The sequence below is a fragment of the Sinohyriopsis cumingii genome, unplaced genomic scaffold (genome assembly GCF_028554795.1).
Source record: "Sinohyriopsis cumingii isolate HCF-2022 unplaced genomic scaffold, ASM2855479v2 utg002232l, whole genome shotgun sequence".
Classification (NCBI taxonomy): Eukaryota; Metazoa; Mollusca; class Bivalvia; order Unionida; family Unionidae; genus Sinohyriopsis; species Sinohyriopsis cumingii.
Genome location: NW_028316165.1, coordinates 93,303 through 165,391, shown reverse-complemented (window position 1 = coordinate 165,391; position 72,089 = coordinate 93,303). Strand labels below are relative to the sequence as shown.

The following is a 72,089-nucleotide window of genomic DNA, read 5'->3' as shown; positions in this document are numbered from 1 at the left end:
GTCAGATATTTGCACAGGAGACAACCATTAAAACATTAATGCAATAAATTAATTCAAGCAAGAAACAAAATAAATATATATATCAAACCTGTAGATATGTTTGAATTATCACCTGAAAGGAAAATCAGCATTAGTGGCAAAATATATGAAATGATAACTCAACAATTATGCATTACGAACCATCACAGACTCTGAATTCCACTGGTTTTATATTGAGGCAACAAAACAACTAGTTGCTTATAGATGTTCACATAAAATAAATAGGATTGTAGTTGGATGTTCAAGTTTTAAATTGACCTGTATGTACAATGTCAGACAAGCAGGGTTTCATTTTTAGACATTTGAATCATACAAATGAATGGACATAAGTGTTGCTCACACTCCTATGCACATTAAACCTGATACTTGTTTAAATTGTCCCGTTATGACCAATTTTTCCTATTCTTTGCCAGATTTGTGTTACACGCTTCTGAATAGCACCTCATCCTGCCTGAAACTCCCGCCTATGACTGACCACCACCATATACTAGCCACTGTCTGTCGCATATACATTTTTGCTAAAAGCAGATTTGCTGCATTGCAGAAATATTAACTGGTTTTCCAGGTTTGGGATATCTTTAGAGAACATGGTTATATATGTTTAACAAATACAGAGTTGTTACACATGACCTTGGCAGAGTAAGGTGTATATACCAATGTGTTCGAATAGTTCTTTCATCCACTCAGCAAGGAAAAGTATATATATACATCAGTGTGTTCAAATGGTTCTGTCATGTACTTGGCAAGGTATCTCATATATGACCATTTCAAATTTCCTGGCAACATACAGCTGTACCATGAGAACAAACAGTCAGATGTGACTTTTGCTTATTTGATTGTTTAAATATTTTGGCTAACAAAATATGGGAGTGCTTAAATTGAGTCACATGACCAAAGCATCCAAAACTTTCAAAGATGAGATTGACTGGATACTGCATCAGATTGGATGCTATATCTGATGGAAGGGTTGTATGTAGCCATGAAATCCAAAATGGCCACAGGAGATAGGGTTGTATTTTTCCACTTTGAACTTACAAGTAGTCAAACATAGAATTTAGTCTGGAAATATTCTGTACATATCACCAGAAAAAACCTTCAATTGACTGTAACTCAAGAGCCACAAGAAATACTGGCCCAAAAAGTATCCATCGTTATCAGTACAGGTTTGGGGGCTGTTTTACCGGAATAGGGGGTTGGGACCTGAATGACAGTGTGTGTTGAAAAATAGTTGTGCAGTCTCTTTATAACTTAACCATTATAGTAAAATGATATGTAATGAAGAATGGTAAAATTTTCTCTGCCAGATACTTTGCAAATAAAGTCTCATCATATCCCACTAAAACAACATTTGACACAGCCTCGCATGAAGGGTCTTCAGAATGGGTGTGCTTGTTACAATAGAATCATTGTTTATATGTGATGGTGTCTGCATCTGGCTGGTGATATCATTTTTTTCCTCCATGTACTATGATATCTTAGAATCTGCTTTGCATGAAACACACAATTCAAATTCAGGACCTTTGCCACTCACCTATACATCCATAAACTCTGATTCCATGCATTGCTGAATTTGTTCTAATATTTCTTAACCGATGGTTTTTTAGTTGAAGGCACATTTTTAGAATTTTGACTTGAAAATTGACCACAAAAAGGTATGAGCTGCCCTTGAATATTTCTCTATAAAAAAAATTCAAAATACTTGCTCAAGTGTTTCTGCTGAAATAATTTTTTGGTAGTCTGTCCTTTTTATCTCACCTCAGCCAGAGTTTGGCTACTTTTTAATCAAAAAACCATAATGGAACACATTTTGCTTTAAACTTAACAAAATTATAACAATAGGTTGATCAGTTTATGTCTTGTTGTGTACAGATGTTAGCTGTTGTATAACAGTTCTTAATCCGACTAAATATGCATCATTAACTTGTCACTGCATTGGTAGAACAGCTCCAGTCCCCAGTAGACTGGTTCTAGCTGGTTCCTTTAATGTGTGGATAGAATGTTAAAAATACCATTTTTTTTATTTTAAATTTTTAAATCTTCTATTTTTCAAAAGTGGCAGAATGAGATGCATACTACACAATTGTACAGTGTTTAAATGTCTAATAACTCAGTCCTGCTTTAAGTAAGGTATAATGTAAAACTGTGTCAAAACAGTCAGTCATGTGTGGGCAGGGTATGTGGATACTACATCATTTTACTGTGTTTTAATGACCAATGACTCAGTCATGGTTTAAGTAAAGTATGATATACCTATGTTAATACAATCATGTGTATGCCAGGTTAAGTGTATGCTACACCATTTTACTTGTTTCAGTGACTTGGTCATGCTTTAATCAGGTATCATGTATATTGACCACTCTGGTGGCCTAAGTGGTTAGAGCATCTGCCTCGGATGTGGGAGGTCAGGTTTGAACCCTGGCTGAGTCATACGAAAGAGTTATAGAAATGGTACTAACAGCGGCCTCACTTGGTGCACAGCATTAAGAGGTTAGTGTTAGGACATGTCGGCCTGGTGTCAGGATAACATGACTGGGTGGGACATAATGTTACTCGTCTGCAGCATGATGCCCCAGTGCTAGACATCACTTTAAACAGCCACACTGCAGACAATGTAGTAATATGACTGATTTCATTTAAAGCTATGTTAAAAATCCAAATCACACACACACATGCACACGTACACACCATGTATACCCATGTTAAAACAGTCGTCATGCTGTAGCCATTATGAAGTGTATACAACTATTTTACTCTTTTCTAATGACTCAGTCATGCTTGAAGCTAGGTACACTAAATTCGGACTAGTGCAATGGGAGTCTGTTTTCAAAGTCAGGAATTGATAAAGTCTTGCTGGGTTTTATTTCAGCCCTAAAGCCACAAACCATTTGTGAACTGGTACATGACCACACAAGTACAGCTCAGTATGTGATTGCATTGCTTGACCAGTTATCTCAGGGATATAAACAGATCTCAGATCTCCAAAAATATGTAAACATAATGGAGCAGAAATTTGATGATCTAGAACTGTATTTCAGAAGGAACAACATCCACATTTATACTGTTCCAGTGAACATTGATTCTACCAGTTGAAAATTCAACACATTGAGCTTGTTTGTTAAATTTTTCAAGTTGATATTAGCTTAGAGGGCATTGATAAGCCACAGCTGTGACAAATCAAGGGAAGCAAAGATCCCATGAATGTTAAATTTAAAATCTTATAGGTCCAAGGTCCTTGCCAGATGCAGTTAGCTGAAAGAAACCATACTAAACTATTTATTATGGAAGGATTGACTAAACACACCATACACTAATCCAAAAGTTTATCATGCTGAAAAACCCCAAGAAAATGACTTTTTTGATCTTAGCATGAAAATAAGAATTCTTAAGGGAAGAGGTATAAAGTGAAATCACCAAACAATATTTTAGACTCTCCCCAAGTAGCAACATAAATGGATAACAATCCACCTATTTCTGATGCTGATTGATCAAACACTGAATTTAGATTTGAAATTCCAAAATCAGTTTTAAAAAAAAAAAACCTTCCAGTTATTTGCTTGGTCTTATAGTCTATGAGGTAATTTTGATATATTTGAACAAGTTATTTTCAGTTCATTTAAAATGAGTCAGTTATTTCCTTAAAATAAATTTTCAGTTTCTTTTGATTTTAGCTTCATTGTTTCCATGGTTTTTCCCTTTTGTTGTTCTTTCTAGTGGTCCCTGGATTAAAAGTTGTGGTTCATGTTTATATACCCTGAAATACAGTTAATCTGTTGTATCCTGAGTAGGTTGGGTTATTGCTCTGCATATAAAGAAATAATCCAAGACCAAATGAGTTTCTTTTGCATATCATTCACAAAGTTAGGGCAGTTGCTATTCACAGAGCTTTTGGGTGTTAATGTTTGCTGTCTAATATTATCCAAACCATGAGATGGAGGTCTGAGACAACTTTCTTTAGTTTTTACTTCAGAGACTTTCATCTCAAAGGACTCAGTTTCACCTGGTGGGGCCTATAGTAGCAGTACAACAGAGTTACCTTGGTCGTTCAGCAACTTCACAATGACATGGTCACTCAACTTTTGCTGACTTCGCCAGGCAGAGAGGGATGGAATGGGTTTGGGGTGATATCTGTATACTAACTCTGACCTATATCTCTCATGAGATTTAATGTTTTCTCTTGTACATTGGGGTATGGTAAGGGGATGTAACTCCCACCTATTACCTATTCTCTTGATATATTATTACCAAGTAGTATATTTGAACAACGAACTAAGTTCTAGAGTAAATAATGTTTCATTTATAATACTTACCTGCCCATAATACAGGCACACCCTCCCAGCTGCTCTGCATATAAAATTTAATGGAGCATGCATATCTGCTGCAGTAGTAACTTAAGTTAGGATAGGGTTTGCCACAAGCTATTTCTAAGGGAGATCACTCTTGTCTTACTTCACTTCTGCTAATAGTTGAGAATATGACTTTCAGCAGTTTGCTTAAATCAAGTTTTGATTTCTGAGGTAGTGGATGTACACCATTATGTATTATGGTTGGATTTGTATTATTGAAGAAACATTTTTACTTCTAGAATTGTTTTATCTTAAACTGCCTCATGCAGATTAGTTTTGTATTCACAAAATGATGTTACTGAGTAATTTTACTTTAGATATACATATTTTAGCACATTTAGACTTTTCACATGTTGATAATATTTGTACCATTGTGTCCACTCATAAATAAGGGCACCAAAGTCTGTTGTTTCAACCTTAGTGGTGGACTTGTCTAGGTAATAATGTCTCTTGTAATCAAGTTTTGCTGACACTGCTTGGCTGTCTCAGTTGTACAAAATAATCTTTGCTCTGTTTCAGGGTGGATCCGAATGTCGACAGAGAAGATCTACTCTTGTTCGGCAACAGCTTTTTATGGAGAAGCTGGTCAACCTTGTGAAAATAATTGCCAGAGAAAGTGGAAACAGAAAGAAAAAGGTCAGAATTAAATCTGACTTAACGTCACATAACTGATTTATAAAGAAAAATTGCACACAGTTGAATGGATGTTTGCTTTCTTTAATTAAGATAATAATTAACTCAGTCAACAACAAAAATAGTCCTGGCATATTAGGTAGAGTTTAACTGGTAGAGTACCATATGGATTTTAATTTTAATTATAGATTTAAAACAAGTGTAATCAGTTTTATTATCAAGAATACCAAGCTGGTGCGTGAAGATGCCAAGTAGTCATTGAATTTGAGTCCAGAATACACTGACATGACTTTGTTTGATCATTAAGTTTACCCCAAAAGGCCTATACTGTCATTACTGTCATTTGCTCACCTGTCCATGTGAGCTTCTGATATGGGCCAGCATCTGTTGTGCATTGCCTGCTAACCATTTGTCCATAATTGCTTGTTACCACTCTAGAGGACATATTTCTAACAGATTATAAACTAGTCTGATCAAGATGTTGGACAACTTCAGGAATGAGCAAGATCCATGCATATTAATGAGATGATATTGCATCTGATTGGCTGAGCTTGTTACCACTCTAGAGGACATATTTCTGACAGATTTTAAACTAGTCTGATCAAGATGTTGGACAACTTAAGGAATGAGCAAGATCCATGCATATTAATGAGGTGATATTGCATCTGATTGCCTGAGCTTGTTACCACTCTAGAGGACATATTTCTGACAGATTTTAAACTAGTCTGATCAAGATGTTGGACAACTTAAGGAATGAGCAAGATCCATGCATATTAATGAGATGATATTGCATCTGATTGGCTGAGCTTGTTACCACCTATGAAGGCCATATTTATGTGATTTAATCAAATTTTTAATAAATCAAGATATCAAATAAATTTGATAATAAGCAAGAGCCATGCATATTAATGAGTTGATCTTGCATCTGATTGGCTAAGATTGTTACCTCTCTAGAGGTCATATTTGTGATCAAATCTTGGTCAGACATATAACACAGTCACCAAGATCTCAAAAGAGTTTGATAATGACTGGCTGAACCTGTTTCCACTCTTACGGCCACGTTTTTGATCCTCTTTTGATCAAATTTTGTATCAGAGCTAAAATAATCTGGTAGCCTGATGTCCGTGGCCCCTCAAAATTTAGTTCGGGCCTGTTTTTTATTCCAAGTGAGGTGCCCATCAGGCTTGTTGAAGAAAAAAAAATAGTTTGCCTGATGAATCTTTGATCATGCTGATGAAATGAGTAAATGTACTTTCAGGGTGTCGACATACATGCCATAACACTGCGCAATCTAAATCAGATTACCACTGCCCTATGTGAAATTGAGATCTGATTTTAATCAAATGGAAGCTTTGTTAAAATAAGATTTTGTACTCCCAAACCCCCCTGACACAGTTGTGTATTGAGAAAACACAGTTGTCAGTAATCTTTAAAAAAAAAAAAAAAAAAAAATTTCAGTCTATGCCCGTCACTTGTAGCATATATAAATGGTAATCTGTAATGGTTGGAACTAATATAAAACTATCCCTTGGGCAGTTTAAATAGCAGCGATTAAAGGAAAATAAGGTCAGGTATATAATCCAAGTTTCGCATAAACAATAGCTAGTGAGATGTGGTTGAATCCATTGTGTTAATTTGCGTAGGTAGGATCAGGAAGTGGAAGAACCCCATTATACATAAATCAAAGAGATGATAGATGCATGCACAAGAATAAAAGTTATGGCATATTATTGCCTTGAATGAGAATGTTTAAGCTGATATGTATTTTATTTTTGACAAGTTTGTGAACAGCGGCAGTGTTTCTTTGAAGTTTGATTTTACTGCATGTATAGAACACAAAGCATGATCATTTCATTTGCTGGAATAGTGTTCAAGTGTAATTCATTTTCATTAAATTTATATTTGAATTGTAGTTATTGCAACAGTGTGACAATATTAAAGAATGGGAAATTTTGGGCTTGTGGAAATTGGAGTCCAGCATACCTGTCAGCTTTTCAAAAGCTAATTAGGGAGAAGAACAAATAAAATAGTGAGATTGTGACAGAAAATAGGGAGGTTTCTATGCGATATTTTTTAAGTGCCAGTTTCAATAAATATTGACCGGTCTTCCAGGTCCAATAAGGGTGAAATTCTCAAAGGACATGCCAGAGGTGCCTGCAGAAACTTTTTTTTTCGGGGGCGTGGGTGACACATAGTGGTCAGCCATAAAATTTTATGATGTAGGCCAAAACATGTTTAAAGGGAAGATTGGGAGAGGTGACTGTTGTCCCCACTCCTTGCCCCAATGTGCAAGCACCCATGGGATGTGCCATTTCTCCCTGTGAGAAGTCTTATTTTCCCCCAGAACAAGCCCCCTTTTTCATATTCTGGTCAGCTGTGATCAAACTGCTTAATAGCTAAAGGTTAGACTTAAGTACACAAGCTTAAGGCCAGTGTGACTAATTAACAATTAATCCTTATCGTTGCATTTATCTTATGAAAAGGACTGCACTTCAGACATACTTTCAAAGAAACCATATTGTACAGTGTGTGTATATAAGCCCTAGCAATTGATTGGCAAATAAATGACGCCATATTTTGTTGTAACTTATGATACCTAGGACTTCTTTTTAACAGTTTAAATCTGCAGTCACATGTTACTGAACATGTGACAACTGTTTTTCCCATATTTTATATCCCACCTTATTTTCCCATAGGTTTAACGCTTAAGGCATGTAACACTGTTTACTAAATAAAATATTTACTTTGAATTAGTTCTTTGGGGGCACATATACTGCATGGTATATGTTGTTTTATTCCTTTTAATTTAATCATGGGAATTAAAGTTTAAATATATGGTAGAGGAATGCCAGGTGTTACTGGCTGAGTTTCTTTGGCTGAAATGGAGATGCGATTTTGTTTGCAGAGAAAATTACTTTGCTTTCACAGTGATCATTCATGGGATTGAAACTAATTGGTGACATTTTTTTAAAATAATTTTTTTAAATACATTATACTGTTGTAGGGGTTTAACAAATCTGAAATTTATGTGAATAATGTTTAATCTTATCATTCTGATTACTGAAGAAAAAACTTTGTAGGTAGTGTAATATTAAGTATTTTGTCACAGCAGTATTCAGAAGTGATAAAATAGAATATGGCATATCTGTATTGCATACGATGTATATATTTATTTATGGGTTGTTTGGGGGGGGTTGAGAAATGAAAATTGACAGACATGATATAACAAATGGAAGTTCTCTGCAAAAAATCAGGAGATATTATGAGATTGGGAGGTAACTGTGGAAATACCTCCAAAATTGGGATGTTTTTTTCCCGGCTTGAGAGTTGACAGATATGAACTGTCTGGGCTTCTGGAATTTCTGTCAGGGCTTGTGAGTTTATTTAAGTCATCAGCCTGGGGACTGTTTCTAAAAATAAATTCTTTGAGCTCTGTGTATATAGGCTTATATCATAAAATCATGGATAATTTAGATGAGTGAGATTTTGCATATTAATGATTGGCTGATCCTTTTTACATTAAACACGGAATGTTAGATTATCCACACATCAGAGGTAATCCTGCATCTGATTTACTAATCTTGTCAACACTCTGGAGGCCATATTTCTGAACCAGTTTTGATCAAACTTGAATTATGCATCAGCACCTTAGATGATTTAGATGATGAGTGAGATTTTTGCGCAGTAATGAGGTGGATTTGCATCGTATTGGTTGAGTTTCATTACCACTCTGGAAGTCATATTTCTGGTCCGAGTTTGATTAAACTTGGAATATGAGATTATGTCATAAATATTTCTTGGATTGGATTGATAAGTATTGAGATCTTTGCATATTAATGGGGTAATCTTCAACCAGATTGGTTGAGCTTGTTATTGTATAGACTGTGTTTCTAATCCAGTTTGGATACAACTTGTAATACAAGCAAAATTTATGTAGATCTTGGTTTAGTTACATAATGAGCGACATCCATTTTGTATTATAGAGGTGATTTATCTTTAGATTAGCTGAGTATGTTACCACTCTGGAGGCTTTATTGCTGGTATGATTTTGATCAAACTTGGAATATAGGCTTATTTTGAATATCTCAGATTTATATTACAGACTTTTGCAGTTAAGGTCTTTGATATGGTACTCTTATTGCATTGATATAAATCCAACAAATTTTGTTTCAGATAGAGAAGCTTCAAGCATTGTTACAAGACTCAGAGGTATGCAAGATCAACTTTTCTGATTTTGAGCCCCTGCCATTACCATTGGACCCTGATGTCAAAGTAAAAGGAATAGATCCTGAGAAGGCCACTATTTTTAAGGTACGAATTTTAACAATTTTGAATTCTAATTCTTATCTCTTCTTTTACGTCTAGGTCAGTGAACAAAGGCATTACATTGAGTCAGTTGTCTTCATTGTTATATCCAGCAAAAAGATGTTTACTTATTTTTAAAGTGGCATGCCTGTGATTTCATTTTTAAGTTTGTCAACACACTATACTATATTCATTATGATGTTCCTGGTATATGTCAAGGGTAATGTTTTCACTGAATCCCTGTGCTTTAGATTTGTTTGTCAAGGGTAATGTATTCACTGAATCCCTGTGCTTTAGATTTGTTTGTCTAGGGTAATGTATTCAACTTCCTGGCTTTAGATATTCATGTCAGGGGTAACATATTCAGTTCCACATGCTTTAGATCTTTATGCCAAGTGTAACTTATTGAGTTCCCTGTGCTTTAGATTTGTGTATTGTGGTATATTGCATGCCAAACAGTTATGATTTGTTGTATATTGCAGAATTTTGCAAAACTTGATGACTTTTATTTTTTATATTTTTCAAATATTTTTGAAGCCCATTATTTCCATTTTCTGTATAAACTATAACTTATAATACGATAATTATAAATACTTACCTCATTATTTATACTTTTAGAAAAGATCTTTTGTGATGTATAAAAAATTCAGAGTTTGCATTTTAATCACTCTTAAAATTGCTTGTGATTTTTCATTTTCAGAGTAATCTTATGCCAAGCAAGCTGTCATTCATAACCACTGATAATACTCCATATGTTACCATCTTCAAACACGGTGATGATCTTCGCCAGGATCAGCTTATACTTCAGATGATCACACTAATGGATAAGGTATTTTTCCAATTATCACACTAATGGATAAGGTACTGTTCCAATTATCACACTAATGGATAAGGTACTGTTCCAATTATCACACTAATGGATAAGGAACTTTTCCAATTATCACACTAATGGATAAGGTACTGTTTAAATTATTACACTAATGGATAAGATGCTGTTTAAATTATCACACGAATGGATAAGTTACTGTTTAAATTATCACACTAAGGGATAATGTACTGTTTAAATTATCACACTAATTAATAAGGTACTGTTTAAATTATCACAGTCTAATGGATAAGGTACTGTTCCAATTATCACACTAATGGATAAGGTACTGTTTAAATTATCACACTAATGGATAAGGTACTGTTTAAATTATCACCCTAATGGATAAGGTACTGTTCCAATTATCACACTTAGTCTAATGGATAAGGTACTGTTTAAATTATCACACTAATGGATAAGGTACTGTTTAAATTATCACACTACTGGATAAGGTACTGTTTAAATTATCACACTAATGGATAAGGTACTCTTCCAATTATCATACTAATGGATAATGTACTGTTCCAATTATCACACTAATGGATAAGGTACTGTTCCAATTATCACACTAATGGATAAGGTACTGTTTAAATTATCACACTAATGGATAAGGTATTGTTCCAATTATCACACTAATGGATAAGTTACTGTTTAAATTATCACTCTAATGGATAAGGTACTGTTTAAATTATCACAATAATGGATAAGGTACTGTTTAAATTATCACACTAATGGATAAGGTATTGTTCCAATTATCACACTAATGGATAAGTTACTGTTTAAATTATCACACTAATGGATAAGGTATTGTTCCAATTATCACACTACTGGATAAGGTACTGTTCAGATTTTCACACTAAAGGATAGGTTACTGTTCAGATTATCCCACTAGTGGAAAAAGTACTGTTCAGATTATCCCACTAATGGAAAAAGTACTGTTCAAATTATCACACTAATGGAAAAGGTACTGTTCAAATTGTCATACTAATGGAAAAGGTACTTACCATACTAATGGGAAAGGTACTGTTCCAGTTATCACACTAATGGTTAAGGTACTGTTCCAATTATCACACTACTGGATAAGATACTGTTCAGATTTTCACAATAATGGAAAAAGTACTGTTCTAGTTACCATACTAATGGAAAAGGTACTGTTCCAATTATCACACTCATGGATAAGATACTGTTTGCATAAAAGTTTTCACTAGCATAACATTCTTTGGATTTTACTGAACAACTCAGCTTTTAAAACTTCATTATTTGTTAATAGAAATATAGTTGAAGGAGCCACTACGTCTCAGAGGTTATTAGGCCAAACATGCAACCAGATATATGTGGTTAGATTTCTGTTAGATCAGACCAGGTCAGCTACTATGGTGTGTTACTAAGCAGGGCTTGCTACTCTAATTGCCTCAGCACTAATTGATTTTCATGTATTTCTGTGTCATAAATCAAAAAACCAGACCAAGTGTACCTTATTGGACTCGTAACTGAGTAATGACAAAAATCTTATGTTGCAGATATATTGACATTGCTAAATTCTTTAAACACTTGTGATGTTAAAATTGTTTGATTACAAGTATAAAATAAGTTTATGCAAGCTTTCCTAAGATAATTATTTTAGTGTTATGCTTTTCTAGAAAATGGGGTAGAGTGAGGTTGAGGTCAGATTTTTTAATATACAAACCAGTTTTTTAAAGATTAATTGAGACAACAATATTTAATTCTTTTATAATTAATAAAATTTCAAAACCCGTCTTTTAATCATAAATTTAGATGCTATTGCCACATTTAAAAATTCTATCATTCTGTGACTAATAGGTTGTCAGATGCATCAGTCATTATTGCGTTTTCAGATTTCTTCATTACTTATTTTCTTAAAGCACGTTACTCACTGTGGGTTCAGGATGTAGAATACACCCAACGTGCCACCCAACATGTTGTAAAAATTCACTGATTGAAGCAAAAGCAATGCTGGTTCAGTGGTTAACATGCCCGACTTACAGCCAGAAGAATGTGGGTTCAAATCCTACTACTGAATCAGCTAATGGTGTTTCCATGGGCAAGATACTTTACTCCAGTTGCCTCAGCACTAAATAACTAATTTGTATTGTGCCATAAAATGCTAAACTAAACCAGGCAGCATTTGGTTTAGTTTTATATTTGGGTTGGAACATTATCGTGCTAAAGTGTTTGCGAGATAATAAGTTATCTTACCACTTAACATAAGATAATTCCAGTAATTGACCACTTAGCATAAGATAATCCCAATAAGTTATTTTACCGTTTAACATAAGATAATCCAAAGAAGTTATTTTACCACTTACATCAGATAATGCCTGCTTTAGCTTGATTCTTGAATAATATCTGTTCATATTTTATTTATCTCTTTCAGCTGTTGGGAAGAGAAAATCTTGATCTCAAATTAACTCCATATAAAGTGCTAGCAACCAGCAGCAAACATGGTAGAGTATTTTTTATAGTTTCTTTTTAAAATTTGATAGAAATTACATAAAGTTAGTGGCTTCATTGGAGAAATTAGAAATAATTTTAATATGCTTGACATTTTTTCTTTAAAAAGAGTTATTATTTTTGGAGTATGCCTTTTAGTTTGTTTTGGATCTGTTATATAAGGTTCTTGCTGTAATCATTCTGTAAAGGTCACATCAAACTAACTTTAATGTAAAAGCTCTCAGATTAAACTATCTGCAGATTATTGTTTGATGCCAAAGTGTCCTCCTTTCAGATTCCATTTATTAGACATGCTTATACCATCAAACTCCTCAAAACCGAAACCTCAGGATACTGAAATCCCCTCATGAACAGACTTATTTTTCAGTCCTGAAATTTTCCTTCTTTAATATCCTCAATTTATTCCTTAGTAAACTAAAGCCCCTCAATGTTATGCTTAAAAATACCCCACATGGGTGTTTTCACATTTGAAATTGCCACAGCTGGAAGGTACATGTAGGTAAATGTGAAATATGTGAACCTTTCATGCTTCAAAAATAGTTTCTTTCTCATTTTTCCCTTTTATATGTAGAACATTTTTTTTTAGAAACTATTGCTTCTATGGTCATGAACCTGAGGTGTGTATTCACCTCTGCCACTTGTTCCAGCACCCATAAAATGTAAATTATTGTTCTAGTGACCTTCTTTTGTTATTAAAGTATTTGTATAACAGTAAAGCATGCAAGACAAAGCATTCTATTGAAATTTCCAGTTGCTTAATTCTTACCACAGACTTCACATTTTATCAATTATTAACAAGAAAGGAGAGAAAATTCTTGAATTTTGCATTGATTTCAAGGACGGGGAACACATTAACAGTTTTACTTGCATTCATGTGATACTTCTCATAAGTACTTTTCTTATTCTTTATGTCAAGAAATATTTGAATATATGCTGATATGAATCGGGGCCCCGAGTGGTCTAAAGTGCTCACCGTCATGGATCATTGGCATCTCACCTTTGTCTGCGTGGATTTGAGTCTTGGGTTCGGCCAATGTGGGTATGTGAGAAAGCTTACCAGTAGCTTCTCGTGGGTCTGTGGTTCTTTCCGGGGTTTTCCCCGGTTCTTACACCGGCATTTATACTGGCTGCCATGTATAGCCTTATCTTGTGCTGAAAAATGGCATTAAACCTTACAACAACTACAACTACAACTAATATGAATCTTTGCAGTGATATAAATCATGATTTTTTTAAATAATTGCAGTGTAAGTTCTTTTAGTATGAAAACAAAGATGTCCTTATCAACGTAAACAAAATAGGTTATTCAACCCATTTATTTGGTGTTATCTACATTTATTTGGTGTTATCTGCATTTATTCAAGTCTAAAGCAATACATGCATTTTACCTGTGCAAGATTCTTACATTTATAGAATTCTTCTAGTAAACATAAAGTATCTGGGATGAATTTCAGGGTTTGTGCAATTTATACAGTCATCGGCTGTAGCTGAAGTTCTTGAATCTGAGGGTTCAATACAGAATTACTTCAGAAAACATGCTCCATCAGAAAATAGTCCCTATGGTATATCTCCAGAAGTTATGGATAATTACATCAAAAGTTGTGGTAAGTAAATACTATTTTTTTGCTTCTTATATGTAACATCCATTGAAAACCATAAAAAAAAAGTGAACAGCTTGATTTGTTTTCACATAATATATCAGCCAAGCATGTTCCAGGCTGTTGGGTCTGCTTATGATCTTAAACACACAAATTGACACCAGTCTCTAGTTGCTTTATGTGGTGATGATCTGGGTGCTTCAAGTACAATCATAATACCTTAAGAAATATAACCACATCTTTACAAATCCATCCCTCCCAAGTTAATATTTTAGCAATGAAAGCTAAAAGTTCCCTTCCCACATCAGTTGGAGTCAGAGTTATCTCCTCCTTAGCTTTAGGGTCTGGCACCAAATCCCATCTGTACTTAAGTTTCTACATGCTCTTGGAGACCTTGCAAAAATCTTATATCAAAGAGTTACTTTGTCACACTACAGAGCAATTTAGAGGAGTTTCTCTTCATAGAGGAGTTTACTCCATCAATATTTTAAACTGTTTCTTGCTTTTTTCTGTCAGTGATGTAGTTTTTCTAACTTTCTTAGAACAACAGCCTCATCATATATTATACATGTCAGTGTCATTTTGTTATCTGGTTGCAAAAATGTGTATTCATTAATGTGAACATGACAGTTTGTGTTCTTTCATCAGAAAATTACAGACTCATAGGTTATGTCATTAATTTTATTATAGGGATCTTTCAGTACCATCCACTTTTGAGTAAGGTTATAGGGATGCTTCAAGGACTTCACCTGTATTAGCTATCATTTATGCTCTCTATATTTACAGGTAAGTTTTCTAATGACAGGGTATTAGTCCCATAGTGTCCACTTTGGTAGTTAGAAAGCAATGTTTGACTGACTTCACCTGTGTAAGCTGTCACTAATGCTTTCTATGTTTACATGTCATTTTGTTTAGAAAATGTAATAGTTCAGTAGCATTCATTTTGTTGGTTATTAAAACTACACTTGACTGACTTCAACTGTATAGCTACCATTGTGCTCCATATATTTACAGGTATTTCTACAATGGGTAGAACAAAGTGTAATCAAGTGCAAATGCATGAAAATGGTGGACAGTAACTATAATACATGCATGGAATGTGCTGGATACCCCTCTGATAAAACACGTGAAGTATGTGCACTATGGGTGGAGATTCAGTGGGTTGTAGTCCACATCAGACAAACAATAATGAATGGGAAGGTGAAAAAGTGCAGTATTAAAGCTGAGGAATTTGGCAGCATAGATAATGATACTGCTTTGATCAACATATTTGTTATGGAGGAGATTTGTAAGGTAGAGGGCTTATCAGCCAGTAAGAAAGTCAGGCAAGCCTTTTTGGCTATGGCAACACATACAGCCCCAGCTCACCTTTCTTCAACCGGGAAAAGATGCTTTCAAAGTACCAAGTAGGTCTTGTGCCGCAAAGGTGCAACATACATTCTGCTCTTCCACTTGATGGTGGGGTGGGTGGGGGCAGTTTTGTGGATCCAGTATCCCATAACTCATACCAGCTTCATGAGTCTGGCACCAATAAGGAGGAAAAGATGGCTTTGTTCCATTAGGATTTGAACACTGTAATCAGAATTAGAACTCATGAGGTCAACACTGAAGCCAATATGTCCTATAATGTTAAATGATGGGACCACTTATGTTGATCGAATGGCTCCTATTCTGTCCCTGCATCAGAACACCCGCACTAATTAGGATCAGTCTACCTGTTATAGTACACAGTGCACACAGTTCACTGTGACCATTTGATACAATGGCTGACCCATGGATCATGCATGTTGTTTTTCAGAGGGAATTAAGATCACAATCAATGCCCTTCACCCATTGTCCTGGGCTTCTAAAGCTACAGACATTCCAAGGATCCATTTAGAGCAGACTTTCTGCACCAGAAAAAAACAATCTTCTCACAGAAAGGGCAGTAGAGATTGTTAAAAACAAAATCATTAGGTTTTATTCAAGACTGTTGTTTTGGGACAAGATTCCAAAATCAGTCTTTAGACAGTCATAGACTTCAGATCTCTCATTCTTTCCACCCTGGAAACATGATTCACAATGGAAAATAAGCATCAGTCTATTTGTTATATTCTCATGCTTCACTCCAACCTAGCCTTGGATTCTTTGTCAGCAAGAACAAATCCAGTATCATCCCATCTCAGCATTTTCATCCTCGCGCATATTGGGTTCAAAATGCACCTAAACAGAGAATGACTCCCTCAGTCATTTGCTTCAGTTCTATCAAAGAATTGCATTTCAGTCAGAGAATTCCTTTGTCTGTTGGGTCTGCTGATTGTGCAGCAGATTTCATCATCTTGGATCACCTGTTCATGAAACCATTGCAAATGATGCAGTTGTCCAGATGGTAACAGAAGCATTGCCCATTAGAATAAACAGCTATTGTTTCTTATTATATGAGGTCACATCTCAACAAATTTTGAGATCCTCACTTGGCTTACAGTAGGTGTCCTGTTGCAAGTCTAACCTCCAGGAATAACAATTTGTATAGATACAATCATAGCAGGCTGGGTGCCTATTTCCTGTCATTTTTTCAGGATGACCATGGATTGTGGCCCACTCAAAAGAAGGCCACAGTGAAAGTATTTCATTAGTGGCAGGAGATGCCCTATGGAAAGGACATGCTCATTCTATCCGACAACTTCATTGTGGTGAATCATCTCAGAAGGCAAGTGATGTACCAACTCCACAGACATCTGCCTCCTGATTTGTTATTGCCTAAGGTAGTATCATCAACAACAAATCACATTCAAGTCTGTTACATTCCTTGCAGACTAACTGTATTAGTAGACTTGTTGTCCTAAAGGAATCAACTAGTTAAAAAGCAAATGGTCACTTCTTTCATCAGTATTAAGTCAAATCTATACCTACAGGGATCAACCATTGGGAGATATTTGTGACAAGGTGGAGTGCAAATGTTTCAACCTTTGTCTTTCCAGATTGGATTTGAAGGCATGGACAGTCAGTGCTTTTTCCTTAGATTGAAACAGTTTGGAATTCTACACTTATCCTCCAGTAACTCTGACCCCAAATATTGCAAAAAGTAAGGGAATTGGGATGCCATCTAATTCTGATTTCTTCCTTTAAGTAGGAAAAATAATTGATTAACAACTTGCTAAATCTTATTGTATGGAATTATCAGTGAGTTAGAAGCTGTCTCACATATCTTAGGAGACCTGTGCAGGGTAATGGGGCAGTAACTCTGCCCATCTCAAAACCTGTTCTCCTAAGGTGTTATGGTCTGGTAATGTATTTGTGGAAGAAACCAGTTTTTGGAATAAAATATTTCCTCAGTAATACTTACCGGTATGACACGGATACATCTGCCCAGTCTCTCTACAGTCCATTCTACTGACAGAGCATGCATTCTGCTCCAATAGTAACTGAAGCATAGGAGAATTTGGCATCAATCCTGACATCTAAGGGGGATATCACTATATTAAACTGCCATGTTTTGAGCAGACAGTTTTAGCTTGGGACGGCTATATTTGTGAGGTAATGGTCGTACTTCCTAAGGTATTATGATCAGGTAAGTGTTATTGTAGAAACATAATTTACTCCCAAAATTGATATCTTTTGTATACACGTTTTATGCAGGTAAGTATGGTAAGTAAGTATAGTCCGTGATAACTAACTATTGTCCTCTAACTTTCATTTATCACTAAATTAAAATCCCTGAAAATGTCATTCTTCTAGTATGTGATCATGGAACAAGATGTTTTCTCACCAGCAGTGTCTTAGTAATTTCCAGTTTTTATTTGTTGTTTTGTAACCCCAAGAATCGTGGGTTGTAACTTTTCATTTTTGAAAACTATCATATTTCCTTCATCCTCTTGAGCAAGATTGTATGCACTTGTCATATAGTTGTGCAATAAATGTTATGGTGATATCTGTCCATCTGTCTGTCTGTCCATCCATTTTGGTTACATGCTATAAATTGAGTTCTACTTCACATACCTTTACTAAACTTTGCAGGTGGCTTGCCCCATTACAGACATAAAGTTCTTATAATTTGAGGGTCAAAAGGTCAAACCAAGGTCTACACAGCTGATCATATCAAATTAGCTCCTGTGCATTAACTTGAGTTCTGCCTAATGCCTGACATACCTTCACTAAACCTGGCAGATGAATTGTGTTATAAGATGTAAGAAGCCTACTGATTTAGGGTCCTGATGATCCAAGGTCAGGGTTACCATGAATAAAGAAAGTATATAGGTTTCTGGACAGTAACTTGAGTTATGTTGCACATACCTTGACTACAGGTTTGTTGCATTTAATGATACCAACAACTCTATTGATTAAATTTGCATCTAAAAGTCAGAGGTTAAGACCATGTGACCATGTTGATTAGATAAATAGGAAATAAGTTTTGCATAATGACTAAAGATGTACTGAATATACTTTTATCAGACTTCAAAGATAGGATACCCTTAACCATAGAAAAAGCAGAGTTATTTTAAGATTGAAAAGCTCAAGGTCAGGGTCACAATGTTTCTTAATAGTCAGATTTTTTATGTCCACATTTAGTTGTACACTTGTCAAGTGGAGTTTTCATCATGAATAACTTATCTTTGTCCTCTTCAGAGTTGTCTCTTCTAATGGTAGAATGTGTGTAAAGACCCAAAAGATTTGGGCATTTAGGGGAAAACTAAGGTATTTTCTTGAATGTGAGCTTGTAAAATTTCACAGGACCTTGAAGGTGTATGTGGGAGGCTAAAAAATGGTGCATATATCTATTAAAGTCATTTGATTTATTAGTTTACTTCTACTTTAATTTTAAATATTATTTTCTAAATTTGACAAAGTATTGCATTCTAGATTTCCTTAGTCAGAAGTGGCAGGAGTAAGACATCTGCTTTGGAATTATATCTATATTTGGCCTAGAAAAGATCATGGTAATATCAGTTATTACCTCCTTAATTTGAAGAGAAATGGTAGCCATTATGTTATCCTGCCCATCCTGATGTATGTACAGTATATGTGTGAGTACTGTTACAATATGCAGGCATTGTGTTATCCTGCCCATCCTGATGTATGTACAGTATATGTGTGAATACCATGACAATAGGCAGGCATTGTGTTATCCTGCCCATTCTGATGTGTATGCAGTACATGTGTGAATATCGTGACAATAGGCAGGCATTGTGTTATCCTGCCCATTCTGGTGTATATACAGTACATGTGTGAATACCGTGACAATAGGCAGGCATTGTGTTATCCTGCCCATTCTGGTGTGTATACTGTACATGTTTGAGTACTGTGACAATAGGCAGGCATTGTGTTATCCTGCCCATCCTGATGTATGTACAGTATATGTGTGAGTACTGTGACAATAGGCAGGCATTGTGTTATCCTGCCCATTCTGGTGTGTATACAGTACATGTTTGAGTACTGTGACAATAGGCAGGCATTGTGTTATCCTACACATTCTGGTGTGTATATAGTACATGTGTGAATACCGTGACAATAGGCAGGCATTGTGTTATCCTGCCCATCCTGATGTATGTAAGTACATGTGTGAGTAATGTGATAATAGGCAGGCATTGTGTTATCCTGCACATTCCGATGTATGTATACTGTACATGTGTGAGTAATATCACTATTCTTCTCTTACACAAAGACTTTAGACCTTAGTCAGTATATGTACACAGTGGTTTTTTAATTTTGATCCATCCTGTTGGGGTAGGGGAATATGGATGCTTTTTACATACAATTTAAAATAACCTTTTCCAGTTTTTAGCCTTGCCTGTCAGAGAATTGGCATCCATTATAACTGACTCAAGCATTTACTTAGGTCAGAGAGAGTTTTGAATGATACTTGCTGAGTCATGCCCGAGGGAGATATAAATCTGAACCATTAGTCATAACATGAAATTTTTTAGATTCCCACTTTATAACTTGATATGATTTTGCCAGGTATAAAAGATAAATTCAGATATGAAACTGACATTGGCTCCTGTGTATGTCCTTACCATTCAGCATACAATTACTCATCATATTTTATATCATACTTATTAAATTATCTAAGTGACAAATAATAATTTATATAATCTTTTTGATTGACAGCTGGATATTGTGTTGTGACATATCTACTGGGTGTAGGTGACAGACATCTTGACAACCTTCTTCTTACAAAGACAGGTAAATTATAGTCATTTACATTTATATGGTAAACAATTACCTCTTGGAAGGGGATTCATTTATTACACTACGTTGTAAAAGAAGAGGACTATATCATTCCGCCAGTCCTTGGGAGTATATGCATATGGAACTTTATTATATTGTATTCACATATAACATAATTTTGAATCTAAAGTGTAATCTTTCTGTCCTTACATGTGCCTTTTTTCAAAGTCATGTAAAAAGTATGAAAATATGTATAAGGAAAAAAATAAAGATAATAAATAATAACACATTTAAAGTAAATTGGTTATTAAAAAATTTGATTATGAAGTAGAATTTTGACCTTATAACTGTTTTCAATTTATAATGAATGTTTTTCCTTGATGACAAAGTGAAAGTTCACTCAGCAACATCCAATAGATTTTGTTTGATTGTGTGTGTATATATGGTTTTGGAAGAAGATAAATCTCACCAACAACAATAGACAGTGTAATTGCTTTTCTTTTGCCTTCTACAGTTTCAGTGTATGCATGAATCTCTGCATTCACATACGTCAGCTAGACATGTGAGTTATATGAGGCTCAGTTGGGTCTCATGTTATTAGAGCTATTGCATTCTTTGTCATGCAGCTGCATGCATTGTAAGACAGAATCTTAACAACACAACTTATCTTGTAGATTTGGTTTGATAGATCACTCTCAAACTTAGTCTTTCTCATAGTCATCATCTGAAGATGCAGTTCTTTAAAAATTGTTATGCTCCCAGGATAAGAGTAATTACCCTTTTTGATTTACAGCTTGATGTATTATATATTAAAAAAATGTATTATGGTCATCATCAGAAAATATGCATGCTGACCAGCTATTGTACTTGCATTATTTTTGAAAGAGTTATACACTTTTCTTTGCTAAAGACTCATCTCCTTCAAGGGGGTGGGGGTGGGATGTTTTTGAGAAGGAGGGATATTTCTATGGAAGGAAAATGCTCACTATTCCATTAGTAGTATTAGATACATGTAATGAATGACCTTAGTTAATATAGGCTGATTTATACCACACAGATTTATGTCAAACAGAATGATTTCAGTTGGTCTCCTTTATAAACATCATTGTACATAATGGCCTATCATAAACTGTGAATGATTTGAATATAATTTCACGTTTTAAGTAATCTAGTAACTTTGTATAGCAGTGTATGTATTCATATAGTATTTAGTCAAACATGATTTTTTAAAATTAAACATATTAGTCATATATTAGTCACATATTTTTTATATTTACCTCACCCATAACGTAGAACACCTTTACTTGTAACCTTGTCAGACATGGGTTCATTAGTGTTTATATATTTACACATCATCCATTGCAGGTAAATTGTTTCATATTGATTTTGGATACATCTTGGGACGTGACCCAAAGCCTCTTCCACCACCAATGAAACTCAGCAAAGAGATGGTGGAAGCGATGGGAGGGACAACATCTGAACATTTCAAAGACTTTCGAACCCACTGCTATACAGCATTCCTTGCAATCAGGAGGTAAAATTGTTTTTCAGCATTGCAAAAAGTGAAACCAGGAAGCATAAATGTTTAGCTTACTTTCTTGAGGCCAGACCTAAACAGTTGTTTTGATTAGTGTTTTTAGCTGAAAGAAATGATACATAGACTTATTGTCTTTCTGGCATTGATGACAGCAACAGTTAGTGATGCAAAGATTCTTGGTATATTTAAAGGCCAACAAATTTAGTAGCTTCTGCATATATATATATATATATATATATATATATATATATATATATATATATATATATATATATATATATATATATATATGTAGTGTTTGTATGTTACTTTCAGGTCTGCAAACTTAATATTGAACCTATTCTCTCTGATGGTGGATGCCAACATTCCGGATATAGCTCTGGAGCCAGATAAAACAGTCAAAAAGGTGAGTAACACTTCAAATTAAAATGGCACTGGTTTTGTAAAACAGACCTCAAAAGTAAACAATTCAGTTCCTACAAGAATTTTGATTTAAAAAATAAATCAAGCTCAAAATTTGGGTTTCGAAAGTATCTCATTAATATATAATGCATGGGGAGAGAAAAAGAAATGAGACATTGGGCATATGACAGGCTGTAATGCATTGACAGGAAGAATTAATGAGACTCTTTTTCCCTGCAAGTTTCAATGATGAAATGATATTAATATTACATCACTGATACATGAAATGTTCATCAGTGCTAAAATAGAAAGATATGTCTGTTAAGTGTTGAATATATTTTCAGATTCCTTTGGCTCTTTAGTTCCATCACAACACTGGTGTGGTGATACCAGTATAGGCATCTTGGTGATGTAGATCAGGTGCCAATTTTGAACATTTTCCAATTTGATATACAAGTTTCTTTAAAATCTGTCTACTCCAAAAAGTAAGCCTTTCTCATTAATTAGGTAGACTTAATTTTCAGTACAACAAATAAACTTCAGCAACCAATTTTTTCTGGGGGTATTTTCTTGCAGGTTCTATTAACAATGTGCAGTAATCAATTGGAAGACGATATGTTTGTGTTTTTTTCTAGAGACACTAAGATGGACTTAAACACGAGTTGAAATGATAGGGAGTCACCTGAAAACAACTTCATGAGTCCATGTAATAAATGAAATTTAGATGCTTCTCAGTGTGTTAATTTACTGTACTCTAGGTCTCAGAGTCCAATTACATAAATCATCCTTAAACAGGGTTGTGGCAGGAATCCTAAACCACTCTGCAATGGTCTCATCTAAACATGGGAATCATTTTAATCTATATGTGATCAAGATTTACCAGGATTTTCAGTCTTCATTCGGCTGATGAAGTTTAGATGGTCTGGATGATTTTTGTTTCTTTGAGTAAAACCACAAGATCTTTTATGTGTACAATTTTACCTACTGTTTATACTTGCACACAAGTCAGGTCAGTGTGTAAATAACATTTACTCTGATCTGCCATAACATAATGCACTGGCAGATCAGGATCTGTGTTGCTTGTTTTACTGATTACTCTAACACACTGCATAGACCCATATGTGCCAGTGTATTATGCAACACTGACCTGTGAATCCTAATGATTTGACAAATAAGTCTTACTGAAATGATCTATGATAGAGATTATGAAAATAGAATCATTTCATTCAAATCTGGATACTAGCTTGTCTATATTTGATCCATATCCAGATTTCATAATAGATTCAGTGAAGTTGTTCAGGAAACCAGACTAAATTGACAAGTGTACCTGAGATTTTAAACTACCATATTTTAATGTAAAATGCTGTTGCTTATAGTATTTTCCAACACACAGAAACATGTTGAAGGTGAATGTGACAATTAGCCTCTAAAAATGTGCAAACAACACAGAAGTATTAATAGGAATATTCAGTTTCTTGGGGAAAAGGCAAGAAAGGCAACAGGTACATACGTGGGACATCATGTGGTTTTAGCTGGATTGTTTTTCATGATGGGAGATGATTGCCATTGCCACATGAAATTGAAAAAATGAAAAGCTAACCATATTTTGAGATCTTGCAAGAAGCCATTGAGTTCCATAGGGTTTGGAACTGCTATTTCTGAAACTGGAGGTAATTAAAGTTGAAGTATGCCTTTTACCTGAACATAATATTTGCTTTCACTGCATCAGTCTCAAAACACACTTCTGAAATTCTTAAATGCACTTTATTGAAAATTGGTCTAATTTATGGAAAAATAACAACTACCTTACTGAAAACAGTCTAATTTTAAAAAAATAATGACTACCATACTGAAAATTGGTCGAATTTATGGGAAAATAACAACTACCTTACTGAAAATTGGTCGAATTTATGGAAAAAGAATGACTAACTTACTGAAAATTGGTCGAATTTATGGAAAAATAATGACTACCTTACTGAAAATTGGTCGAATTTATGGAAAAATAACGACTACCTTACTCACAATTACTGACAATTGGTCAAATGTATGGAAAACATACAACTACCTTACTGACAATTGATCAAATTTATGGAAAAATAACGACTACCTTACTGACAATTGGTAGAATTTATGGAAAAATAATGACTACCTTACTCACAATTGGTCGAATTTATGGAAAAATAACAACTACCTTACTGACAATTGATCAAATTTATGGAAAAATAAAGACTACCTTACTGACAATTGGTCGAATTTATGGAATAAGAAGAACTACCTTACTGAAAATTGGTCGAATTTATGGAAAAATAATGACTACCTTACTTAAAATTGGTCTAATTCATGGAAAAATAACGACTACCATACTGAAAATTGGTCAAATTATAGAAAAATAATGACTACCATACTGAAAATTGGTCTAATTTATGGAAAAACATGACTACCTTACTGAAAAGGTCTTGTTAGAGGCTGGCAGGTCTGGTGATGACAGATCAGGGTGCAAATTGCAGTTAGATCTGACCTATATGTGAGTATAAACCATACGTATAAAACATATGATTATCTTATATATAAACACTCACATTTGTCTTTCTGTATGCCACACATGCCAAACAAGAGGTCATGAGTTCAATTCTTGCAGCAGTATCCCTGATTTGTAAAATACTTGTATTTAGTATTTTTATGCTCAGACTTTCTTTTAAACTTGCTCATCCCAGTTTAAAACAGTTTTATATTTTTTTTATTCCTATCCTAGGACAGGCATTTAACCTATGATTTTTTATATTTAGCTTCAGGACAAGTTTGTATTGCACCTGTCGGATGAAGAGGCTGTGGCCTACATTCAAAACATCCTTGATGAAAGTGTGTCAGCCACAATGGCTGCATTGGTCGAGCAATTCCACAAGATGGCTCAGGTGAGACCAAGCCATTCAGATATTTTAACTGGTTTGACATGCTTAATCTGAGAGGAATATTTACACTGCAAAATTATGGTACAAGTTAGAGCCATGAAAGATATTTTAATGGGTTAATTGCCATTTTCTATATAGGTCCCATTATGAATCCTGATCTTGCATTTAAAATCCATTCATATTTTTCAGTATGGTTCATTATTTCATTAACAGTAATTCTATCCACAGTTTATGAGCAGACTTTCAAATAGAAATGAAGTTCAGTTTTTAAGTAAATTAAACATAGTCTTTCAGTTCCATGAAAATACTGCTTTTTAACTTAGCACATTTATATGTCTGTGTGATGGAAAATGTTTCACAAGGAGTTGAAAGATACAGCTAAAATTCTGACAAGACTGATGACAGAATGAACTAGCTGACAAAAAACATAAGGTCATAAATTTAATTCTTACAATGTTTTTGAAAAATGATACGTAATAATGAAAAATGATAAATAATGAAAGGAAAGAATGGAATGAACAAAAATTACTTTACCAATTTTAAATACAACAAATATCTTGTAAGGTGTACTATAATAATCAGCAAATACAAATTTGATTTATTTATACCTATGGACCTTTATGCTCATGACAGCTCCATTATTTGCCCTACTTTTCACTTACCTGTGTCACATGGTCAAACTGCCTATTGGTAGTATTTAGACTGATGTATGTCTTTATCCAGTTAAAAATTTTCTTCAAGGTCATTTACATTTGTTTGTCAGTGTTAATGTTTTTAATTAACTTTTTTTTTTGCATAAAGGTTATGGCTTTATATCCTAGAAAAAAACATACAAATATTTAGACAGTTTCATTAGCTATGTCAGTAATAATAGGAAATAAAGCTTTCAATTATAATAAGCCTTCAGGAAAACAGCTTGTCCTCATTTTGAAATTTATTTACTTATTTACAATTACATCCATTACTTCCTCTTCCAAAGCACTGCCACAGGGGAGAACACAAATTCCAAGGCTCTTAATTATATCTACCATGTAAACATGTAATTGAGACCCTAAATATCAACATGAAGTTTGATAATAATGATATATACTGATGCATCAATCAAGACTACCGTTTTTCCTTTCCTTATCATATGTATTGTGTTTGATTGTTTCAGTATTGGAGAAGATAATAGAGATTGCCGTTTCTTAATGGGATCAACCGAACATGACATTTCCAGTGTGAAGACTTTTATTATGAACACCATGGAAGCAACATCTTTCTGGATGACCAGAAGATATTTTGAATGGTTGAAACTTGCTTGTTCAGAGACAAGCTTTTGTTTGAAATCAAAATGGATTTAATATATTTTAGGATCCTAAGTTTACAATGAAAGAAGGATCTACATTTCATTTCATTATGCATATACAGACAAAATAAACTAATTAGTGATCCACATGTCCATTTAATATTTTGTCACCAATCATGCAAAGCTGATACAAGTTTTGCTCAAAACTGTGATTATTTTTTTTTTTCATTTTTCAGATCAACTTAAATTTTTGTTACACAGGTACCAGTCACAAAGTTACAAGCTTCTCCGTTGTGTAGTATAGTGTCAGTTTTGTTCTAATCAGAGTTGATTGATTGATTGATTATTTTAGGCAGGACTGACTAAATTTGTTGGGACCTCTTGTCCAGGACATCAAAAAATTGTTTCAGAAAATTCACTTGTCCCACCTACATTTTCACTTGTCCCAAAATGTCACACTTGACTAGATTTGATATGATATATGATATTTAATCCATAGGAAAAAGAAAAAAATGAACAACATATTTATTTCTTAAGAAGGCTTAATTTTTTCTTTTTGTATTGTCAAGGTATCTTATATACACTTTGCTTTTTCTTGCTCCGATCTGATTTTCCGTAACTTTTCTCAAGACTTGATCAGTTGACACATTAAAGTCTCTTCCTCAATGTATGTTTTTTTTATAATTAGGTCCAAGTTTAGCGCTCTTCTTCTCTAGAAGTGCACACAGCATTTCAGTGTCAGAAATGGTTTTCCATGTTGGGCTGGGGTGTAAACTGTGTTAAAAAGAGCTCACTTTTTTCATTTCATTTTCATTTGGCTGTAAATTGGCCTTTTCAAGTAAAGTGTTCACAACTTAAGTTTCAGGGATTTTTTGCATGTGTGGGCTAATTACTGCATATACTGTACTATACAGACTTAATGAGGTCATTAGCAGCCAACTTTTGGAATTAATCAAATGCCCAAATCACCTGTTTGTATGTGTGGTTGCTTAAATTCTGTTGGTTGGATAAGCTCAGCTTTTAAATGGCTGATGGAGGACCAACAATGTAAAATGATTAGAAAGGATTCTTGTAATCTGATTGGCTAACAGTAAAGAACAGTTTCAATTTATTTCTGAGCATCAGATAAAGATGTACAAGGTAGAGTTGCGACACAGAGAGCCTCCATATACAGTGTACTTGAAGTGCTGTATCTGCTCTGTACTATGAAGTACAGATATAGCACTTCAAGTAGTACTGTATCTGGCCTGTACTTGAAATGCTATATCTAGTCTGTACTTGAAGTACAATATCTGGTCTGTGCATGAAGTGCTCTATCTAGTCTGTACTTGAAGTAATATATCTGGTCTGTGCATGAAGTGCTGTATCTGTGTCTGTACTTGAAGTACTATATCTGGTCTGTATATTTAGTGTTGTATGTGTCTTTAATTGAGGTTCTAAATTTGGTCTGTACTTGAGGTGCTATATCTGGTCTGTACAATTGAAGTGCTATATCTGGTCTGTACACATGAAATGCTATATCTGGTCTGTACTTGAAGTGCTATATCTGGTCTGCTGGTTCTCGCTTGCTTGTTGTGTGTGTGATTTGGGGTTTTAACATAGTTTTGACAATTTGAGTCATATAGCTACAGTGTCTGTAGTGTGGCTGTTTATAGTGATGTTTAGCACTGGGGCATCATGCCACAGATATATTGCATCATGTCCCCCTCAGTCACATTATCCTGACACTAGGCCAACCAGTCCTAACACTAACCTTGTAATGCCTTATAAGTCTTTGGGAATTGAACCTGCGACCTCCTGCATCAGAGGCAGATACTCTAACCACTTAGTCTACCGAAGCAGTCTACACTGGAGTTACCTCCACTTTTAATGTGGTTGCTGCCACAAAATAAGACATTATAACTTCTTGATTCAACAGCAGCATACATATTTCAATATTGGAACTACTTTCAGTCATCAAATTGTAATCCCCTTTATCTTCCATATGCACATTATGACCATGCAGTTGTGGTGAAAATTTCTTCTGTGTGTTATGCCAGTGTGCATTCAGCATTATAACACCTAGTACATCTTTGTCAGTAGATAAATCTGTCCCTGACAAGCCTTCCCTAGGTTCTACTTCATTTCTGCTTTGATGTTAGAGTTGCATCAAGCTAATCTCCTGTTGATCACATCGCCTTCACAAAACCTGCATCTACACTACAGGGAATACATACAAGTTTTTAAACTGTTTTTCTTCAGGGCGTAGAGTGTATCACTAGGCTTTACCTCACTGTATAGTTCTATTTCATAAATTTCAGAAAATTCTTCAATTTCTAATTCCAACTTGTGAATTTTGTGACTGCCACAATTTCTGGATGTTTTCAGATGGCAAAATATGATTACTTTTTGTCCTGTCCAAAATATTAAACAAGCATTTCATTCAGTGTCTAAAATCAAACAAGGAAAGAAATTATCCAGACCAAAGTAACCAAACCCACGCATATGTCAGGTCATGTGCAGAAAAATCACACTTGATATCTGCATATGAATGTAAGTATGAAACTTACATTACTTGCCTTGAGTTTATTACAGTCCATAAGAAAATGTAAGCTTGTTGAACAACTACTTTGCACATGAAAGAAAAGAATCTCCCAGGCTTTAATCTCTTACCATCATCTACCCACATCAAATGCTTCATAAATATGATTCATTTTGGTCATTTTTCGTTAAATAAAATCCAAATAATGTTTTTACTAGTGGGTGGGAGAGATGTATACATTCCAATACATATAAATTCATAACAGTATATAAAACCAGTGAAACCAGGATATGTTTTGCTAGGTTATATTTTATTTCAGTCCATAAATATGTATTTTAATACATATTTATGGACTAAAAATAATTCCTATATATGTGGGTGGGTGCAGATTTTATTTGGATCCACAATGGAAGTATTAAACAAAATGTTAGAGATGAAGTCTAGGAGTCTGTGGTTTTCTCCTAGGGTCTCGTATTCATCTTCTTGTTTTACAATTTAGATTTTGTTTTCTCAACAAGTGAGTATTATGGTTGTAAACAAAAACGTTATTCATTGCATAATCATTCTATTGAACAATGAAGCCTGTTTCTCCCAGTGTTCAACAGTTTGAATCATACATGAAACCTGCTGGGACTATTTCCAATAACAGGCAAGCCACTCCATCACTTTCCAATAATAGGCAAGCGACTCCATCACTTTCCAATAGTAGGCAAACCACTCCATCATTTTCCAATGATATGTAAGCCACTCCATCACTTTCAAAAAATATGCAAGTCACTCCATCATTTTCCAACAATAGATAAACCACTGCATCATTTTCAAATAATAGGCAAACCACTCCATCACTTTCCAATAATAGGCAAGTCTTTCCATCACTTTTTAATAATATGCAAGCCATTCCATCACTTACCAAAAATAGACATGCCACTCCATCACTTTTCTGAATTGGTCTCTATTATTGTAGAACCACGATTGTGACCCAAAACGATAGTGCATAAATGGATGAAAAACTTATTTTGTCAAAATAATGAACGCTCCAGTGGCCTAGAGGTTAGACCATCTGCCTCGGATGTGGGTTCGATCCACAGCCGAGTCATACCAAAGACTTATAAAAATGGTACTAAAAGCTTCCTCGCTTGGCGCTCAGCATTAACAGGTTAGTGTTATGACTGGTCTTCCTAGTGTCAGGATAATCTGACTGGGTGGGACATCATGCTATATGTCTTTGGCATGATGCCCCAGTGATAGACATCACTATAAACTGCCACACCACAGACATCATAATGATATGAACGAAAAATTGTTTAAGCTGCAGTAAAAATCCAAATCACACACATACACACACACACACACACACACACTCTTCTTGTCCCTAAACAAGTGGTACAGAAATATTAGTTTTAATGTGATTTTCTTTCCTAATTCAAGGTAAAAAAATGCACGCTAAAACAAATGAGGAAAAAGTACATTGTGGGATTCAAACCTGGTACTCCTATGTAGTACGTCATCATGCTTACCACTAGATGAAGCTATTTACTCATAATATGTTATTGCACTCTGTTGACTAGAATGCAACAATAATTTTGATAATTCATTCTAGTGAGATTAATTTTCTTGAACTATCTGCTAATTAACAGACTAGTATAAAATAGTATGGTTTATTGCATGTGATGTCTTCCATTAGGTTGATGGAAATATTTTATAGAATTTTCTAGCTTAACTTTAGTAATTTGTACAGTTTAGCACTTATCTATGAGAATAATTTTCATGTTTTTTTTGAAAAATGATTAAGTTTGCAATATCAGTCATACTTCATTTGCAGTACTAGGTTAATTTTAAGCTCACACAAACTGGAACTTTGAATGTGACATTTTGCTGATCTTTGCTTGATGATGTATTACACAGTGTTGTTATTACATTTCATGAATAAAAGGATTCTTTACTATAATTCCTATATGTGAGTGACAGTTTGCCTGCGTGAGAAAGCCATGTGGGATACATATTTCTCACATGAGTGCACTGAGTGACACTATGGATGATGTCTTTATGATTATATCATCATGAATATTTGCAATGTTTCTGGTGTTTTTCTTACTGAAAAGACAAATTGTTCTTGAGTATGAATATAAATATTTGTTTTCAAGAAATGTTTTGTTGTTATGCTTGCCTATCTTTAGCTACAGCCATGATGATCTTACATCTTTTTTCCATGTACTCTTTCCCACCCTAGCGATGATAATTTGGGGGTGGGAATTTAGCCAAGCATAATTCCTGTTCACCAGTTCTGATCTTCTTGTTGGAATTTCCCTATCCCACACAAATGCGTGTGATGGATTCTATTATAATCATGTATATCACATGATATTAAGGAATTATATTCCATCTGTACTAGCTTATAGGTCTAATTCATCTGCAAAGTGTATTTACCCAGATCTGCTGACACATAATGCACCAGCAGATCTGGACTATGCAGTTTGTTAGGAGTAATCAGTTGAACAAACCACATTAGACCCAGATCTGCACACACATTATTCATACATGCCAACCATTACGCTTTTCGTGTAATCATTACGCTTTTTTAATACTAAATTACACCTTTTGCGTAAATGTATTCGAAATATGCATTTTTGGTATATCCCTTTCAAAAAAATTTATAATTTGTTTTCTTGTTTTAACATCCCATTAATCCCACAGACAGTATTCTAGAAAAGATGGCTTCTATGTAGCTATGACATAAGAGTACGCTTGTCTTAGACTTGCATGCACTTTCCTAACAGTATTATGTTTTATTTGTAGCAGCTACCCTATTTCTAAGAAACATACTGGTTCTACTTTCAAATTTTTGACCTCAGTTTCTATTTATAGCAGCTGTATGGCTTAGTTAGGAGAGAACAGACTGGTTTTCTAACTTGTATTCTTTGCTGTCAGATTCTTTGTTCAAATTCATATTTGGTACGAAACCAGTCTGTATGTATTTGGTGCTAAAAGTGAAGTCATATTTATTCTAGTCGATGTGTGTATTAGAGCAAAAATGTTTTTCAAATAATTTCACAGATTGATTAGGAAAAGATGAAAAATAAATTCAGAGATGAATACATGAATTACACAATACAGCGTTCCATTTTAGAACAAGCTTCACACTCCTTGCAGGCTGTGTGGAAAGGATTTTAATATTGATCATGGTGGTAAAATAAAGAAACCTTGAATTAGCTCATTTTTACTAATTCCAGTACTAAAGTAACATCTTTTTTACAGCAGAACTAAATTGTGAACACAAATTTTATAAATGCAGAGGCATTATGTACAGAGTTCTTAATAGAATACAGACTACCCCTAGTGGTAGAAGACTACATTAAATTTGGTCCTTTGTTCAAATGGATGTTTCCTGATTCCAAAATTGCAGAAAATATGCTTGTGCAAGAACAAAGTCATCTAATATTGTGAGGTGCTTAGCAGAAGATACTTCACTTAAAATTGCAGAAGCCATGAAAGTTGGGCCGTTTAGTATTGTAACAGACAGGATTAGTGATTATGATGGCAAAATGTTTTACCCAGTCTGTGTAAGAGACTTTGACAATGAAAAGGGCAAAGTCAGAGTGCTCTTCTTTCATTACCAGAATTAACAGTAGATTCCACTGGAGAAAACATTTTTTTATTTGCTTGATAATGCTTTGAATAAATATTAGTTGGCATAACTGTATGGGGTTTTCAGCTGATAATACGTCAGTGATGACTGGAATTCATTAAGGAGTTGCATTCTATGTTTCGAAAAATGTCTCCATCATTGTTCACATCAGGTTCTGTCTGTCATATGATACACCATGCTGCAGGACAGACTGCTGATAAATTAGGAGAACTCCTGAAGTATCAAGTTAGCACTCTACCTGACAATATATTTCATGTGGACAGAGTGGATTTTTTTCATCATATTTTCCAGTTAAAAGACCCAATAACTGGAAGATATAAATTTCCTCTTCTTTGTCAGGTTATGAAAGGAATATTGGTTCTTTACCATTCTAATGCTGACTGAGAGAGATTGTTCAGTATTGTTCACAAAAATAAAACTGAATTCAGATCCAGGCTCAGTAACCCAGCACTTGGTTCTCTACTGGTGTGCAAAACATTCATAGTCTCAGCTGGTACAAAGTGTTTTGAAATGGAATATGAAAGACTGTTGCTTTATTAAAGCTCAAATCATTATATACAAAAACTTGAAGCAGTAATTGATGTTAAAAGTCCAGAGGGATAAATAAACATTTTGAACATATGCTCATTGAATTTTTATCATGTTATATGTGGATTTCTCTTTTTCTGCTCAGATTACTCTTTTTTTTGTCCACTTGGATTACTCTTTTTCCTCACCGGGGCATGGCGTGTATGATTATGCACTGGCAGATCAGGGTTTATGTTGTTTGCAGTTGGACTTGACTTATTTGAGAGTATGTACAGTAATAAAACTTGATGAATTCATACTAGATCCATACTATTTAAAGAGAAAAAAAGGTTGCAAGAAAAGCTAATTTAAGAGTCATTTTGTCTAGCAGTGTAAAATTTCTTTTCTTGCAATTGCACATGTTAATTATTCACATCATATTCCTCATTATTGTCTTATATTATCATCTCATTATTGTCTTATATTATCATCTCATTATTGTCTTATATTATCATCTCATTATTGTCTTATATTATCATCTCATCATTGTCTTATATTTATCATCTCATTATTGTCTTATATTATCATCTCATTATTGTCTTATATTATCATCTCATTATTGTCTTATATTATCATCTCATCATTGTCTAATATTATCATCTCACTATTGTCTTGTACTATCATCTGATGCAGAATTTTAATGATATGATTCTTCTAAAATGGAGATAAAATGTATTTGTCACATATTTTCAGAGATACATTTTTTAGGAATGTAATTATGGACCAGGAAATGTCTAACAGTACCTGTCATTTTCTTGATACAAAGGTAAAAAATATTATGATACAGTATGTCAGAATAATGAAAGTATTTAAATAAAGACTGACATGAAGACCAATCTATATCATATGGTGGATGTCGGCAATACAACAGTAATCAGTACAATCGATGCTTGCAATATACTTAGTAGAGTTTACTTAAAGCTTATTAAATTGAGTTAAATTACAGTTAATTAAATTACAGCAAAAAATTATTGGTATGTACATGTGTTACATGTAGGAGGTAAAACAGTTAAGGAACTCCTGTCCCATATCTTTAAGCCTTGTAGCTTACATGTTTTTGCTTTTACAAATTTACTTTCTTTTTGTGTTCATAAACATGTTCATGGATACATCACGTAAAGGAGTTGGTTCCACTGTTTGCTGAATAATGTTTGGATGCAGTGTGTCTAGATTTTTTCCTCATATATTTCCCTGCCTTCTGTTCCTTTGAGCATGTATAGTTGTCCACTAATACTAAATTGACAGGTCATAGAAATTCTCTCATTGTATCCAAATTTTCATCTGTCTGTCTGCTTTGTGAATACACTAACATCCACATTAGCTATCAGACCTGAACCAAGTCTGCTGTGAAGTTTCATTGCAACATCAGCATGGGTGGGGTTGAAGATGAACATGTTTTGGTGATATATCAAAGAAATCAATCTTTGAATATTGAGCCTTTGATCTTTTTTTTCTTCATAGGCACAACATTGCAAACGCTCCAGCTTCCACATTTATTATTCAGCTAAATTTGACCTTGAAACTTATTCTCAACAGGAACTAAGATGAGTTTGATGGTCAGCACAGTCTGTGCATATTAATCATCATAACATAAACATTGTATTGGACACTTGTGAACACTAATACATTAATATTTATTATAAAATTTGAACAAAATTTGCTGTGAAGTTTCTCAGACAAGTTTGATGATGAGCATAATCCATATTTCTCAGGGTTATGGCCCTTGATCATAGTAGCATAGGCCTTGATCATAGTAGCATAGGCCTTGATCATAGTGGCATAGGCATTGATCATAGTAGCATAGGCCTTGATCATAGTAGCATAGGCATGTAGCATAGGCCTTGATCATAGTAGCATAGGCCTTGATCAAAGTAGCATAGGCCTTGATCATAGTAGCATAGGCCTTGATCGTAGTAGCATAGGCCTTGATCATAGTAGCATAGACATTGATCATAGTAGCATAGGCATTGATCATAGTAGCATAGACATTGATCATAGTAGCATAGGCATTGATCATAATAGCATGGCCATTGATCATAGTAGCATAGGCATTGATCATAGTAGCATAGGCATTGATCATAATAGCATAGGCCTTGATCATAGTAGCATTGGCCTTGATCGTAGTAGGATAGGCCTTGATCATAGTAGCATAGACATTGATTATAGTAGCATAGGCATTGATCATAATAGCATGGCCATTGATCATAGTAGCATAGGCATTGATCATAGTAGCATAGGCATTGATCATAATAGCATAGGCCTTGATCATAGTAGCATAGGCATTGATTATTGTAGCATAGACATTGATCATAGTAGCATAGTCATGGCTATGCATAACATTGTGGAGACTCTAGTTTCAGCATTTATTAATAAGATTTTAACCAAATCTGCTGTGAAACTTTATTGCAACAAGATCTAAAACAAGTTGGATAATGATTAAATTCTGCCAATATCATAGTTATGTCCCTTTATGGTCTTATCATTGGCAATACTAATGCATGGCATTGTAACCACTAGCTTCTATATGTAATTATATTTTATACAAATTTTTGTATGATGCATTATCTTTGCAAGAGCTTAGTTAAGTTCGGTGATGAGTCTATTCCGACATTATTTCTTATAGTTATTGCCCATGTTCAAGTTATCATCATTGTTCATCTTAGCATTGACATGGCTGGTGCACAATCATGTGAATATTCTAGCCTCCACAGTTTGTGTTTGATTTAAGCCAAATTTGCTGTTAGGCTCATCTCAACAAAAACTATGGTAATATCAGTAATGGACACATTTTTTACCTGTATTTCTAAATGTTGTTGCCCATGAGCAACTTAGAATATCCATCCCAATGGCTTATGAATACTCTAACATGTTTTTTTCTCCAGGTGAGCTAAAGGTATGATCCTGCATTTGTCATGCATCATCCATCATGTGTCCATCAATAATTGTTATTTTAAACTTCTCAAAAAACCACTGAATCATTTTTCACATAACTTGCCAGAGTGCATCTAGCAGTAAGGGCTCTCAGATTTATGCAAATAATGAAACTTGCCATCAAATGTGGCTACCATTACTAAAAATAGAAATCCCCCCTTGAAGGCTTTTTAGTGGGATTTTTTAGTAAATGATACTAATTTCAGATTTATGCAAATGATGCTGATTCACCTTCAGATATTGAAAAACTTAATAAAGATAGTAAAACCTTGAAAGAACTACTGCTGAATAGAATTTGATTAAATTTGATACAGAGTATTCAGGCATGAAGTTCTTTTATAATGGTACAAATGGTGTTGATTATCAGTCAAATATGTCCACCATTTGAAAAGTAGAAACAACTTTAATCATCCAAACTGAATTCGACTAAATTATATGAAAAACATCCTGGTGATAAAGACTTTTAAGTGTTTACAGATGTTGCAGATCCATGATTATCTATGATTGCCATTACTAAGAATAAAAAAAAATTGAGATAACTTCTCCAAAACCATGTAGCTGAATTTGGGCACATCAGGGAATAAAGGGCATTCAGTTTTGAACAAATCATGCTGATCAGCTGTCATCATTGCTAAAAAAATATAGAATGCTATTAACCGACCGATAAACATATGCTCAACAGAATTTTATCAAATTTGACAAAAAGGATCCTGATATAAATGGATTTGAAGTTTGTACAAATTATGTCAATTTTCCATCAAATGTGACCACCATTGTCCAGTTTTGATAGAAAACACCCTGACATAAAGGGATTTGAAGTTTGTACAAATTATGTCAATTTTCCATCAGATGTGACCACCATTGTCCAGTTTTGATAGAAAACACCCTGACATAAAGGGATTTGAAGTTTGTACAAATTATGTCAATTTTCCATCAAATGTGACCACCATTGTCCAATTTTCATAGAAAACACCCTGACATAAAGGGATTTGAAGTTTGTGCAAGTTATGTCAATTTTCCATTAAATATGACCACCGTTGACCAGTTTTGATAAGAAAACACCCTGACATAAGTTTGTGCAAATTATATCAATTTTCCATTAAATATGACCACCATTGACCAGTTTTGATAGAAAACACCCTGACATAAAGGGATTTGAAGTTTGTGCCAATTATGGCAATTTTCCATCAAATATGACCACCATTGTCCAGTTTGAATGAAAACACCCTGGCATAAAGGGATTTGAAGTTTGTGCAAGTTATGTCAATTTTCCATTAAATATGACCACCGTTGACCAGTTTTGATAAGAAAACACCCTGACATAAAGGATATTAAAGTTTGTGCAAGATATGTCAATTTTCCATTAAATATGACCACCACTGACCAGTTTTTGATGGAAAACACCCTGACATAAAGGTATTTGAAGTTTGTGCAAATTATGTCAATTTTCCATCAAATATGACCACCATTGTCCAGCTTTGATAGAAAACATCCTGACATACAGGCCTTTCAGTGTATGAGAATTCATCTGTTTTTTTTGTGCCATTAAATAAAAATGAAGATACAAATGCACATAAACCTTGAAACAATTATATCTGCTATTAACTACTTAGGAAGATGTTTATGCAGAAAACATCTCATTGACCTAGCTTTCTTGGCCAACTGCTCTTGCTATAAGGCAGATGTTTGGTACTCACCATATGCAAGAGCCCATCTCAGGCCAACTTAGGCCTCTTGCTTGATTTCAGTAAAATTCACAGCAAGCTTCAGCTTTGCAAGAGTTCAGAAGACTTCAATAATGACCAGCTTTTGGTTATATTTTACAGAGTTATGGCCCCTAATAGACTTAGCCTATTCATCCCTCTGGCTTGTGAGGACTCTAGCATTGATTTGCATTGAATTGGTTGTGTAGCATCACCTTAACTATGACTTCATTAATGATCAGATTTCGAAGATATTTTGCAGTTATGAACTTAAAATGACTAAATTGTCTGATTGGCATGTTGGCAGCTGTTATAGTCACATTTTATTTTGTTTGATACATTTTTTCAGTGCTGGGTGTTAGATGATTTTTGATGATGACCCGATTTTGACTACATTTTAAAGAGTTATAGCTCACTGAGTGACTTAGTATAGCCATGTATCTCAATGAATCTTAAACTCCATGTCTTCCATTTTCTTCCCTGTCTTTGTGTCATATTAAACAGACTTGCTGAAAAGCATTATCTCTGCAAGGTCTTGCCACATTATGACCTTATTTTACACAGGTCTGACCCATGATTGACTTTTAATGTTTTAATGGCTTATGAAAACTAGCTTCCATGTTTGTCTTCAATCATAAAAGCTCTGAAGCTTCATCTTTAGCAAGGCCTTAAATTATATAAAATCAAGAAAACTTTTGTTCATATTTTACAATTTATTGCCTGTGTAATGCATCAGTAATACATGGAGTTTCAAGTCCTTGGGTTCTTTAGTGAGAGTCAAGAGAGGACAATGGCTGTGTTAATGTCAACTGCTTTGTCTTTCTTTAGTCATGATGAAATATTTATACTGGGCAGATTTTCATACTGAAAGCTGCATGGATTAATAATCATATTTTAAATTGAATATATCCTCAGTTCATTTGAATATGTATACTAAGAAAGAGACAAATGGGTATTGAATTCCATCTCATTTTGCAAAATGACTAAATCGTTTTCAGCACAGATAATGCTTTTAATCACGTTTTACCTTACAGCTATTTCTGCTTTTGATACTATACTAGAATGGCCCCTCAGCAAAGGAGCAAATTCCCAGAGCCTTTCACGAGACATACTATTAGGAACACAGACTCGGCTGACTTTGATAGGGGCTTTTCGTTTTCATGTCTGTGTATATACATACTGGCAGAGAAAGATGATTTAATTTTACTTTGCCAAGAAATTATCCCTTGGTGACTAAATGTAGTTTTGTGAGGCATCATGGGGACAAAAATGGCACTCTGGGAACAATGGCATTAAATATTACAGTCAACATTTTGAAAATCTGCACTCTGGGGAAAATAGAAATGTAGTTGTCTGGAGACCTGAGGAATTTAACATTAGTCTGTAATGCCATAATGGTGATTTAACACTATTCCATTATACCATGATTATTTAAAACTATACCACTATATCAAGAGGAATGGCAATATTAATGTTCATTTGTTTAACATCAGTGTAGATATCTGGGAACAAAAGGAATTCAACATCTGTTTAACATGACATTCCCATTGTCCATAACGATGATCTTTGGTCTTAAATAAAAAATGGTACTCTGCGGACAAGGGGAAATGTAATGGCAAAACTACACTTATTAACCATAATGCGGTTTTGATAAACCAACACCTAAACTTCCTGATCAGTATGTTGTTTACATTGACTAATACCTTCATTTACTTGCAAGCATGCCATTGGACTAACCAACACCCAGTCACATACTGACCAGCACCTACATGTACTAACCAACATGCTATATATACTGACCAACATCCAGTCATCTACTGACCAACACATACACTTACTAGCAATGAAAAGGGCAGGAGTGCTAACAGAGATGTGCAGTATTACCATTATACCATTACCTTGGTGTTATTTATACATGGTAATTTTTCACTGTACTGGTACTTCATTATTTTTGTAAGAATGAATGTATCGAAATTCCCGAATGATCTTATTACGAATTTAATTCTTTTAACATCGTGCTTTAGATTTACATCACAAAGTAATTCAGCAAATAAATATTTTACAAAACAATTGCATTGTCAAAAACTAAGTTTCAAATATAATTATATTTATGATCCTTGAATCACACCTTTGACACGTGTCACTTATGCCAACGCGGTAGTTAAGTTGTATTAATGAGAGATGTTGAGGCCAAATACAGATTTTTGGAAAAAATGTTGGATTAAAAGAGAACAAATGTCATGTTATTGTCATTTACTTGCGTATGTAAATGTGTCGGGGAATAAATTCCTTTTTAAAACCGAGAATCGTCCTCAGATTCTCAGAGGAGCAATTGTTTGCTGTTTGAATTGTACGAAATTTCTCAAGTATGCTAAATAATTTTGTATTTGTTGCGTCGGTGGTTTTTTAAAAAAAATATTTTTATTGGTCCTGTCTAAAGTCCTTGCGCAGAAAAGGGCTGATGGGATTTAAATTGAGAGACAAAGACAGTATTATCTGTATTTCTGATATATGTGGATGATCATGAAAAGGGTTGTTGATTCTAACCCAGAAATGGGGATTTTGTTTGGTTCACACTCTTTGTTTCCACGACTCCCAGACCCATACGCACCAAATCTTTGTTTCCGTCTGTTTCCATCTCCCAGTTTTCAACCTAAGAGACACGGGGCAGCTCTGGCGGCTGATGTCACAGTTCCTGTCTCTGTTCAGCTTCCATGCTTTACCGCAGCCTCTGCTGTACCCTTTCCCTCTTTCGTTCATAGAGTCACGAAGAAAGAAGTACGACAAATCAACGCTGCCAGGTGGAAAATTTGAGCGATGCTTAATGAACAGAGTGGGCCAGGTGGCAGAAATGGAGTGTCATTCTTATCTAAAGCACCGGAGTTGATCGTAATCGGGTCGGCTAAATATCTGATAAGAGAAGTAATGGAGGAAGAAATAATAGAAAATCAAGATTTTTGGGGGATGATAAGCGGCAGAGGGGAACAATGAGGGGAGAGAAAATTCTCACATTTCAATGACAGAGGGGAAAGGGTGTGACAAATGGGATTAATGAGGAGGGAAGTAGGAGCAGCCCCTACAGGTGCCCCTATTCTCTCAGGTTGAGAATTGGAATATAGAGTCAGATTAGCCTAGCCTTAGACCTTAGGTTTCCATCATTCCTTGGGTTGGAGATGGGTGGAAACAAATATATGGTGCTTGTGGACCCGGGCATGGGATAGGTGGACACTAAGAAAAGCGTGACCAGCCAAAACAAACACGCCCCCACCTCCAAAAAAAGAAAAAGGACAAAAAACAGCCCTACTTAGAGCAATAATCAACGGTCATTTTTCAGAACCGTCCAGTTCTCTCAGAAACAAGGATACTAATCACATTATTAGCAATATTTATTTTTATGCCTTTGTCTTTCACACTTCAAACTTAAACCCCATTTCCACTCGTCTTGTATGTGATATAAGGAGTCCTACGCTCTTCTGTGTGATATTACATAAGTATGTTTGTATGTTTTTAAGCACTGCTATCATTCTCATGGATAATCGTGTCTATGTGTGAGCACCCCTACCCCTTTCAGTGGTGATATTATGTTTATGTGTGTGTTGGCACTCCTATCCATTGCGTTGGTTATTAAGTGTTGTTATTGGTAAGTCCAAACGGCGTTTTGGTTAGTAAGTATGTGTGTTGATCAGTCCAAACGGCGTATTAGTAAGTGTAAGTGTTGGTCAGTTCAACTTGCGGGATAGTTGGTAAGCGTAGTTTTAATATTACATTTCCTCTTTTCTCCAGAGTGGGACCCCGAGTGGCCGAGTGGTCTAAAGCGTTCACCATTACGGATCATTCCCATCTCACCTCTGCGTGGGTTCGAGTCTCATGTTCGGCCAATGTGGGTATGTGAGAAACCTTGCCAGTAGCTTCTTGTGGGTCGGTTAGCTCTTTCTGGGGTTTTTCCAGGTTCTTCCTCCACCATTTATAATGGCCGCCATGTATAGCCTATCCTGTGCTGAAAATGGCGTTTGACCCTACAACAACAACAACAACAACATTCTCCAGAGTACCAAAAACTATTCACAAGGACAATGGGGAATGTCATGTTAAAAGACGCGTTAAATTCTCATTATCTCACAACAGCCACATTAATGATACACTTATGGGCAATTTTCACATTACTAGTCCCCTTTTCCGCATAGTGCCATTTTTTAAACCATTCTCCTGGGTATAATTGTATAGTGTGGAATCATCATGGTAAACTGTTAAATCATTGTTTGGTATCGTGGACTAACGTTAACTTCTCCTCATCCCTCTAGCTATATTAATGTTCAACATATAGACATTTTACTATGAATTCCAGATTTAAAATGGTGATCGCAATATTAACAAATTTCGACTGTTGTCCCCTAGTTGAAACTTTTGTTGCCGCGACGTCAGATTATGCGAACACTAAATCTCTATGTTGCTGTCAGATAACCTGCCCATAGTTGTCCGCATTTTCTTTTGTGCTTTGTGAACATTAATTCAAGTTCTAGAACATCGTAGCCTGCATGAACCCGAATTACTGTCCTTGGGGGGGGGGGGTTGTATTTTGACTTGTGTAATATCTAGTAATATATTTAGAGTGATGATGAAGAGAACTCTTGAACCAAAAATCTAAATACAAGAATATGCTACTTTCATATGTAGATATTTTGAGTTTGCTTAGGGTTTTATTTCACCTAGCCTCTACTGCTTTTGAACTTCTTATGATGTCTATTTGGCCCCAGTGCTATTGCATGTATCAAAATAATTTTCAAGCCCCGAGTGGTCTAAAGCGCTCATCGCTCCAGATCACTGCAATATCTTCAAACATCGGGAACGGCTACCATCGTGGTCACCTTGGCAGTCTTATTATCACTGTAATCCTGTATGGATGGTCGCAGAGACATAAGGTTTCAATCAGTTTTCATATGGTGTTTAGTTGTTTCTAAATCAGAATGGTGCCGGTAAAAGTCAATATGGCCACCATGGGGCCATCTTGAAAATCTTGTTTTGTTACACCTCCTGAATGGATGGTTGTATTGACATGGGTTTTTCACTAAGAACACTCCTTATGATGTCTGGTTGGTCTTAAACGAAAATAAAATGGCTGCCGCTGGCCATCCTAAAAATGATGTTACACACACGTGTGTGTGTGTGTATATATATATATATATATATATATATATATATATATATATATATATATATATATGATTCTGGCTCAAACATTTCATGCGTTTGACAGTAATTTTTAGGTAACAAGATCTTCAACATTTTAAGCAATTGTCATATAACAATAATGTATCCTTACAACTTTTCTTGAGTATTTTACACAAATTAGCTTGAATTTTGTTTCAGAGATACTTTTCCTACTCCCTTTTATTTTAAAAGTTTAAGAAGTCCTCATCTTTATCAGAATCCCTTTTGATTAATATAGAAAAGGAAGACCCCTTATTATTCGGTACATTTGATATCATGAAGACATGGGTTGTACATCGATCTGTCAAGGTCAATGGTCGATTTCTTTGGTATGAGAAAAATAAAGTTCAAGACTTTTACTATGATCACATATCATATTCTATTATGTTCTTATCTTCTCAAACCACCTGGTTAAAATGTAGTATTATTACAATGCCAGCAATTTAATTAATTTATTGTCTGATATTACACTTCAGAATTGCAGGAATGACGACGGAAAGAAGGAAGTGTTTTGCCACCCCCTCTATTACACCGCCTTTGTTCTTTTTTTCAATCATATCATCATTCTACCATTTCCGTCAGATAGAGAAGTGACCTGTGAAGAAGTTGTGAGAACTACATATACATTTGAAGGTTTGGTGATTTGTTTGGCAGTGTACCATTTATGTTGCGACAGTGAAGGCCGACGGTGTTTCATTTGTGACTATCTCCATTCGCCGCTGTCATGTGAACAAAAGTACATGTAATTTCGAATTTAGTTCTTAATGGCAGCAAAGTGGCGCCGAAATTAATTTCTTTCTCGACTTGACGGAAAAGGCCCAGGGTATTCCTAATGGCTTTTTTCGTGTTGCAAACAACGCATAATTCGGCAGAGAGGATAAAAACAAGTTTCTTGGAACCATAATGAGATGATAATATAACGGGTGCTTTATCAAATAGAAGATAGAGATGATTTTAAAAAAGTGCATTTATTCCGTTTTGTATTTAAGACTAAAGTGTATTATTTCAACTGAAACTGAAATCTAGAAAGGACCATCAACAATTTCATAGATGGACACAGATCCGGAACCATTGCTTACAACGTAGACAAGGGTCTTGTTGACTGGACTGTTTGCAGATGATACGATCCTGAAATGTTACAAGGTACAATGTCAAAAGGTTAATTCAGAAAATTTATATCTTTAGTTGTACATCGTAAGTCTAATACATCGTTTATAAATGACAGTTCTTTTATTATCTCGACAGTGTTCAGAATCTTTAAGTAACAGTTATCCATTTCTGTGTTAGTCGCAGTATGGAATCTTTTTTTTTTTTCAGAACGGTAGTTTTCAGCTATTTTGCAAATCTCAATTATCATTGAAAATGACGGCCGCCAATTATCATGAAAGATTTGGTTTCTGCTTAGGCAGTGTCAGATCGTTGCAAAATGATGTTTTCTGCAAATATTAGCTGAAAATTACATTTCTTGCGAGAATTTCGAAAATAATAAGCAAGTTTTATTTACGTGCTGGATGCCAAAGTCTTCATTACCGGATATGATACTCAAAATTTGAAGAAAGCTCAACGCTGTAAATCTAGAATTAAATGCTCTGAAAAATGTCTACTTTTCAATGGAATTCTGCAACAATTTAATTTTCACATATAATTTTTGATCGAGTTATTTTGTTTTAAATTAAGTTGCCATGAAAATCAAACTTACTGAGAATCAGTTCTCAGGAAATGTTATTTTATGTCAGTAAGTGTTAGGTTTGTTCAGATTTGCTACGATATTTGTAAATACAGAGAAGCGATGCAATCATAAAGACAGGATGCAAGATTCTGAAACCAGGAATTCTGTACATGTAGGTTTATTTTTGGTCAATTTCGGTACGTTTAATAAAATCTTCAGTGTTCATATACGTTTTAACACCAAAAGAAAAAAACACCTGAATCGACCAACACGTTCACCTTTTAAAGTTATGCTATTTACATGCGAGTTAAACATTTGAAATGCATCGTTTTTGCTTAGTTCGTTGTAAGACCACGGTTTGTCTTTATTAAGTACATCATTTAAAAAATAATAATAAATGAAATTTTTCTTGAATCACTCTTCCAGATAGTCAATTTCGAGCAACAATTCCAAGGCCTACTTGTTTTGGTTGGAATCCAGAGTTTAGAGATCTTGTTTTCTAGTTTTCTTTGTACATTTATCGATTTTCTATACTTATTCACCAATTTAATATCTTCCATTTCATTTCCTTTTCACGAGGTCTTTGGGTTTTAGAATGAATTCTGCCGTAGTCATTGACACTGGAAAGAATCAATGTTAAATGTGCCACTTAAATAGTTTTAAAGCATATCAAAGTACTCTAACACTGTGATGTTTTTTGCCAATTTTTTTTTTATATCATTGTGTATACTGGTAATAGTGATGACTGCGTGACTATAAATAAACGTAACTTCAGCTTTACCCAATGTCTGAGATGTATGCATCCCCAGCCGTGTTCGTGTTGTACAGGTCATTCCAGGGGATGTCAAAGTTTCCAGACCGGGCCATACTTTGGAAGATTGGGACAGGAGAGGCACCAGTAGTGTTGATAGTGTAAAGAAACAGGGTTCCTGTGGTCTCACTTCCAACCACGAGGTAAATAACTCCGTTCTCGTCTAACACATCCAGGGCATTGATCTTCGGTCCCTTTTTTCATAAAAAATGTTACAAAAATGAGATCGTCGTAATGTGAAGAGAGCGTCCACAAGGCATATTTCTCTTTACCCTCACCTACTCATCTTGCTGATTTCTTAATTTAATGTCCGTCGAGTGGTCGATAAAATGAAAGGTGAAAGTTGGACGTATAAGATAAATAATCGAAATAAAATTAGATAGAAACGTATGTATCGTTTTCAAACTGACATCTTTATTTTTAATTAAAAAAAAGAGCTCGAATCACAATTATTTAGTTTAAATCGATTGTACAAAAGTTTTATATATTGTCCATAACGTAAAGACACATGTAGAAACCAGTCCTTTGATGATCAATCTGTGAAAGAATCCAGACATTTGATGATCGATCTCATTAAGGTTAAGGACACGTGTAAAACAAGTCCTTTGATGATCGATCTCATTAAGGTGAAGGACACGTGTAAAACAAGTCATTTGATGATCGATCTCATTAAGGTGACAGAAACCAGTAGAAACCAGTTCTTTGATGATCGATATGAAACACGTTTTCTTTTACATCATATGGATTCGAATCTACATCTATTCTTATTCAACCAGATTATTTCGTTGTTTTATGAGATCCCCGCGAAAAAATATTTAGCGAATATTTCACTAAACCACGACTTCAAGGTCTTGTTAAACGAGACTGGTCTAAATTTCACCAAAACGAGTGCCTTACTTGAACAAAGCGTATTAAGCACATGTATTAACCAGTCTTAGTCAACGTGATCACACAAATACGTACTTCTGTGGAGTGTAGCCATTCCACAATTTTGTAATATCACGTGCATTATTTCACCTTCTTTAACGTACCATTTGGTCTGATGTGGTGTCTTTAAGCATTTCTGGAGACTCGAATGTGGATACTTTACAATCTGTGTTGAAAACCTCATGGTGGTACTGTTCAGTGAATCTCTCAATCTCGTCTTCGCTGTCGAAAACAGTAGTCAGGAGATTATCAGAAGCTCTTACTCGGAATATCGAAAAGCCACGGCCTCCAAAGCTGTCAAATTCCTCAAACTTCCCACTGAAAATATTCTTTCCGTCGACCAGGCTTATCATCAATCGACCTGATTGTAAATGTACAGGTATAGAGGGTCACATGTATAAGCTACTAAATGTTTTACGAAAATCATGCTTATAATTGTATATTTGTTAGATAGTACTGATTCGGAAAAACATCATATGGCACTGAACGTATACAATGAAAGTATCCACATATAAGTTTTGATTCGCTATCATACATGTTGAGTAGCACATATGTAAAAGGCATGTGTTTCAGAGAATGTTAAACATACGAACCGACGCATATATTAAACCGGACACATCCAAAACTGGTTTATCAAAATATGCAAATTAAATGAAAACACTTGCATGCGAAACTTTTTATTGGTCTAATATCTATATTTTAAACGCGTTTTCCCACATTTCTTATATGTGACTAACCTATGCTGTACATATGTGGTACTCAGCAAACGTTTTACATGGGGGTGGGGGTGGACACATATGTAACGTGTTTCACGTGTGTGAGGTGACATGTATTTGACATGTGTTTCACATATGGGAGTAGACACGTGTGTAACATGTATTATACATATCACGAAACGTACGAAGCAACTTCTCCTGTGGGTGTGTTTCAATCCAACTAATTGTGGTAATCAAACAAAGGATCATGCTTTTAGCTGTGTCACTGTCAATCGGATTCAGATAATTTAAATGCTTCCAGTTTTATCATTTCCAGATCGGATCATATGCAAAATCCAATTTTATTCGCAAATCATACCAACAATTTATTGTTTAAATAAAATATTATTTGATTTTAATATAAATGTGTGACTTCTAAGGAAGAAAAATAATTTTCGTTCATAATTGTTATATTATATAATTAAATTATAATTAAACAGAACCCATGGTGCTGATAGTGCCATAGTAGAAAGTCTCAATATTATAATCTTTAGGCTGCATGTGAATTTCTTCCACCTGAATGGCGTTTTACTTTTATTACACAAATTATTTTATAAACATGTTTAAACCAGCTGATTTATCACTTTTTAACTAAATATGTAGAATATGCATGATGTAGATGTGGATACTCAAAAAACGTGGAACACATCGCGATGTGTTCCACGGTACTAGCGACCAACAAATATGTTTTTTTATTTCCATCCGTCAATAGCTTAATAAATACCTTGTTTTGATTTATAGCAAAATAACACCATGTTATATCGATTATATTATTTGAAAAAAAAAAGAATCATCTTGAGTTCAAAGAAAATAAAATCTCTCAGCTCCCAAAAAAATCGCATTAGCCTCCATCGAACTTGAAATGTACAGTACCTTATTGTAGACGAATTTGATATGTTAATGGTAATGGTTGTACAAGATGTAATCCGAAACTGTAAATAAAGTGGGATGATTAATTTTACACTACAGCTAACACCCTGTGAAAGATATTGTGCTGACATTGGAGAGTTTATTCATGAAAACAGGAAGTGTTGATACTGAAGCATGCAGTTCACTAGCTACACTATTGATATACTAGGAAGGGTAACTTTTAGTGGGATGCCAATATCCGGGCAAGATATAAACCAGAGATAGCCAGTAAACGTAAAACACACTTACTTAACAAACGATAACAATATTGAGTTGACATGAGAATTACGTAAAATTCAAACAGAAAATAGCTGTTTTCCTAAACATCTTAGGTGACTCTCAGTTTTACAAGGAATGCGCGAGTGAATCAATAAAATGTTGTGGGTTTTTTTCCTTTCAATTCGAATTTTTTCCCAAAGGTTGGATTTGGCCCGAATATCTTTCACAACCTTCCATTTGGCCACCACGCTGGCATACTTTACACATGTCAAACATGTGATTAAAATATTTGAAATATAATTATATGTGAAATGTTCAGAGTTAATTTCTGACAAATACAACTGTTTTCTAAAATAAAGAAAATAATTTTCGGGGGAAATATTATGTCTTGAAATATTATGCTGTTCAAATCATTACATTCGTTAGAAAATTAATTTGGAACTTCCGTTCTTTCCGTACTGATGAAAACTACTGAAGTACCGGTACAGTGAAAAAGTACTGTGGTACATACCACCGGAAGAAGAAAAAAAATATTAAACTGGTATAGCGGTAAAACCACACACCTCTAGTAGTATGCTTCAATATTTAAGTTCATGATTCTGTTCTAAGTGTACTCATAGCAAGCAGTTATAGCAGAAATGACATATTTTTATATCTTCGTAATCAGTCTCATTCAAATTGACTCTCACTTGACTTCAAGAGATCAAAGAAACCAAAATAATCCCTCTTGGCGAAGATCTCTTGAGCTCGAGACATAGTAAGATTGAAAGTGAGTTTTCCTAAATTCCTTTATAATTTCCACATTATCACGGCAATAACTCTAGAAGCTGAAAAGTGTGGAGTATTCAAAATTTAATTTTTAATCCCTTTTGACTAGTTGTTTCTATAATGCTAAATTAGAGACGCTAAAGTTTCTTTTGATTAAAATAACTTGTGTTTCAAGTTGTATTGACCTTGCTTTTCTGCTTGTTCAAGCTTCTATTAAAAGAAAATGTAACTTTCATGCGCAAAACAAGTGCCTGAAGTGAAACAGTGCTAGCTAACAAACTATATTGTAATCAAAGAAGCTAATCGTTGTGGTTGCTGTCACATGTTTCAGAGGTACTACGATGGTCAGACTATTTTCATATGCTTCTTCTAGGTATTCATTCACTGTTGTACATACCTAGGCGGGCATCGTTGTTAACTTCATCTCTGAATGTAACACCTGTCAACGCTGTGTCAAGATTATTGACTGAAAAAAAAACAATAAATCTTTTAAAAAATGACTACACTAATACAGAAACATTACACAGTAAGCACGGAAGCCATAGTGAAACACCATAACTACTGGTCTGACATTACCGTTTTAAATAAAGAAATTGAGAGTTAAGGATCATTCAATGGCCCAGTGATTACTGTTCAGTGATCCATATATATATATATATATATATATATATATATATATATATATATATATATATATATATATATATATATAGAGAGAGAGAGAGAGAGAGAGAGAGAGAGAGAGAGAGAGTCATCTACTACACATTAAAAGAAGCATATAGTGAAAAAGAAATCTTAAACCATACAGGTGTTTTTTGAGAGAATATATCGTAGAACTAATGCGATTTGATTTGGATTTTTTAACGTAACTTTAACAATTTTTCAGTCATATCGCTACGATGTCTACAGTGTGTCAGTTTATAGTGATGTCTGGCACTGGGGCATCATGCCACAGACATGTAGCATGATGTCCCACCCAGTTACATTATCCTGACACCAAGCCGACCAGTCCTAACACTAACCTTTTAATGCTGTGCGCCAAGCGAAGCAGTTGTTAGTACCATTTTTATAAGTCTTTGGTATGACTCGGTCGGTGATCGAACTCACGACCTCCCGCATCCGAGGCGGACGCTTTAACCACTAGACCACCGGAGCGGTCTAGAAGAGAAGCTGCAAAGGATGCAATAATTAAATCGATATAGGAATTAACGGAGAGGGTATCGTGTAGATTGGTCAGTGACCAATAGGGAGGAGAACATAGTAGAGACCTAAACTGATTATTTTGGCCCAAAAGGCTAAAGGGCCCAAAATCTCAAGCTCGATAATTCAAAATCGATAAGGCAAAGCTGCAGAGATCCTAAAAATTCCATGATTGTAATATCTTTTAACAATTTAAGTCGATTATCAAAAATTCCTGATTTTATATTGAGCCTGAGTTACTGCTTCAGAGTTTAGAGAATATGGTCCCAGACTGGTTGAAGTCGTACCTTGAGTTCTGGCGAATGCTGCATCTGTCCAGGTAAATCCGTGAACGGCAGTTGTGTATGAACGGATAGAACCCTCGTTAGCAGTAATCAGGTAGTAAGCACTGCCCACTCTCAACGTCTTGACAACATCTGGCTGTAGAATGCCGTACAGGTGGGAATAGTCAGCCAAATGAACACCTTGGAGCGAAAAAACAACTTGATTTTATACAAATTTCAGTTAAGCTGAGAGATGAGGAGTTCTTACATGTTCTCCTTATTTACTGTTTCGCCATGCACCAACAACATTCGAGTCAAATAAATTCCATTTACACAACTCCTTTTTCTTGCCTGAATCATTTATGACTGTATAGACTAGTCGACAAAACATTGTATTGGAGGTCAAATTGCCTCTTGACTGTGTGTGTGTGTGTGTGTGTGTGTGTGTGTGTGTGTGCAAAATAAGTCCAGCTTTATCTTTGAAGATACAATGTAAGAGGATTTTCTTTTTTCTTAATAAATTCTTGCCGCTGAATGTATCGGAAAAACATTTATTACTTTTCGTCTAATTTTGGTACAGTCATAAAGTTAAAAATTACAGACAGCTCATATAAAAAAATAATTACGTTTTTTTTTTATGAAATGAATCTATAATAATTTCGCCTCATTCGGCACCTCAAAGAGTTAATAAATTCTCAAAAGATCAAATATTTGTTATACACGTGTAAAGAACGACAACAGTATATGGATGAATTCTGTTCTATAAGTTTGCGTGATAGTGGAGATCGTGCTCATGAAAATTCTTCTTAATAAAGTGACATGTTTACTAAAAACATCTATAAAGTGGACACACTATGTAAATGACCTAAAACCCACGTGCACAGAATCGAAGTTTGACGTGATAATTGTGAGCGCCCCCACATCTGCGTGGTTTCAAAGGTTTAACTGTAAAGACTGGAATTGTGGTATAGAATACACATGTTGGCGGTAGTCACATTGTATCTCACGCTACTAATCTTGGTTCTTACAAATATGCGTGGCCGCTTGTGAAAAAAACAACAACATGCAAAAGAACCCAGTTACCGCCATCCCGATCACTGGCGTCGAGAGTCAATCCAGCCCATGCCTTTTTGGGGAGAGCCTGCACACTAGTGATCACGCCCGTGCTGATGGTCAAAGCGGCAATGGCACTGTTTTCCTGCAAAATGTTGTACAAAATTTCATTGTAACACTGTTGCCTAGGCAATATGCTTTATACTAATACGAGACAGAGGTAATATTTCACTAAATTCGTCATGCATTAGGATGAATGGCGTGAAATTATAATTGTTGTTTTCAACTGTGTAACTTTAACATTAAAACTGAGCTGTCTAATTTAAATTAGTATGTACCTCCAAAATGACTTGCATTGTTACTTTGATTAACGGTATCATTGTAGTCTGAGGAAAGTTGCTTACCCGACATTGTTTGGGAAATGTGTTCCAATGATTCCATGGCATTTTGGAGAGGTTTATTAAAATATATACATGTGAGTATTCTAAATTACCTATAATTTATTGTAATCGTATTTATAAGCCATTGTCCCATGTTTAAGCACGGTTTAAATCCATTGACTCATATCTTCATGTGTGCAAATTAACTATTTAAATCAAGGGCAACTTAATGGTGTAGGTTAAATTTAATTTGGATTAGTGATGGATAATACAATGACATTCATCGTAGGATAGGTCATCTTCTAAAACGTGATCACCTCATATTGCACCAAAGAAGACAATTCCTAGTGTTTGTTATCTTCCACCCTTCTCCGAATCAGTTAGAAGAAATCACTCTATGGGATCATCTTTTCGACACAGAAAAGTTTCGTACACTAAAAACACTGTTTTGGAAGGGTATTCATACTGTAATGGGAGGATACTCGTACATTATTGGGAAGGTATTCGTAGATTATTTGAAGGTTACTAATTTTCTTGGACGCAAACCTGGAGAGTAATATAAGCTGTTCTGCCATCTGGGCTGAATGTGACATATTCCGGTTCCAGATCCTGAGACAAAGTAGGATAGTTGGCCTGTAGATCCGGAACAAATCGACCCGGATATCGAATATCAGTTCTGGAATGGAGCCGAAGTCATCCAAGTATAATAACCGTATTCAAACTCACAAAATGATACATCAAGATGATATAGATCAACCAAAATGAGCAGGCTGGTTTAAAGTTTTTCTGTTCAAATATTTGATTAAGTATATAAAATGGCTTACAAAATGTACACGATATCAAATTTAGTGCACAATACCATATTATATAAACGTTATGAGATACCTTGTACAGATTTAAGATAAATAGTTTATTTTATATATAGTTATTCAAATAGGTACCGCTTATGTTTGTTTTAGATGAGTAAATAATTGAAATATTCAAATGTTATTTTTCAAACGTTAACTCCAGTGGATCTTATAATCACAGAGTTCAAACTATTTGCAAAAACTCAGTTTTCAAAGCAAACTACATTTTTTATGCATGTTTCACGTCCTAAATTATAAATTTATCTAATAGAATTATCTTAATTTAAATTTTTATATCCATGTTCCTACATTATATTTCAGGCTTGGCCGATCTTTTTGTCTAGAACCTTCTCCTGGCAAAACCTGGAAAAATGCCATCTACCGTCCACTTTATTTCATTAACCATTTTGTACATTATTCTAAAAATAAAACTTTAATATCACCTGGTGTTAAATTGATGAAAGTCGGCTACTTGTACAGATGGGTTTCCTGTCTTTGGAGATCTGATTATTGAAACAGACCCCTCGGGGTCGAAGTATTTGTCAGTCAAGTTCTTCCCAGGACGCCCTTCGTTCAGCACAATCAGGGAACTGCAGTCGGGGGTGTACTTCAGCATGTCGGGATTAGCGCCGACTATCCGCAGAAAAATATTTAGAATTGTTTTAATTTACTTGAACTTACTCTGGAGAAAGGCTGTCTCTTCAAGACAAAGGGTTGTTGCTAATGTATCTGTGGTTAATTTATGCCGTGCAGATATTAATGTATCTCCTATTATGTACTGGAATTTATTTGTACATCTGTTTCGCAGGGTCATTTTTTTTTTCGTGATAAATATTCAATGTCAAACTTATGCATCCATTAATTGCTCAGACTGCAAACCGTTTATTCTTATAATCTCTTTTTTGAACAGTAAAACATTCTCGATGCTGCACTACATATTCTCTCTCTCTCTTTAAATTGGCCCATCGTGGAATCGTGTGACGCACTAAAGTTAATATTCCCGAACAAACCTGTAGTAGCCTACCGGAGACCATAAAACCTCAAAGACATCCTGGTCTGGGCGAAGCTAACGCCAATCACTAACCAAGACCACACTAGTCAATCTGGTCCCTGTGGCGATAAAAGGTGCAAAACCTGCCAACATATGAAAGAAGCCAGGACTTTTTCTAGCACAGTGACTAGAGAACAACTGATCATACAAAGATCAAACAAAACGTGCAAATCAGAGAATGTAATTTATCTCATCACATGTAAGATCTGTTGCATCCAGTATGTCGGAGAAACTGAAAAACTACACAAAAGGATCAACCTTCATAGATATGATAGGATGACAAAGAAGCTGTACAGGAGCCAGTCGCAGAACACTTCTTCTCCCATAGCCACACTTTCAGTGATATAACACTTATATCAATTGATTACAAGCCCAAATGGAGTTCCGAAACGAGGAAAGAAAAGGAATCTTAATGGATACGCGACCTTAGAACATTGAAACCAAGCGGTTTAAGCCAAGAAGACTAGAAAAAGACAGCCATTCACAAATAAAATTACCTTTTTGCAGCCGGCATATTCTCTTTTCAATAATTCTCTTAATTTACTTATTAGTCACCCAATAACCTATAATTACAACTATAACAATGAAATATCCGGGATGTAATTTGCGCATACATAAATTTACATACAATAACAGATAGCTTCATCCACAAAACTAGGAAAATAGATCAAACATAAATATAGATTAGCAAGTACTTAGCCAACCATAAACCTTAAAAAAATCATTATTTTTATAGGGCACCACAATCCTACAACATGAAATTAAGGACACTAACATCTTTTCCTACCGCAAGGTGACCGCAGATTATCTGTAGTACAACAAACTCAACTGCACTAAGGCACAGCCTCTCCTCGAGGCACTAAAAACAATTAGAACACCTGGATAAGACCCCAAAAACCAGAATATATAAGGTGGTCTAAAAAGCCCAAGACCATCAGCCCCCGCTGCACAATTCGGCAAAGTCCATCAAGACAGGAAAACTATAACCCCAAAATTAATACCTATAAGGTGGTCCAAACCCCAAGGACCATCAGGCCGGCTTCACAATGCGGCAACCAAATACCTAGCGAAACTAGTTAGGACCCTAAACTTAAGAATATATGAGGGGATCCAAACCCCTAGGACCATCAGGCCCAGCTGTACAAAGCGGCGCACCATCAAGCCTAGCAAGGTTTCAATAACCATACACAAATGGGTGAACCCAAACCAAGAACCACCCCACCCAAATCAGACTCAATAGATAAAGTTTAAATAACCCTGCAGACTATCGCTAGGCGATCACTGGTGCGGTACTATCATAAAAGAAAAAACGGCACAGAATATATCTCCAAAAATCCGTCAAGACGACAATTCATTAACTTTTTGGCAAGGGAGTCAAAAAAATTATACCCTGGATAAACCAAGGTGCCTTCCTAGTGAGCAGGCTACTCCCTGACCGAACCTTCCTCCTCGCCACCGCCGGACATTAAAGTAAGAAATGTGCAGAGCACATATTAAATACATGAAAGGAGAGGCACTTTTTCCTCTCTTCATGAACAATTAATTAACCCTCCACATGGGAATAAAAGCCTAGGTGTCCCGATGTGACCTCATATGGGCGACCAATCGCTATTGGCGTCACATACTGCTTGGTTGACACTTAGCGCAGCTAATGCAGACTGAATTGCTACCTTTAACTCGAGTGTGTGCTGGGTCTATCCCCACACGAGTATAGCCTTACATTCAGGTCGCTAGGGTCTATGAAGCCAGTCATATTGACCCAAGACCTGACTGCTCAATTAAATAGTGCCTTTTATGCATAGTAATGCCTGGGGAATGAGGTTCTAATTCCTTCAACCGGGATCAATTAAATAGTCCGCTTATGGACATTAACCAGACGTACATGCCCGTATGGGCGAAAACGTCTATAATTTAAATGATGATGATGCAACAAGTCATAGTCATGTAAAGTTTTACAAGAACAAAGGTTTGTCTGTTTTATTTGTTTGTCTTGTCTATGCTTTGTATTTGCTTTGAAAAAGACTCATTAAGAGTCGAAAGCGCTTAGGCTAGCTAGATACTAGTTTTGCACTGTTCGTAGTCAGTGTGTATATATATATATATATATATATATATATATATATATATATATATATATATATATATATATATATATATATATGTATATGTTGTTATAGGGTTTAACGCCATTTTTCAGCACAAGATAGGCTATACATGGCGTCCAGTATTAATGGTGTGTATATATATATATATATATATATATATATATATATATATATATATATATATATATATATATATATATATATATATATATATATATATGTGTGTGTGTGTGTGTGTGTGTGTGTGTGTGTGTTTTTATGTGTTTATGTGTCTGTGTAAGTGTATTTGATCTATCAGCAACGTAAGCATTTTACCCCGTCATAATGTTACTTTCGATTGCATTATCACAATTACCATCGATAAGGAAGAAGCAACGCTGTTGTTTTTATTGGCGCGAATGCGATCTCGGTATAGTAAGTTGAAATTCAAAGTGGTTGTAAAACTTACTTTTTAGAATTCTATCTATGTACGCTCTTTTAAATTGTCCAAAATTCAAATCAAAGCCAGATCCGTGCAATACTTGATGTGATAAAAGAATCAGTGTGTTGTTCAGGCGAGTAAAACTTCGGCATTTTTCTGTTTCAATTTAATGACAGTAAATTGTAAAATAATACTCATTAGAGTCTAAAACATTAACATATATCGATTTACGTAAACAATTTGGCAAGAAAGGACTGTAAGATCCAATACGTATAATGATGTCATAAATCCATTTTTTAAATTTCATATTGATATTTAATATTGAAAATGATCTTCAAACTATCATAATATTGCTTTACACATTCCCATCAGACTTGGGACTTAACTGCGTGTGGGTGGTGACGTCATAGCATGGTTTCTTGAGACTGTAAAACTTGATTGCAGTGGTAATGACGATATGCATGTACATAAGACAAGCCTCCATGCTGATATGCATGTCCACAATACAAGTCCCCATGTTGAAAAGCGTGTACACAAGACAATTCCCCATGTTGATATGCATGCACATAAGACAGGTCCCCATGCTGATATGCAAGTACACAAGACAATCTCTATGCTGATATGCATGCACATAAGACGAATCCCTATGCTGATATGCATGTACACAAGATAAGTCCCTATGTTGGCATGCATGTACACAAGACAAGTCTCCATTCTGATATGTATATGCACACGACATGTCTTCATGCTGATATGCATGCGCATAAGACAAATCCCTATGCTGATATGCATGAACACAAGACAAGTCCCCATATTGATATGCATGCACATAAGACAAGTCCTCATGCTGATATGCATGTACACACGACAAGTCTCCATGCTGATATGCTTGCACACAAGACAAATCCCTATGCCGATATGCACGTACACAAGATATGTCTACATGCTGAAATGCATGTACGCAAGACAAGTTCCTATGTTGGTATGCATGTACACAATACAAGTCTCCATGCGGATATGCATGTACACAAGACACGTCTCCGTGCTGATATGCATGTACACAAAACACGTCTCCATGCTAATATACATGTATTCAAGACAGGTCTCCATGCTGATATGCATGTGCAAAAGCAAAGCCTTCATGCTGATAGGCAAGATAAGTCGCTATGTTGTTATACATGTACACAATACGAGTCTCCATGCTGATATGCATGTACACAAAACACGTTTCCATGCTAATATGCACGTATTCAAGACAAGTCTCCATACTGATATGCATGTACACAAAACAAGTCTCCATGCTGATAGGTATGTACACAAAACACGTCTCCATCCTGATATGCATACGCATAAGACAAGTCCCATGCTGACATGCATGTACACAAGATAAGTCAATATGCTGATATGCATGTACACAAGACATCTCTATTCTGGTATGAATGTACGCATGACAAGTCCTCATGCTGATATGTATTTTCACAAGATAAGCCTCCATGCTGATATGTATAGACACAAGACTTATCTCCATACTGATGTATTTGTACACAAGACAAGTCTCCATGCTGATACGCGTGTACATAAGACAAGTCTCCAAACTGATAAGCATGTACACAAGACAAGTCAATATGCTGATATACATGTACACAAGACAAGTCAATATCCTGATGTGTATGCACACAAGTCTCCAAGCTGGTGTGGTCGATGCGGTCGATTTTCTTGTTGTAATGATGCATGCAGTGTATAAAGAATCCTTTGATATCTTTCCAAAGATCGGATATTTTTCATGATGAATTTATAAGCAATCCTGAACGTGCAAAAGATAACTAATGAATCTCTACAAAATATTTGTATCAAGAGTGGCATGCCCCTGTAGTTATATTTTCTAAAGGGACAGTTTATTATAGTAATTCATTTTGAAGAGTACATGCAAACTTTTCCGAGAAATGTATACCTGCTAATGATCAAGTTTAGAACTTCGAGTTACAGGCCTTCCATTGAAACTGGTCAAAGGAAAAACTTGCCACTTATGGAAATAAAATGTGATTATTGCAATGGAAATCGTAATGGGGTAAGAGTGCCGTTATTTATTATTTGTCCTCTTTTTGCCCTGCTGCAGTTATGTACTCAATATTGTAAAACTCGAAAAAGCTATTTTCTATACATAATTGCCCAATTCTTTATAGTCTATCAAAATTTGTCACAATTATACACTATCTAAATATAGATTTGTGTTTATACTATGCATTACCGATGCAATTTGTTGGTTACTCTTATACACTCCACGAGTGTCATTCCTGAATGCCAGTTGCATTGGCATCTTACATCTGATTGCGCACAATGAGTGTTACATAACTTTTTTCACACTTTTACTAAAGCTACTTATAAAAAAAATACCGTAAACATTCTTCTTTTCTAATGATGATACTTGAACTATTGCATTGCTTACATTCGGATCAACCCCGCCATGCCAACTTGTAAATCAGTGTATTTTTTGTAATGTCATGCAGTTGTGGTGCTTTCGCATGCAACCTTTATGTAGCCTGCGAGATTTGCCATAAATAAAGATTTGTTCTGTTCTGTACTACTGTATAGATGAAAGTACTCGTTATTGTTTTCACAAACCTGTCATGATACCATCGAATACTAAAGTGGTGGACGATCTGTCGTATGCATGGTAAAAGTAAACATGTCCCTCGTTGGCCTCAAATGGGGGTGGTGCGGAGAGCGACACCGCTATTTCGTCACCACAGTAGTCCACATCTCTGGGTACTCCATCTCCCACAGCAAACTGGTGGGTCAAGACAACCTTTGGGTTGCTAGGATTAGTGATGTCAATAACATGAAGAAGATGCGAGTCATCGCCTGTGAATAAAGTACAGGATGGCGTTATTTGATATCCATAATATAGTCTCAAATCTATCTATCTATCTATCTATCTATCTACCTGTCTGTCTATCTATCTATCTACCTATCTACCTGTCTGTCTGTCCATCTATATATATATATATATATATATATATATATATATATATATATATATATATATATATATATATATATATATATATATATCACTCTTTGTATGTCTGCATTTAAATTACAGTTTAACCCTCGAGATGAACTGATTTTTGGGGTTTCCAAGGTGCCTCGTTTTTTTCTATTTTCCTCTTTTTGAACGAACTTCAATTAAACCAGTGAAGTGGTCTTCATATATGACAAAAGACATGCCATTGATTTCTGTAACGATTTTGTCGGAAGTAAATGGAGTAGGTTACATAATCAGATATCGTATAGCTGGATGAAACTATTTACATCTTTTGTTGAAAGAGTTTTACGTTGAAGGGCAAATCAAGTGGTCTATAAGGTACACGGTACTGGCTGTGGGAACTCAAACAGGCTAAAGTTTAAAATTGCATATAAACGATTGCTAAACGAAAATATGTGCGAGGAATCAAATGATGTGATCAGTCATGTCTCTTTAAACATTTCTGTTATGTGCGATCCGTGAGCAATTTTTCAGTTTATACAGAATATTGTCATCACATTAGGTAGACGTAGACTAGCTTTGATAGTTTATTAATTGTGCCTTCACTAACGGACAGTTACTTCTTACTTACCTAAAACATAGAGGATGTGGCGTTTGGGATCATAGGCACTCTCTTCTGCTGTTCCCCCAAACAGCTTGTACTGACCGCCGGCGGTTAGACTGTATGGAAGCTTTAGGTAGGACAATTGCTGTAGTCTAAGGACGGCTATGCATGGCGATAAAGTCAGGAGGAAAACCCAAATCGTGAAGGAACCCATTTCGTTAATGCTGAATAAAAAGCAATCAATGACGCAGATATTGAATCTTGACAATTATCGCCTGAAAATGTTATTGTATTACCTACTTATTAGCGTTCTTTAGCCTTGGATGTAAATGGCGTCATTTTAGCGATTTTTGTTTTTTAAATTTAATTTTTTTTATCAATACGTGTTCTATAATACTTTATAAGACATCATTTATGTTTTGTATCAATTGCATATATTTTTTGCTTTTAGATATTTACACCTTTTTTCTTTGATCAAAAAGATTTTGGTATCAGAGAACTTAACATTCCAGTCGACTTGGTAATTTTGTAAACTTATATTTAGAGTCGGTGATATCTGTGAAAATTGGACTGCGGTTGTTTGTTAAGGTAAAATACACCAATATTTGCAACGCTTTCACCTTCCAAATGTCTGAAGACGAAGATATGGCGTAGCGGTAAAGTCTTTACTGGCTGTAGCTCTCTGAATTAGGTTATGACCTTAAGTCCGGGTCCATTTTTAGAAAAATCTAGTACTGTGTGCATGGAATGTCAAAAGCAATCAAACATTGGAAATGTATATAATGCGGTGTACTGGACGAAAGTATTTCTTTTTCTTATTTTATTGAATTTAAGTCATTATGACATCATTTTGAACCACACCCATTATTAGCCTTACTTTTATCATAAAGTCACAGTAAATTATTGTTTTTAGCCATCACAATTTACATGTAGTTAAATCACATAAATTGGACGTTTTAATATAATTTTAAGGACTTCTTTACATGTTGCATGAAAACATAGCTGAGTCTATATACACGATTTGATGATTTATTTTCTATATATTAGCTTTATATAGTTATTTGTTATCTGTACAATATCGGATATTTGTGTTCTACTTAATACGTAAAACTCGTTCCAGTCAAAAGAGTTCATCGCCATTACATTGCTTGTGTTACGTAATCATGCTGTATCTATGTAGTAGAGTCCTTTTCTCAGTCAAAGCTATACGCACCGCGTCAACTGTGTTTAGCACATACATCCAATATCCTAAAAAAAAATTAGTTTTAAAATATATTTGAACGTTTCACCGGTTTTCTTATTGCTGAGATTGTTTAAGCCCATTTTTCGACGCCTGCCGTACGTTCAGATTGTAAAAAATCATCATGCAAAGGGGTGTTGGTGTTCTTTAATTACAGTAGTTAAGGTTTTTCACGATGCATGTTCACTTTGATAGCCGAGAGCAATATTCATTTCGGTCAGCTTTACTTTCATATACGTTACTCTGTGCCTTAATACTTGCTAGAGAGTATAGAAAGAACATGACAATATTAAGATTGTTTCATTTCTAAGGCAACACAGACTTTCTTGAAGTAAACTAAATAAAGCATTTAAATGGGGTATTTTTGGGATTGCAATTACAATCTATTCTAGTCCAACTCAGTAGAGAATGAATAAATATTTAAAAACACTCCTCAAAGGGAATACATGCATAAGTTTTTAAAATAAGGCTTTAGTGAACGCATATATCAACGAACATAAGAGCTATGAGGAAAATTATTCAGAAAGACGTACAGAGTCTTTTTCGTGTCGATTCATGCCAGATTTTCACACGCAAGTCAGTGTTAAACATAAACATAAGCGAAAAGTTAGTCATGCTTAATGGAAATATACACACCATTTAAACAATTTTGCAAAACAAAACAAGAGCAGTTTTAACTGTAGTGTCGTTGACTGTCAGACCAAAAGCCATATTGCTAGGCAGCTTGGATTCCTCTTGTGACGTCACAAGCTCGCGCATACGTATCAGACTGTTTAACAAAAAGAGTTTCTCTGCTTTCTCCGTGGAAGTTGGTGCCAATCAAATAGCTATATTTCTAATTTGTTTCCTTAATTTGGATTGTCTGGTGGTTTTACCAAGGTGTGTTTCCTATTTCAGACATTGATATTACGAAAGGGGCTGAAAACCTCATTATAGAATCACAGTAACTAAGGGCATTAGGAATTATATTACAATATAGCACAAATATCTCAAGGGCTGCAATGGCATTACCCTCGCCCCCCACCCCATGGTGTTTGGGTCTCTGAATACACTCGGGAATTCTTCACTGATATTGATGTGGCTTTAGAAAGGACTTCGGTATTTATTTCTGGTGCTAATGGTCGCATGGGGTTTGGTCCACTGATTGACAAATTCTAAAACATTGAAAATATTGCTCATTTATAAATGTTCACAGTAGTGACAACACTTTCATCTGGGGCTATTTCCTTGGAAATAAAGGGCTTCTCTTCGCATAATACAGTAATTAATGATAAACATATACTAGTTCTAAAAATTTCATAACCAAGGGTATGTCTCATTCACAGAATGGGACAGATTCAAACAGATAGCGCCACATGCAGGCAACTCCCACAAACATTCTATACCAGACTTGACAGATCTTACTAAGAATATCGTCTTTTGGCATGCTCTCTACCAAATTAAACGTACAGCATTCACTAGACAGCTGTACAGCATTCACTAGACAGCTGTACAGCATTCACTAGACCGCTGTTGTTGTTTGTTTCAGTTTATTCCGCTCTAACTATGCACTTCAGCAATCATGGCCCGTCTCGACAGATCACCTTGTTAAATTTATAGCAATCTTTGTATAAAGCTTGCAGCCTCCGCCGGTTTTCCTTACGTGAATGATCTTGTTTGCCAACATGATGCAAATACACGAGTTGGCAACGGTAAATGTTTCTTGATAACAACAAGTTTGCAGAGAGACTAAAATGTAGAGACAAGAGGAGAGACATGCGTGCCCTTCAAACCTCTGACCTTTTAAACAGGACAGTATTTGCCTTGATTGTCATACAGCATACAAATCTGCATTATTTGCTGCTGGTTATTTTCTTCCTTTGTTTTTGTCTTTCTTAGGGTAAATGAATAATTATCCCTGCCTCACGAACCACATACATGGCCTATTTGTTATCTCAGTAAACACCAGCTGCCGACCGATGTATATACAAATGAATGACTTCTAGACTGCCCTAAACGGTTTGACACCATCCGAGTTTTATATGCAGTGCACATTGGTTCTTCTTTATGATTTCCTTAACGCAACACCATTTATCGATACGATAAAGATGCCCAGAAATATTACAGTTATTCATTCAATTCCATTTATTTCCCTTCATATGCTTCTAGTCTGCACAAGTTCTCAAGCGAGCTTATAATTTGTAGGGGAAAAATAGGGTGTGGGTATAGAACCAGACCGTTTTCCATTAGGGTAGCGAATGAGGAATCGTTGCCATACGATGCCATAAAAATATGTGGTACATGGAAACCTAGTACACATATTGGTTATATTCTCATTCTTGTTTCGGATACAAAGTAAGTAAATGGACTTCATAAAAGACTTACAATTTGTCCATATTCGGACTTGTCGTACTTACTACTCAGACCGAAGTAAAATGGTCTGATATTCCGCCAGATTTGTATTGGCATAATACCAAAAGCCCTAAAATGCTTGATGAAGTCACGAAACGTACACATGCATTTATAAGGGCTTTTGTCATTCTGTCAGAAGGTTACATAATACGACATCCAACCATTGCATTTGGTGAAACGGCATTCTTCCGTTATGATGATATTAATAGGTCCTATATTTACCTAATCACTATTCAAAGTCCCTTGGCAATATTTCTGAATAGTACAAGAACAATTCTTCCCCCTTTCTGGTATTCTGGTGGTAATTGGTATACTTGCAACCCTGTGCTGTATGAAATAGACTTATACAATCATTGATTAGTGTGATCCTAAGATTCGACTGTGAATCATTGAATTCAGCTGGCTCATACATGCATTTATCTCTAACGAGTATTTATAAGGATAGAAGGAGTTATTTTGAAGAAGATAAAACCGGTTCTGCTCGTGTTACCATAGCGACCCACTCTACATCCGGTACCAGAGGAGAGTTTAACTGCCCATGTAAGACTTAACACAGAATAGACGAGGAGACATATTGTTAAGCGGGTATGATTAATCAGTTGGGAACCAAATTTAATCATATTTAATCTGTGTAGCCCGGGCTGACTGGTTATGTTTGTCACCAAAAGGATGATGGCAAATCTTATTACATTAAAGTGTATGTTACCGTTTCGTCTCCTTGGATCTATCAAACGTGCGATTTCGTATTGAGCTGTAGCCAATACATACGACTATTTGCTTTTATTTTACTATTTTTGAGTTTATTAGTGATAAATTACTTGTCCATATTCAAAATCTCAAATGGAGGACGACATTGAAAAGGAGACCGTACCATCTACATCAAGGCATGTTTGAAATCTATGGAAGGTATGGAAAATTATCTTGCACCTCTGTCAAATCATTGCCACAACACTCAGTCTGATTGATCCAATTCATCAAACCACAACTTATTAACTGAGGTTTCAGTTAATGATTTTCAAGGTTTCTAAGCAGTGGCGTGACGATGGGGTGCGGACCGCACCGGGTGACATCATCAGAGGAGGTGACACCAAAATGACTGTAATAAAAAAAATTGTGCAGGAAGGAGGTCCATGGGATGACACCATGAGTTACTGCACTGGGTGACACCAACCCTAGTGACGCCACTGTTTCTACGTGTATTATGTCATTGAAACTGACCAAAAAGGTTTGGAAATAAATTATTGTATCTTTAGGCATACACGGTCTTTGACAATCAGACGCACTCTTACAACGCGCTGAAGTGCAGCAACTTTGCTTTGATAATCGTGCGCAGCCAAAACTAATTTTGTAACAATTACGCACAAATTAATTTTCTTTTCTAAAGGGTGAATACTAGTATCCCCCTGCTTTGCGGACGTTTATGTTGTTGATGTTTTCTGTGTTGTTTTTCTTTGTATAAATCTGAAAAACAAAATAGCGCTAGCGACCATTTTATGAGTCTTCTTTTCAACCCTTTTCTTCTCTTTGAATGGTTCATCAAAATTGATAAAAAATTTGCTGTTTTTGTGAAAGCAAAAAGTAGAAATCTTAAAGTACCCGTCGAAACATTTTAAACAACGCAGGAAACTGGCTACATCCGTACAAGCATAGCCTGGGCAACTGTATCAAAACATATGTCATCAATATTTGTGGATAAATTCTATAGCTCTTTTGCAGGCAGGACTATGCTGGAAACATGATCTGCGTGTTCTAACTAGCTGACCCAGATGTTTGTATCTGTCTATGATAAGTTGTAGAATTCTCAAGCTGAAAATGAACCTGGGTCACCCTCTAAAGGTGTCCTAATCTTCGGCAGGCTGGTAACATTAAACCAGTGTTTATAGGTCATTAAGGGTTGTTTACGTGTAGTATAGATCATTTTAACGAGTTTATAAAGTGCAATTTTATGAAATAAAATATTGATATGGTAATTTGTGTTATGACTGCGTTTTTGTGTGCATTTCATATATTACATTTGAATAATGAACAGATTGGGTCACATCATGCCTAAATCAAGCTCAGAGAATGAAAAGTTTCAAACATATTGCTGCATTAATTCTAATATTTAAATATCATGATTATCTTTTTATGATAATTGTCTTTTATATACTGAAATTTAGTTTTCTTTATCTTTCTCCTTATATGGAAACTTACTAGCTTATTTCCAACTCAAAGATTTCTCTTGCCTGCAACCCTCAGACGATCGATAAACGGTCTGAAATTCGAACAAAAATTTAGGGCCACGGCAGTAGATTTTTTTTCGAAGTTTTATTATTGTATCAACCAGTCACACTGTGGAAATATGCTGTGTTTAAAAGAAAGTACATAGTACTGGAATATTTATTTTTGTTTATAATGAAAAGATATTTTGAGTTGGTTTTTAATCTCTTTGTACTGGAAAGCGCCCCTGTCACTCAGATCGCTGTTTTTTTCTCAGAAAGAAATAACGTGTTTAGCGAAATAAGAAAAGTTTCAGATAAACGATTAATCTAGGTAGATTACTATGATTATATACAGATTTTCTACAGATTATCTTACAAACTTATGCATTCTTTACCACCTACTTTTACTCACCTTGTTTCAGTAGCGGTTCCTTGTATCCAGACTAATTACTGACTATGCATGAAGGAAAGGTCTTTTGAAGATTTCTTATCTAGTCGTGTCTTGGAGGTCAAATACATGGCTTTACGTGATAAGCACGTGTTATAAAAATAGCGTGATACGATATCCTTGTCATAGTTTATCCGAATTATGTCAGAATAGACCTTCGACGAAATTGCAATCGTTTAGCTACTGTAATAATTCAAGTTCAGAAAAAAATGTTTTAATCTGTAACATATACGTTAAGATTTGATGTCCTGTTTATACTGAAACAAATTACATACCGCCTTGTACAAATCAGTTTTCCCAAAACAGAGATCCGTACCAGAAACCGCACCATCGTTAAATATTTGACTTTGTGCAGTTGTTTTGCTGTATTAAGTTACAAATTGTTTCTTATATTGACTGTTACTTTTTAACCCTACTAATTTAAAAAAAAATTACGGCACAGACTCTAAAACAGGGGTGGGCAAATTATTGCCTGCGAGCCGGATCCGGCCCGTGACCTGGTTTTATCGCGTTAATATTCATCATACGTTGTGGCTTTAAAAATCACTTATGGGGCCAGCGCTCTGTAGATAGTTGCCCATGCCTTATCTAGAAAGATTTAGTTCATACTTATTACCTCCGGTTCAGTGTAGAATGTAGTCCCAATCTATTTTAGAGAATTTTCCTTTCTCGTTTTCGTGGTGATACAAGTGTTACATTAGTCATTCTAGACTTTGATAAATCTAACTTTTTTTTTTTTAGTATGAAAAGTATTATGTTGTTGTCTGTGTGTATTTCGGCTACAGTGCACAGTTTATAATGGGGCATTGATGTTGATCCGCAAGTGAAATCTGTGACCCATTCTACGGTGCTTTGTTTACAGTCGAGCCTCGCAAAAAGCTGCCGGATAAACTATAGCAAGAACTTCACCGTGAGTATATCTTTGAAGGTATTTTAGATTAATATATGTGTTTAGGACTTGGAAACAGTGTAAAGTTCAGCACTAAGAAAGAGATAAAGAGACCAGATAGGGTGCAGATGGAGCATTAATCATGCGGTACCCGGTATTGACATGTATTAATGTCATAGTACAAAATAATAGGTCAACTTTTGCTGGCCAGAGTCCACACATTTATTGATTTGTTTATAATTTGCACACAAAAATAAATTTTAGTGGTCAAAAAGGTTGGATATTAACAAGCATTAGTATTAATTAATAAGGCGAATTTACATTATTTAACATTTTACTCTTTGGTTTGAACATTACTGTTTTAGAACGATAGGAGATAAGAAAAATAAATCGTTGAAAATAAAAACTTCTAAAATTTAATCAATTTCATCCAAATACGAGTGCTGTCCACAATTTCGTATAATGATACAGATTTCGGTCCCTTGCTTGCTTTGTATGTTTATATCGTATCCTTATTTGAGATGATTACATACTTTTTGTAAATATATGTAACCAGTGAACGACACTCCTTCTAACACCAATGATGGCATAGTAAATGATGTCCATTCGTCCTGCTTTAGTAGACAGTAACTTTCATCCACCTCTTAAGGTAACGAGTGTTGGTTTTCTGAATTTCTGATTCTTAATATTGCACATGTGTATTCACATAAGATATAAATAATCAATTAATTGGTTTCAGAGTGACCAGTTGCAGAATAACAATAGCTTAGACACAATGAATAAATACATGGACAAAGAAAAAAGGTATCAGTCAATACCGATATAACATGAATTATTTCCCAATAATTTTTAAGAATCACTGTGTCGTAGAAATTTGTAAAGGTACTTTTATTCATGAATATATGCAAGTTCTGAATATTTTGCAAGAACTGTTTTCGCTTCTTTGAACCTGTCAAAAATGTATTGCCGAATTATAGGCAAATTAACGTTTCATGAAATGAGAACCAGCAGCTGTACCTGTAGCACGCCTGACATTTGCAGATATACATGTGACGTAACATAGATAAATGACACTGACGTAAAAATATTTATTGGTTACTGCATTTATATGGGAAAATATGACACAATAAATTCAGTCGATCATAAACAGAAAGCAGAATTGGGTTGGATTAAGAGAAAAACAAAATCCATCCATTACAGAACAACTTGAAAACTTTTAAATGCGCATTCATTCAAAATATGAATCTAAATTTCAATTTTAGGTAGACCAAAACAATAATTTTTTTAACTAATGTCGAGCGCTCGACTAAGTTCAAAGGTCACTAGGCGGTACAACGTGCGCATAAATATTGTTGCTGTGTATTGATGGATCTACGGTTATGTATTTGCTTTGAAATACAGCATTAATTCAAGCACTTTAGTACTCGTAGTGTATTCCTTTATTCTTAAGTCTTCGGTAGGAAAAAGAAATGAGTAAATAATAAAAAGGTTACTGCATTTTTATGGGAAAGTATAAACTCGTTACTTCGAACTAATACTTTAATCCCAAATGTCTTTTTTTAAACCGTACTGGTGAGAAAATAATTATTATTGGACCGGATAAAAGGAACAGAAACCACTAATTGCTAGAAGAAATCGATTTGTCAAAAGAGTTTATATGCATTATTTGTTGGTACAAAAAGCCTGGTTGTCCAGGTCCTTGTGCCTGACTTTACTAGTTTCACTGGATATTTTATATGCCTACATAATGTTGCTAGATGTGTTGAAAACGAAGATACCCACTACAGTTAGCGATGTGCGGTGATTAATGGATTTTATCGGATACTACTGTCGCTGTGTTCCAGATAGTTCCATGGCTAAACCTCTGTGTGACTTGCTTCAAGTAGAGAAGGGTCCAGACCGGACTTCTAGGAGGACGGCTAAAGTTAGAAGAGGCGAACAGGCATCATCGAGTCAGAATATAATGTGGATGGCCTAACACCAGACGACTGATGAAGAGATAATTGACCAGTTGCTTTGTCCTCCAGGAATAGTATACCTAGACTTTCAAAACCCTTTGTGTTGCACGCTTAACGCATCCCAATGGGGACTTGGTGCAATGCTGTATCTAATTCTGGACAAGGGAAATTTAGCTGTAGTCCCTTATGCATCCTGACTTCAGATTCAAGATTTGCTACAAACCTGAAAGTAATAATCGGGATCCAGATAGCTTAAGCAGAATTGCACTTCAGGTAGACGGGGGTATGAAGAATTGCACAGAGATGGATTCGACTAACGTAATATTTACTACAGTAAAAGAAGTTGCAATACCAGAAAAGGTCAATGTTTTCTGTTTCTTCTCAAAATTAAAGTGATGGCATTGTTATGCGCCGTAGAACCGATCCACCCACAAATCACGCTGCAAGCACAGATAAAGGATACGGCTATTTCTCAAGTTAGAACCTTTGTCGAGAGAAAGAAGGTTCCATCGATGGGTGAAGGACAAAATCTAAGTACTGAAGTCCAGGCATTGCTGTGGGAGTGGGCAAAACTGAGGATTGGTTCATATGGACTACTGAGGGGAGTTTTCACACCGTCAAAAGAGGGTAACCGCCAATAATCGATCCTGCTAAATAAGTACCATCAAATGGTTTGTCATCATCTGCACAATGAAATGGGCCTTTTAAGGTGGACAAGGTTATCAGTTTGGCCAGGGATCAACTTTATTGGCCAAAGATGACAGCCGACATTGAACAGTATGTGACACATCAATGTGAGCGCATCAAGCCCAACCGACTATTACACCACTTTAAAACCCATCTTCAATCGGCTACTTTATCCGGTTCATTTGAATTCGTGTATATAGACCTTTTCAACCTCGAAAAATTGAAAGTAGGTAACAAATATATGCTTCTCATTATGGATCGCCACACGTGCTTTGCTTGAGCTTATGCCACATGTCTTCAAAGACTGCTACCCATAAGATCTTCAACGATGGTGTTCTCCGATTTGGTCTTCTCTACTTGCTTCACCATGATCAGAGTCAAGAGTATGAAAATCGATCGTTCCATCAGCTTCAAACACATTGAGGAATTGCCCTGTCAAAACCTACCAATAACATGCAGAAGGCAATGGTCTGGTTGAGTGTTTGGATCGCAGCCTGCTGGATATGCTTCGCAAAGTACCCAAAGATTGCAAACGGTAATAGACGAACCACTTAAACAAAGTAATATATACCTAAAAACTGTGTTAAAATGATGCTAATGGTTATTCACCCTTTTACCTTCTCTTTGGAAGGCATACTCGCTTACCAGTTGACTTTATTTTGGAGTTCAACAGGACAGAACTGAGAAAGTTTCTCACCTAGACTATATACGGGCCTGGACTGGTCATATCGCATACAAGAGTCTTACCAGATAGCATTCAAGAATGCCAAAGCTTTTGCAGAGAAACGAAAGCAATTTTTATGACTAGTGATATATGAGGGCCGTTTTACAGCATGAGGAGAGACCGATTTCTTGTAAATAATGTCCTGGTAAATGAATGTCGTGGCAAATGTAGAGGAACTCCAACGCAGGATGAATGGGGATTCCCCAGTGCACGACATGACTAAGAAACTTTGGGTTTAAAACATCAGGCAGAACCCTTCATTCCGCAGCAGCAAAAAAGAAATGAGAAGGACTTTCTTCTGTAAAGCAACAATCACAATTGATGGAAGGTAGGGAACTGTCTAATGCTTCTGAAAGTGAAACTTAGGATATGGAAAGGTCTGCTCATTACAGTCGCCATTCAGAACGTAAAAAGAATGAGAAGTCTCAGAACCTTGGCACTGTTAAATCTGGGAACTCTAAAAACACATCAGAAGAAAGTTGTATTACAGTTTCTGAAAGCAAGGGCGTGATCCCAGTGAGCTCAAGTGATAACAGTCAGACTAGTGCAATGAGTGAGACTGATATATCTGGATATGTCATTGAGACGACATCTATAGAACTAAAGGTATCAGACTAGACACAGGGAGGCTGCGTCATCCTTCAAAGCGTTTTACTTAACAATACTCTAGGGGGATCTTAACTAGAATACATTTAACTCGGGTAAGGTAACCTGGGATTGTCTACTTTTATCACTCTGAAACTAAAGACATTTAGGAGTCATTAAATTCGTTAAAGAATCGTACACCTAACCATGCTGATATAGATCCATATGACTTTACTGCAAATATGTACATTTTGCTTATTTTCGTGAGACCAGGTTTCCCTTGTATAGAAGTTAACGCATTTTATGTTGACAGAAGTCGCTTAAGTATGCATGTAATTGTTTTAGTACTGTTTAAGGATAAGATTCCTGGAGTGTGAAGGTAGCAATGACAAAGAGGGCCTTGGCTGGTACTATACTATTTAGTAAAAGAGTAACATCTACATGTATTTAAGTGCAGGTTATTTATTTAACAGGACTGTTGAGATCACTTTATTTTGCAACGTCAAGACACATTTATCTTGGTGGAATAAATGTGACAAGTTGTCATTGTTGCGAGGGAGACCTCATTTCCTTATAATTCTTTCAAGCGCTTTTTATTTTTCGCTCTATCCATAGTGCGCCCCTTTTATGTTTAGTAGAGGCCAAATGCATGTCATAAAGATGCATTCAAGTCAAGGTCCCGCAGAGTGCTAATCAAACTAGTGTTTTGGACAACAAATAATGTAGGTGGACGCTAAACGGGTTACCAGTTCTGATTTTTCCTTTTTTTTCTAATATATTCCACTGATAAGATCCGGTAACATTAAACTTATCACTCTCATTCTTCTTCGTTTACAAGGATACAAATCAATACCGAAAATTCCAAAGCAACAGCAATACGAAT

General features: G+C 35.3%; 2 protein-coding genes across 4 annotated transcripts in view; one reads left to right on the top strand and one right to left on the bottom strand.

Moving 5' to 3' along the window:
• The window catches only part of LOC149770868 (phosphatidylinositol 3-kinase catalytic subunit type 3-like), a 48,664-nt gene extending 17,458 nt beyond the window's left edge, over positions 1 to 31,206 (top strand). The window contains exons 9-18 of the mRNA XM_089949012.1: positions 4,902 to 5,018; positions 9,189 to 9,326; positions 10,021 to 10,149; positions 12,581 to 12,650; positions 14,112 to 14,261; positions 20,343 to 20,417; positions 21,768 to 21,936; positions 22,255 to 22,345; positions 25,128 to 25,253; positions 26,407 to 31,206. Of these exons, the coding sequence (XP_089805138.1) occupies positions 4,902 to 5,018; positions 9,189 to 9,326; positions 10,021 to 10,149; positions 12,581 to 12,650; positions 14,112 to 14,261; positions 20,343 to 20,417; positions 21,768 to 21,936; positions 22,255 to 22,345; positions 25,128 to 25,253; positions 26,407 to 26,421 (1,080 nt within the window). The 3' untranslated portion in view covers positions 26,422 to 31,206. The remainder of the gene's footprint in view (positions 1 to 4,901; positions 5,019 to 9,188; positions 9,327 to 10,020; positions 10,150 to 12,580; positions 12,651 to 14,111; positions 14,262 to 20,342; positions 20,418 to 21,767; positions 21,937 to 22,254; positions 22,346 to 25,127; positions 25,254 to 26,406) is intronic.
• A 12,857-nt stretch (positions 31,207 to 44,063) lies between these two features.
• LOC149770867 (mesenchyme-specific cell surface glycoprotein-like) lies at positions 44,064 to 66,458 on the bottom strand. Of its 3 annotated transcripts, XM_089949017.1 has the most exons (12): positions 66,328 to 66,390; positions 65,908 to 65,968; positions 60,111 to 60,307; positions 59,116 to 59,355; positions 53,360 to 53,549; positions 52,615 to 52,744; positions 51,719 to 51,833; positions 50,660 to 50,836; positions 49,570 to 49,638; positions 46,626 to 46,882; positions 45,565 to 45,788; positions 44,064 to 44,242 (listed from the first exon to the last, which is right to left on the bottom strand). In XM_089949017.1, the coding sequence occupies exons 3-12, from the start codon at positions 60,295 to 60,297 to the stop codon at positions 44,137 to 44,139; spliced, it is 1,695 nt and encodes a 564-aa protein (XP_089805143.1). In that variant the 5' UTR covers positions 60,298 to 60,307; positions 65,908 to 65,968; positions 66,328 to 66,390; the 3' UTR covers positions 44,064 to 44,136. The 3 variants fall into 3 exon arrangements, with proteins under 3 accessions (XP_089805143.1, XP_089805142.1, XP_089805144.1); XM_089949016.1 differs by lacking the exon at positions 65,908 to 65,968 and having other exon boundaries at positions 66,328 to 66,458; XM_089949018.1 differs by lacking the exon at positions 65,908 to 65,968 and having other exon boundaries at positions 66,318 to 66,398.
• Between the last annotated feature and the right edge of the window lie 5,631 nt (positions 66,459 to 72,089).

Excerpts from the sequence above, each read along its gene's own strand:
- LOC149770867 (XM_089949016.1), bottom strand. The coding sequence starts at position 60,297 with ATGGGTTCCTTCACGATTTGGGTTTTCCTCCTGACTTTATCGCCATGC. Across the intron at positions 59,356-60,110 it reads CCACATCCTCTATGTTTTAG|GCGATGACTCGCATCTTCTT; the intron begins GTAAGTAAGAAG and ends CTTTATTCACAG. Across the intron at positions 45,789-46,625 it reads ACACCACATCAGACCAAATG|GGACCGAAGATCAATGCCCT; the intron begins GTACGTTAAAGA and ends TTATGAAAAAAG.